This window comes from Dipodomys spectabilis, unplaced genomic scaffold (assembly GCF_019054845.1).
Source record: "Dipodomys spectabilis isolate Male_0828 unplaced genomic scaffold, ASM1905484v1 ptg000225l, whole genome shotgun sequence".
NCBI lineage: Eukaryota > Metazoa > Chordata > Mammalia > Rodentia > Heteromyidae > Dipodomys > Dipodomys spectabilis.
This window is the reverse complement of record NW_024870902.1, coordinates 1,339,468-1,411,556: the sequence shown is the minus strand read 5'-3', so window position 1 is coordinate 1,411,556 and position 72,089 is coordinate 1,339,468. Positions and strand designations below refer to the sequence as shown.

The window sequence follows — 72,089 nt, the reverse complement described above, 5'->3', positions numbered from 1 at the left end:
GCAAAAAAAAAAGCCAAAAGTAGAAGCTGTGGCTCAAGTGGTAGAACACTTGCTTTGAGCAAAAAAGCTCAGAGATAGAGCCTACACCCTGAGTCCAAACCCCACAACCAGGAAAAAAACAGTTTCATACAGGTAGTTTTCCTTGAAGCACTAGGGAGGGGCAATTGTGTCCACATTGTACACTGTTCCTAGTCTCCCTTACACAAGGGGGATAGTCCCTGGTGTTCTTTATAGAGGGTGTATCTCTACTTAGTAGTAGGCAGGTCTTTGGCTTTGTTTGCCATCTTCATAAAAGACAAGCAAATTAATGTCCAAGTTCATTCAGTCCAGGAAATATCCTCAAAATATGCATGCTGAGGCTAGGCATATTGGTACATGACTAGAATCTCAGCATTCAGGAGTCAGAGACAGGGAGATCAAAGTTTTGATGCCTAGCCTGGGCTACATTGCAAGATCTTGTCTCAAAACTAAAAAAACCCCAAAATTTTCATATTCTGCTTAATTCTTTGAATTCTCATCTTCCTAAAGCCCATGGCATGAGTATTCTAGCTCATAGATATTTTTCCCACTTGGCATTTCATGTTTAGAAGTACATCAGGTTAACCTTTTTGAGTTTGTTCAACCTGGTATCGGTCAAGTTGTCTGGGCACCTTGCTTACCAATGATCTTTCTCTACTTTTCATGCCTCAGGCAATAAACCATTGCTGTAGAAAAATGAAAATCTAACAGAGTAAAACTAAGAAGGAATCCTAATTTTGGACCTCTGAAAAGAGTCTAGGCCCTGGGCTGGCTGGTTTTCTCTGCCTTGCCCAGTCTAAGAGTCTGCTGAGCTGGGTTTCACAACAGGAAAATCTATTGTTGACAATGTTCAAACATTTTCTCAGTGACCCACTGTTGGGTGTGCCTTTGGGATAACAGAAGATAAATTAACTAAATGAATTCAATTTTATCCCTCTCCTGAAGGAAATGTTGAAGGCCAACAAGAGGATATATTTGGATCCCAGGAACTGGGATTGTATTCCATAAATACAATCTAGAAAAACTCACATAGAATTTAAAGCTGTTACTACTGGAAGGGAAGAAAATCACCTCACTCAACCCTTTCCTGTTACTGATGAGGAAACCAAATCCACAGAAGTTACGGGCTTACTTAACAACACTAAACAGGACTATTTCAGGATGGGGTCTCCTGCTTCCAAGGAAAGTTCTCTTCAGCTCTGTACAGCTATTAGGCAAAATTTAGGTTCTACTTCATACACAAAAAATTTGAACATGTTTAATAAATTTGATGTTTTTAGTAAATTTAGCATGAGTAATGACAAAAATTTATGAAAAATAAAGACTATTTGAACTCTGTCTGCCTCTGTCTCTGTCTGTCTGTCTGTCTGTCTCTCTCTCTCTCTCTGTCTCTCTCTCTCTCTCTCTCTCTCACACACACACACACACACACACACACACACACACACATACCATACAGTAAAATCACCTTAGCATTACATGGTTTGGAACCCATTTTGGGGGACTAATTTTGGGGATTATTTTTTTTAAGTTTCCAGTATCAGTGTGTGTGTGTGTGTGTGTGTGTTTAAACCAGTTTAGTAATTAGAGCACTAGTATACAGCATCTTAGTATACATATAAATTGTTTAGGGCTGCAATTAGTATGAAGGATAAAACGTTTACTAATTAGATACTTTTCAACATAGACCAAATTTACCAACTAACTTCAGATCCATAAAGCTTCACAGGTGTAAGTTAGAACTCATATCAATTGAAAACCTGTGAGGGAATCAGTCTCAGAAGTCAATAAAGTCCGTGGGGTTTGAACTATAGACAGAAAGAAGTCTTCTTCATTACTTATGACAGCAGCTAATCACATGGCTTGGGAGCCATTTTTGTCCTGGGGAGCTGTCTCGGCTACTAGAATCAAATCACATAAGTGACCCTATCAGAACATCTCTGTCAGATCCTATCTGATGTGCTCACTCATGGCACATAAGTAATTGTATATTCAAAGACACATAGTTCTTCTTTTATCAGATATTATGCAACTGTGAATTTCCCTCCAAGGGAGTAAAATAACCCACACTTGAGGTTGTTATTGGACACAATAGTGTTTTAACCTTCTATTTCAAAAATATAATCCAAGATTCCAATAAATAGCCCAGTCTCTTTGCTGCCAGGACATTCCAGACTCCACAGGTTCACAGACTTTTCCAGTCACCTAGGAATAATCAGATCCAGCAGAGATTTTTCTTTGTTTTCTTCTGTCTTAACTATGGACATGGAAAGTTCATCTATCCAGTACAGGCTTTGCTCTACACCAAGCATATAAAATATCTCCTGCAAGGCAAAGTTGTGAAATCAAAGGAATTGGGGATGCCAGGGTAGTTTAATGTTGGGATGAAGTTTCATGAAAAAGCTGAAGAAAGAGGAAACACACAGTCATTATGAAACATGCGAATCAACAAGATATAAAATGGAATTGTCCCATTGGACAATTTTATTAAATGGCAACTCCTTTGTGCAACTACCTAAAGACAATGAAACTATTAAAAGTAAAATATTATTTATCAACATAAAAAAAGAAAGGCATGAATGAAAATATCATTTAGGTAAAGATAAGCCCCTTGAAGCAAATGTGCTAGGAGAATGGAAGCCACTGATTCAGGGAGCTGCTGTTTTAGAGCATCACAGCAGACATTTCCAGTGAGACATCCTGCCATGGTGCAGGGAATCTAAATGGAATAAGGATGCCTGGGATTGCTTACTCTAATGGAAAGCATGACAAGTAGACGGACTCAAGATGGTAACATGGGTGGAGAGGAAAGGGAAGAATAAGAACCCAGATAACAACAGAAGAAGGAGGGAGAGAGCAGGTGAGAGAAGAGGTCAGATCCAGGGCACGTAGGAGCCATGGATTCCAGCCTAATCTTCAAATGAGCTGAAAATCACTGGAGTTCAAAGCAATTAAAAGACAGTGGCTAGGGCTGGGGATGTGGCTTAGTGGTAGAATGCTTGCCTAGCATGCATGAAGCCCTGGGTTCAATTCCTCAGTACCCGGTAAACAGAAAACACTGGAAGTGGCACGGTAGCTCAAGCCTTGAGCACAGAGAGGCTCAGGGACAGAGCCCAGGCCCTGAGTTCAAGCCCTACAACTGACAAAAATAATGGCTGGCAAGGGCCTCAGAATAGGAGCCAAGGACCGACCACTCAGGAGCTCTGACAGTAGCCAGTCCAGGAGAGATGAAACACGAATCAGGTTCTGTTGGTTTTCCTGATCTTGCTCTGCTTCCTGACCACCATGAGGTGAGCTGCTCTGGTCTGTTATTTCCTGCCTGCCTCCCTGCCTGGATGGGCTGAAACTGTAAGCTGAATAAATAATTAACCCGTTGTTGCTCTTTTTTTTTCTTTTTTTGATGTGAATCCTGGGGCTTGGACTCAAGGTCTGTGCGCTGTCCCTGAGCATTTTTACTTAAGGCAAATGCTCCACCACTTCAGCTCCACTCCCAGCTTTTTGGTAGTTAATTGGAGATAAAAGTCTCATGGACTTTCCTGCCAGCGCTGGCTTTGAATCACTATACTCAGACCTCAACCTCTTGAACAGCTAATATTACAGGTCTGAGCCAACAGTGTTGGGCTTAAGTTGTTTCTTAAAGAAACAATGTATTATAATTTGTTATGGTTTTTTAATGGGTTATACAAAGAGATTTCATTCCGACATGTCAGTTTGAGAGTACAATGCATCTTGATCAGTGCCACTGATTACGGTGGTGCAGACTGCGAGGACAGAGCAAGCGAAGGATGTTTCAAGGCTGTAGCTGAAGGAAGTTAGTCACCATGACAAAAACCATCCTTCATTAGAGCAGTTTGGAGGACACATTCGGAGCACAGAATTGAGCAATAGCCCCAGAGGCAATAGAGGTCCACTATGCTTTATCACGTTTTGTTTCCGTCTGGGCTTTTCTGTTTTTGTTTTTGATGTGAGATATAGGACAGCTTGTCCCATCCAGTGATGGAGAAACTCTGATAGGAAGAGTAGTCCACAGTAATTAGGAAGAAAAGAAGGGGTAAGGGAGGGAAATAAGGTCTGTGTTTGGGGCGAGGAAAAAAGGCTAAGAGCTAGTGCATCCAAGAAGTCCTGAAGCGATGTAAGAACATGGGCAGTTGGCCTCTTGGGATAGACAAGAGGGCGAAGTGTAAGGTTTCCTTTCTACAATGTACTTAGCGAGCAAGTACAAGAGTACAGATGATTAGAAGTGTGTGGCTGTCCTCTGTGTGGCCCATGGAGACAGGTGACTACAACTGCCGATTACACTTATTTCTGTTATCTGTTCTCTGAAGACAATAAACCCAGTGTGTCAGAAGCGCAGATAAAGAGAATATCTCAGGAAGAAATTGCATAACATTTTTAACAGAGGCAAGAAATGTAGTTGGGGAGGAGTTGGAAGTATATTCCAGAAGTGACTGGAAGATGGTTCAACAGCTCTGTGGAATGCTATGTGACAGGGCTGGGGGACCCAGGTCACATTGCTGGACTGAGCATGTATCATGTGGTACAATGGCTGTCACCATGTAGGAAAGGTAGGATGTAATCAGAAGAATGTAGATAGTGTTCGTGAAAACTTAGGCTTATTGACTCAGCAATGCTGTCAGTCCCTACCGGCCTTTCAAGGTCTGGGAAGGGGAAGTAAAAGGTGATACTTATGCAAAGTGGAACGTTTCCTATTAATATCCACTCTACTAGGAGACATCAACAAAGAGGTTTGCTGCTCCAGTCCCATTGGAGCCATCTATGGCTAGTCTTGTGAAGAATAACAAAGTTTTAACAAGTCCATTCTCATGGGGAAAACAGTGACAAGACCACTGCCATATGAGAAATAATATGGTAGACAAAAGTTAGGGGGGAAAAACTCACTAGGATAATTGAAACAATCAAGGCAGCACCTGTGGCTACTTAAGGAAACTGAGATTTGAGAACTGAGGTTTGAAGCCAGACCAAGCACATGAGTCCATGACACTCTTATCTCCAATTAAATAGCAAAAACAAAAAAGGCCAAAGTGGAGCTATGGCTCAAGATGTAGAGTGTCAGTCTTGAGAAAAAAACTAAGGGTAATACTCAGGCTCTGAGTTCAAGCATCAGTGAAGAATAAAAAAAAAAAATCAATACATATATAGGATTTATCTCAATCTCAAGCATTACAAATAAAATACTTAATCTTGTAAGGAATGGATTCTAGAAATTACTCAAACCCAGATGACAGTGATGAGACTTGAGGCTAACAGTGCCTTTCCACAAGTATTACATCATGCCTTGTAGATGCGCCATGGATGTGAACTCTCAAAACACTCCGGCAATAGGTCATTCTGTCTGTATTCCTCAAACCACCAGCTTGACTCAACACTGCCTAAAGTTCCTTTGTTCTTCAGGAACAATGAACTCAGGACAAAGTTTGCCCTGAGAGGAGCAACCAATATGTAATCTTTAGTTTTAAATTTAACATCTCAAAGTAGAACCAAAGTTTCTATGCCAAACGTAGATATAAATCTGAATTCCAGGTGAATTCTGTGCAAAACGGTGATCACACCCATAAATAATCCCACCCACACTCCTGTTTTGAAGGGGAAGCACAGAGATAAATAGAATTCCAAGCACATGGCACATTTATAATTGGGAAGTTCCTTACTGTATTTCTGGCTGGGCAAGTGACTTAAGTTCCAAACACTCAACTTCCTTCTGTCTGTACAATGACCATATGTAGCCCGAGTCACTCCATTTCTTGTAAAAGTAAGTCATTCTTACTGTGTCAGTGATTCATGCTGATCGGAGAAGGTGGAGATCTGAGAATTACGGTTCAAAGCGAGCCTGGGTAGAAAAATCCACAAGATTCTATCTCCATTTAACAACACCAACAAAAAGCCCAACTGGGAGACATGACTGAAGGGGTACAGAGCCAGCCATGAGTAAAAAAGCCTAGTGAGAGCCCCAGGCCTTGAGTTCAAGTCCCAGCACCAGCATAAAAAATTTTAAATTAAGTCATTCCTTATCATTGACACCTTAGTACTAGAGTGCTAGTTCAACTGGAAAAATCAGGGTGCTATTTCAATTGGAAAAAGCTCAGTCAAGATCCAAGCACTGCTATTTCTGCACACAAACCTGTTTTTAATCTATGATCTTTTGTCTTGGGAAAAACAAGAATGCCTTCAAAAAAATTGGCACCAGACACTGGTGGCTTATGCTTGTAATTAGAAGGCTGAAACCTGGGGAGGTCAAAGTTCAAACCCAGCCCAGGTAGCAAAGATTGTGAGATTCCAGCTGTAAAATTATCAGTGAAAAGCTAAGCTGGAGGCCTGGCTCAAGTGGTAAAATGCCAAGTGAACAAGCACAAAGCCTTGAGTTCAACTCCCCATTACCAACAAAACAATAAACACGAAAAGTATGTTACACTATGTGCTTGTGAACTGTATCCTGTATTCTATCTTAATTAGGAAATTCTCACAAAACAGAAGTTAATAGTTTTAGCTCAGGAAGCATAACCTAATTATTAGGATTCTAATTAGTGATTAGAAAGAATGAGGGCTTCTGGCAGGTCTCTTTCAACAACGTAAGATATAGAGGTTTCGGTGTGCTTGCTTATTTTGTTTTAGTACTAAGTAGTTGATACTACAGGTATGTGCCACTGTACCTGGCCAAATATAGTTTTTTTTTTTTTATTTTATTAGTTTTCAAGAACCTGAAAATGGAAAGAGTATAAGGGGTAAGTATGTACATTTAGAATCCAACGGCTGAGCAAGGTGACATAGGACTGTAATCCCAGCAAAAGAGAGGCAGTGGCAGGAGAATCACTGAGCCCAGCCAACCAAGAGCTGCATAGTGAGTTCCTGTCTCATAAACAAAAAAGAAAAAGGAAAAAGAAGAAAAACTAGATCCCAACCAACCTGGCTTCACCTAGGCTGAAGGAAAAGTTTCTTAGTTGTTCTAAGTCTTAGGCTTCACATTTGTAAAACGGAGATGCACACTGCTTTGAAGGTTAAGCAAGAAAAGTGCAAGTATAATAAATTGCACTAAAATATATAGATAATGATTATTGCAATCTGATGCATACTTAATATTTGGGTTTTATTAGTGAGGATAAAATCGACTCCTTCAATAGTAGTTTAGAGTAACTTTATTCATTTATTTTTCACCTGCTGTGTGTGTGTGTGTGTGTGTGTGTGTGTGTGTGTATGTGAGTCCTAGGGCTTGAACTTAGGTCCTGGGCAATGTCCCTGAGCTTCTTTTGCTCAAGACTAGCACTCTACCACTTGAGTCACAGTGCCACTTCCAGCTTTTTCTGTGTATGTGGTACTGAGGAATCAAACCCAGGGCTTCATGCATGTAAGGCAAGCATTCTAACACTAAGTCACATTCCCAGCACATACCTATTTTGAGTATTTTGAGAGTTTAGTAAATTATCTAAAAAGAAGTGAATTCTTGGGCAGGAGCACTGGCTCACACCTGTAATTCTAGCTGCTCAGGAGGCAGAGGTCAGGAGAATTACAGTTTGAGGCAAGTTGAAGAGAAACATATCTCAATAAATAGGGTAGGCATGGTAAGATATGACTACAATCTCAAGTAGGCAAGAAGCACAGAGAAAAGGCCTATCTAAAAAATAAAGCAAAAAGAGCGTTAAGAATTTAACTCAGTAGAGTGCTTGCTTTGCAAACATGAGGCCCTGAGTTCAAACTCCAATGCTTAAAAAAAAAAAGAAAAAGAAAGAGAAGGGAATGAAAACGGGACAAAATGGAAAAGTGGAAATGAAAAGAAAGGAGAGGAGATGAAAGGAAAGGAAAAAAGAAGTGATTTCTCATGGGATGAGGACAGGTAGGGGAGAGACAAGGGAAGAGGTAGATGGATCAAGATGCATTGTACTTACACATTGACATGTTGCACTGCACCCCCTCTGTACAACCAAAGATAATTTTAACAACAAAATAACTAAAAATGTAGCAATTTCTCATATTCTCACATTTCTCATAGTCTCGTATTCTTCACCAGGTTTACAGTAGATATCAAATCAATGCTTGGCTTCTTCCTTTGGGGGGTGGGATGAGGAATAAATGCAAAATTTCACCCAAAATCCTATAGCATGTGCATTATTTCAGAACTAAAAATATTACTGAGTGTTTTCACTTATTCTGAATGTCACATAAGGTTAAGTATGCAGATTTTAGAATCAGACAAACTCAATCAATGGAGAGCAGTGAAAGTGAAATACACTCAGTGAACATTTGTAAACCAGGTATTGCCACAAAGATACCCACTGGACAGTATACTGGAAATGCGCTTTACAACTTCGGGGAGCAGGGAGGATCCAGGGAGACGGGGAAGGGAAGGGGTAGTGGGAAAACAACAAGGGAGGTGGTAACAATGCTCCACAAGAAATGTACTCATTGCCTGACTCATGTCACTGGAATCTCTCCGTACAGCATCTTCACAATAAAATAAAATTTAAAAAATAAAAATTTTAAAAATGTATACCAGTATTCTAGCAGATAATATCTTGAGATCTATGCATTTAATGAACTAGAAATGCTAAAGAAAAAGTAGATGTCAGAACAAATAGAGGGAGCATTTCTTACCTCCTGCCATCTCTATAAATAATGGAATGTTGCAATAGCCTGCCGTGTTCCTCATTATACAGTAAAAGAAAACAAAGGGCTGCGGTAACGAGCCAGTCATCTGTCAACCATTGGCATGCACTGTGCCCTTCACGATCCTTAAACCAGGACTGGAGCAATCAGGTGACTTGGCAAAGAAAACCAATGACACTTACGCACAGAAAGCCATAAACCAGTATGGATGTGTGACTGGAAAACCCAAGCAAAGGTCAATGAGCTTTTATTAGTTTGCTTCTTGTCTCCAGGGTTTTTTATTATTACCTCACCCTATTTTTGTGACAGTCCTGGAGCTTGAACTCTGGGACCTGGGCATTATCCTTGAGTTTTTTTTTTTTTTTCCCCTCTAGGCTAGCATTCTATCACTTGGGCCGCAACTCCACTTCCAGCTTTTTGGTAGTTTTTATTGGAGATAAGAATCTCACAGGTTTTCCTGCCCCAGCTGGCTTTGAACCATGATCGTCAGATCTCAGCCTCCTGAGTAGCTAGGATTACAGATGTGAGCCACCAACACCAGGCATTCTTGCCTCTCTTAATAGCAGGAAGTGCTAGGAACTCAGAAGGATAAAGAGGCTGCTCAGGCTGTCCATCACACAGAGTGGCAAGTAAATGCAGCATGGCAGAAGCTGACTTGTCCCTTCAGAAATCATCACTGTAATCTTGGTCCCTCACTGAATTGAATGGTATCAGTCAGGCTGGTTTGCTCTTTACCACTCCTTGCTTAGTCGTCACAGCAAAGGGGTATTTGTCATTGTCACTGGTGGCTGTATCCAAAAGGCCAAAGTGACCTAAGCACAGATGTTTTTTGTTGTAAGTTTGATATTGTGCAGACTAATTCCACTTCCGGAGCTTACCCAAGTAAATTTCTACCTAAGTTTAATACACTTTTAAAGGACTAGCAGTCACAAAGAGTTTTCATTAAAAATATAATTACTTAGAATTATAGGGTTGAATGACAATTATTTTATTCAATTTTATTTCTCCTATGCAAAAGTCTTGCAGTATGGGTTTATTATTCATATAATACACACTATGTATGCAGAAATGCACACATGTATGATGCAAATCTGCTTTCAAGTTAAATATTTCATAGAGAGTCAGCTCAAAGATTCTATGATACTGAAATTACCAAGATATACCTTAAAATAAATGGGATTGATTAGAAGATTTTTTGTGTTTGTCTGTTAGTACTGGGCTTTAGCTCAGAGAACACAGGCTCTCCATTTTATCCCACTGAAAGCTAGTGCTCTACCACTCAAGCCACACCTCCACGTCTAGCTTTTTGCTGATTAATTGTCTAGAAGAGATTCTTAGATGTGTTTCCCTGGGGTTAGGTTTGAACAGTGATGCTCCAGTCTTAGCCTCTTGAGTAGCTAGGATTATAGATGTGAGCCACTCGAACCATGAGAAAAAGTTTTATTTATTGTTAATATAAAGGAGAAAGGATTTAAAAGAAGTTATAGTACACAAAAAACACAATAGTAGCATACATGTGTATTCTTAAGAATGAGTAACCACTTCCTGTCATTCAGGAAAAATCAGCTCTAATTCCTGTGAATTGGATGAACGAAGGTCAAGCCAAGAGAGCTGGCTGTGTTTCTAAAATTTACTTTTCTGGGAAGCTATGAGAATCCATATTTGGGCAAAAGAGACAAGAAAAACAACATTCAGATTTTCATTTACTTGGCATTCATTACCCCAAATGGGGATAAAGCCAGTGCTAAATAAGTAACTGAATAACTGATTTCATTCTCCAATGTGGGTAATCCTCAGTCTACCTGAGTGTATTTTTTCTTACCACAGTCACCAATCTTGTAATTAGGAAGTATAACTCATAGAAGCCAAGAGAGAACCCTGGACTCTTGCCACAGACTTGACTTGCCTAGTTATTTTTTTTTTTTGGTGCCAGTCCTTGGGCTTGAATGCTGGGCCTGGGAGCTGTCACTCAGCTCTTCAGCTCAAGGCAAGCACTTGACCACTTGAGTCACAGCGCCACTTCCAGTTTTCTGAGTGGTTTATTAGAGATAAGAGTCTTACGGACTTTCGCACCCAGGCTGGCTTTAAAGGTGATCCTTAGATCTCATCCTCCTGAGTAGTTAGGATTACAGGTGTGTGCCCACCCATTCTCAGCTACTTTTTTTTAAATCAGTGTTAATGACCAGAGCAGTTGATTCCAGCTGATTCTGGGAAGCCCAGAGTGAAGGCATGATGGACATAGTTTGTATAATAGATATCAGGGCAAGAGATTTTTGTTTGAATTCTGTTTCTGCCTCTTCCCGTTTATCCTAGTTATGACTCTGCTGATGACAAATGCAGATAGCTAATTAGACCTAGCCTTAAGCAAAGGGAAAGGTGACATGTTTTGGCTCAGGATATCAAACTGGCAGAAGGATATATATGTGATTATCACTAGAGACATTTAGACCAGGCATATAAATGCCACCAGGTCTCTCTTTCATCTCTGTTGGGCCTGAATATCAGCTTCCTCTTCTCAAATCAAAGCTCTTACTACGCCCACTGCAACATTTCTGGTGTCCTCTGTTTTCCCACCTAAAGAAGAGGAAGTTCCTGCTAGGTGGCTTCTCTTACCTTCCTCCATACCGCTCATCCAAGAGAAGAGGAAAACATGATGTGTGTGTGTGTGTGTGTGTGTGTGTGTGTGTGTGTGTGTGTGTAGATCTTAATTGTTCAGTCTCCTCTTACAGTCAAATCCTGCATCAGGAGTATTGTGATGACCATCCAGTTTTGGTTCTGTGGCCACCTCAAGGTGGCATTCATGGTGGATCTGCCCCACCTCAGTTTCAGTTGCTCTCCCAAGTTAGTCCTCTCTGGAAATGCCCTCACAGGCACACCCAGAGGTGTACTTCGCAAATTGCCTAGGCCTCTTTCAATTCAGTCAAGCTGACAATTAAGATTAACCATTGAACTATCTCATTCTTTACTTGCTACATGCAACTCAAATCCTGTGTGTGTGTGTGTGTGTGTGTGTGTGTGTGTGTGTGTGTGTGTGTGTGTGTGCGTGTGCATGTGTGCACATGCCATGCTCTAGGGTTGTGACAGAGACTGGGTTGTGACAACCAAAGATGTCTCTACAATTGCCAACTGTTTGGTGGATGGAGGGAAGTTACACCTGACTGGGAGCCACTGTCATAATTAGAAAGGGAAAATGCAGGGCTTGGAGGAGAACAGCCCTTCAGATTTCTGATTTAGGATTAACCTTGAATGTGTTGTTCAGTTTGGACACCATAATGATGAAACTTTTGTGGTGGTTGTTATTGTTGGTGGTGGTGGTTTGGTTTGGTTACAGTATCTGGCTACGTACCCTGTGATAGCCAGAACTCATGTTCTTTCAGCGTAGGGCTGACATTATAGATATTCACTATCATAAGGATAAACTTGTAAGGCATAAAAATATATCACATGCAGGCACCGGTGGCTCACACCTGTAATCCTCAGGAGGCTGAGATGTGAGGATCAGGGATGCAAGCCTGGGCAGGAAAGTCTGTGAGACTCTAATCTCCAATTAAGCACCAAAAAAAGCCAGAAATGGGGCTGTGATTCAAGTAGTAGAGTGCTATCCTTGAACATAAAAAGCTCAGGGAGAGTGCCCAAGCCCTGAGTTCAAGTCTCAGGACTGGCACCAAAAATAAATAAATAATCTATTAGTAAGTGACACCAATTATGCTCCCAGGGATTACTCTTTAAAAAAGTAATAAAACATATCACTCAACCCTCACAAAAATCTATCATTTTATGATAAGTATTAACTCTATTAAGCAGATGAGAAATTTGAGCTTCTTCTGGGATAAACAATTTGCTCATGGAGATACCCAGTATGTGCTAAGGATCACTCATCAGTAAGTGCTAAAGCTGGCATTGGAAAGCAGGTACTCAGAATTGAGAGTTTATGCAACACTTGTTTATATTGCCATTTGATAATTTATATACTATTCAATATCTTTCCACTATCCCTTCCAACTACATTATTAAATCTAAGGCATACACACACACACACACACACACACACACACACACACACACACACACACATCCATCTCCAAGTAGAAAGACATATATATCCAACTGGAAAATCATAGCTATGGTATATATGTTTTATATCTATAGATGTCTCCCTACTGATATCTATGCATATCCGCCTACATCTATATCTATAGATACCTATCTGTATCTATACAACTTTTCCAGTTGTATAGCCTACATGTCCCTCAAACTCACCCTAATTTCCATGGCCTCTAAGTTATGTTTGCTATTTTTGGTTAAGAACACCCCAACCGCTCCTATGAGGAAAAAGTAGCAATCTGATAGACATCACAAATGCTTTCTGCCCCTCTGACCACGCTCACATGAAACATGCACATGTGCTGTGTCACGTGCACAGAAACACACACACATACACACACACACACACACACACACACACACACACACACACACAGATGGTACCCATTTAATCAAATCACGAACAGATGTGCAGTTCTTGCTAAACTATTACAAGTGTCTGTTTACCAATTTTCCTGTCTACCTCCAAGCTCCCTATTCAGATCATATCCTCTCAATTTAGCTTCTGTACTTCAACCACAATGCATAAACATTTGTTTGTTTTTCCCTGCTTTCTTTTTTCCTCCTCCTCCTCCTCCTCCTCCTCCTCCTCCTCCTCCTCCTTCTCCTTCTCCTCCTCCTCCTCCTCCTTTTCCTCTTCCTCCTCCTCCTCCTCCTCTTCCTTCTCCTCCTCCTCCTCCTCCTCCTCCTCCTCTTCCTTCTCCTCCTCCTCCTCCTCCTCCTCCTCCTCCTCCTTCTCCTCCTCCTCCTCCTCCTCCTCCTCCTCCTCCTCCTCCTCCTCCTCCTCCTCCTCCTCCTCCTCCTCCTCCTCCTCCTCTTCCTTCTCCTCCTCCTCCTCCTCCTCTTCCTCCTCCTCCTCCTCCTTTTCCTCCTCCTCCTCCCCTTTCTTCTCCTTTTTTTTTTTTTTTGCAAGTACCAGGGTTTGAATTTAGGGCTCTTGAACTCACATAGCTATCTTGCTTACAGCTGGCTCTCTACCACTTGAGCCATGTCTCCAATCAGCTGTTTGCTTGTTAATTGGAAATAGAGTTTAATGGACTTATTCCTCTCAGACTGACCTCCATTCTCCAGCTATCAGCTTCCTAAGTAGCTAGGATTTATAGGTGTGAGCTACTGGCATCTGACTTCTTGAATTCATTCCCCACAATGCTGCCACAGTTATAGGGCAAAACATTATTTTATTGCTTAGGAAACAGGAGACAATTCCTTGCTTTTGAGACATCTCACAACTTCATCCGCATCCACAGATCAGAGCTATCCCCTATGACAACCTTTACCCTGTGGTAGGCTCAGTATAACCCCAGTACACCAGTCACACCTCATGAAGGTATGGTGTGAGGTCACTGGATGTCTGTCCTCAGGCTGCTCCATCTGACCAATATACGCTATCCTAGTCTTCCTCCTCAGGAAAATGTCTGATTCATCCTTCAAAAGAAGTTTTCAAAATAAAAGACTAGCTGGGTGCCAGCAGTTCCCACCTGTAATTCTAGCTACTCAGGAGGCTGAGATCTAAGGATTGTGGTTCAAAGCCAGCCTGGGCAGAAAAGTCCATGAGACTTTTATCTTCAGAAGTGGTAGAGGGCTAGCCTTGAGCAAAATGGGCTCAGGGCCAGCACCCAAGCTCTGGGTTCACGCCCCAGGACTAGCACCAAAATAAGTAAATAAACAAATAAAAATAAAAGATTAAAGATCTCTTTGTGAAATCTCTTCAAACCTTTCCTCTATTTTCCAATTTGTTTTTCTCTCTTTTGTGTTTCCAGTGATGCTGTCTCCAAAGCTGAAACAATTGTTTTGTAAAACCATGGCTTCCCTGTCTCACTCAACTCACAGAGGCCGGAGACAGCAGGACTGAGTGGACACAGGAATCTGGTTTGTGCTGTTTTGTTTTTGAGACTGTATCCCAGGCTAAGCAATGCCACAGCAGAGCCAGACTTCATTAAGCTGAGGGCTAATCCTTGTCCTTAAAACACAACTCTGAACCATGCTAGAAACAACCAGAAGTAGAATACACACCTTCAGGTGGTAGTGGAATTCATTAAAGCTTCTGATGGCTTTCAAGAGCCCTAAGATCTAGAGGGACATGAAACCAAGCTTTCTTGCTTTAAGCTGTTCAAAACATCAAGGGAACATGGAGATTGAAAACACAAAGCAAGACAAAGGCACTCTCTATTAAACATAAACATTAAAAAAAGAAGGGAAAGGACATAAGGTCACTTACGCTGACCTCTAAATTGCCTACAATATTGTGCTCATGAAATGAAGTGAGGAGGTGAACAAACACAATGAAACCAGTTAGGAACAAATAGGGTTTGAATCCAAGGAGCCATGAAGGGCTTTCCTATCATCAGAATCATTTTTCTGGCATGGCACTCACTAGCTTCTGGTTCTTAGCCAGTCACTTTGAAGCAAATTCTTGAGATTGTCCTCATTCACCAACTGGTACAGCAACTTTTGAAGATTTCAGTTCAAAGCAACTGTATGTAAAAATCCACTCCTTTTCTCTCTTGGGTATAATAATGTTCTCATTCAATGAATAAGTGGCCAGAGAAGACAAGTGCATTAATAATTAATCTTGAGAATCAAATGATGCAGAGACAGAGGCTGTGTGTGTGTGTGTGTGTGTGTGTGTGTGTGTGTGTGTGTGTGTGTGTGTGTGTGTGTGTATGTACCAGATCTCTGGGGTTTAACCTCTCAGGAATGGAGCGCTATGCCTGAGCTATTTTGTTCAAGGCTAGTGCTCTACAACTTGAGCTACAGCTATATTTTTGACTTTTGGAAGTTCATTGGACATAAGAGTCTCACTGACTTTCCTTCCCTGACAGACTTTGAACCACGATCCTCAGATCTCAGCTCCCCGAGTAGCTACTATTCTAGGCATGTGCCTCTTTGTGCCTGGCTGAGATCATTCTTTTTTTATTTTATTTTATTTTATTTGTGAACATACTGTACAGAGGGGTTACAATTACATGGGCAAGATAATGAGTACATTTCTTACCAAGCATTGCAGCCTCCTCCTTTGTTTACCCTTCACCTCCCTTCCCAGCCTCCCCCTTTCCTCCCCACCAATCCTTCCTCCTCCCCCCCCCCCCCTGCACCGACGTTGTAAAGCTCGTTTTGGACATGACAACTTGTACTTCTCATTGTTGCAACAGCTCCACCTGTATCCTTAAACGACTTGTTTTTCCCCATCTCCTCCACAAGTTATATTGACATCAAATATAGTGAAAGCAGGGGTTATACTGTGGGGGAGGGACATACAAAGCAACAAAGAGATAATCTTATAAATGTGTTAGAAACACATGCATGAAAGAAAAAAAACATTAAAATACACATCTAAGGGTTCATTTTCCTGACATCACATTATCTGACCTTTTCCGCTTGACTCATACATATACTAGATATTGCAAATAAGGGAAACCATGGGACCTATGTTTCTTTGGGCCTGGCTTACTTCACTTAATATAATTTGTTCCAAGTTTTTCCATTTCCTAACAAATGGGGCAATGTCATTCTTTCTGATGGAGGCATAGAATTCCATTGTGTATATATACCACATTTTCTTGATCCATTCATCTACTGAGGGGCATCTGGGTTGGTTCCATATCTTAGCTATGGTAAATAATGCTGCAATAAACATAGTTGTGCTGGTAGCTTTGGTGTGGTCTTGTTTGTAGAGATTTGGGTAAATGCCCAAAAGTGGGATTGCTGGGTCATAGGGGAGCTGTATGTGAAGTCTTTTGAGGAACCTCCATACTGCTTTCCAAAGTGGTTGAACAAGTTTACATTCCCACCAACAATGAAGTAAGGTTCCCTTCTGTCCACATCCCCTCCAGCATCTGTTGTTGTTAGAGTTCTTGATTTTTGCCATTCTAACTGGAGTGAGGTGATATCTCAATGTTGTTTTGATTTGCATTTCTTTTATGGCTAGGGATGTTAAGCATTTCTTCATGTGTCTATTGGCCATCCTTCTTTCTTCTTCAGAGAAGTTTCTCTTCAAGTCTTTCGCCCACTTATTTATTGGGCAGTTGTTTCTTTGAGGATTTGTTGTTGGGTGGTTTAATTTTTTGAGTTCCAAGTATATTTTAGATATGAGACCCTTGTCCGTTGTATGGCTAGTGAAGATCTTCTCCCAATCCGTGGGCTTTCTATTGTGAGATCATTCTTTTTAGTCTGACAGCAAAGTTCATGTGGATGGTGAGGCTGGCCTCTCTAATCCATCTGTCTGCGAACTTGTCTCTTCCACAGTTCGCTGTAGTCACACTAGCCTCCTCTTTTCCTCAAATATATACCAGGCACATTCCCACCCCAGGGCCTTTGAACTTGCTCTTCCCACTTGGGACATTCTTTTCAGTCTTCAGGTTTTGATCCAAGAGTTATCTTCTCAATGGGCCTTTCTCAATTCTCCTGTGGAAAATCATAACGATTATTCCTCCTTGCATTGAATTGACTCTCAACCTTTTTCTGCTCTGCTGTGCTCCTTTGCATTTATATTATTTAACATGCAGTGCATTTTCTCATGTAGTGCCTGTCTTTCTCACTAGAATGTACGCTCCATTTCATTTTTTAAAACTTACTCCCCAGTGCCTAGAATAATACTGACTATATGAGAGTTGCTCAAAGTGTGCTTATTGAATAAACTGACAGAGAAGAAACTGCAAAAGAAAACCAGTAGCATATGGTTCTAGAATCAAGGGAGAATATGTTTTAAGCAAAGGAGTACATTGAACATATAAACATGGAACCAGGTGACTTGAGGGGAGGGATGGGCTGGGAGGGATGGGGGAGGATGGGAGGATGGTAGGGGTAACATTGACCAAGATGCATTGCAATCAGAAACTGATATGCTTAGGGCTGGGAAGGTGGCTCAGTGGTAGAGCGCTTGCTTTGCATGCATGAGGCCCTGGGTTCGATTCCTCAGCACCACATAAGCAGAAAAAGCCAGAAGTGGCGCTGTGGCTCTAGTGGTAGAGTGCTAGTCTTGAGCTGAAGTGCTGAGTGACAGTGCCCGGGCCCAGAGTTCAGCCCCACGACTGATAAGAAAGAAAGAGAGAAAGAAAGAGAGAGAGAAAGAGAGAGAGAAAGAAAGAAAGAAAGGCACAACTGATGACAAAAAATAAGATAACTAGAATATTGAAGATACTAGTGTTTTTTTTTAAAAACCTAAAATGTGTTTGAGTAGAGCATGTACAGCATTTCAGCTTCAAGGTCGCTAAAGGTCAATTACCGTGTCCTGTTCCACCATTACATATAACAGAACTAAATGAGGAATGTGGAGAATGAATCGCCTGCGCTAACAGTGGTAAAAATGAGCTGGGTGCTGGTAGCTCACACTTATAATCCTAGCTGCTCAGGAGGTTCAAAGCCATTCCCAGCAGAAAAGTTTGTGAGACTTTTATCTTCAATTAACCAGCAAAAAGCTAGAATTGGAGCTGTGTCTCAAATGGTAGAGCATAGCTTTAAGGAAAGACTAAGCAACTGAGGTCCTTGCACCTCAGTTCAAGCCCCGGTAATTACACATTTAAAAAGTGCTAAAAGAAATTCCATAGTCTACATTTCTGCCATGTGCCACACAGGGTGCTGTTATTCAACAAACCCTGGCAACAAACTCACCATGACACCCTATCTTACACGCCAGAGTTACAAAATGGGTTGATCCAAGGGATAAAATATCAGAGCACAAGTTCTCCCACAAACCAAACTGTAGAGTTAAACTACCCCAAATCTCAAATTACCAGAACTTTTGTTTGATGCATCAGTGTTTGCTTTTCTTTTATCTCCAAATATGTTCATGTGTTCACTTCCAAAACATACACACATACACACACACAATCACACACATATGTGAGATTTGTTTTCCTTTATAGAAACTGGGCACTCTCTCCTTTTCAGTGCACAAACTACAGATCCTAATGTCTTTCAAGACACATCCTGATAAACCCCTTGAAATGTTGAACATCTCCTCAGTCTGTAGCATTTTATATAATGAACCCACCCTACCATAGCTGGGCAACAAACATGATGAACATGTGTTGGATCATAGAGGTACCTGTGGTTCAGTCTTGTGACCACTGGGATCTGTGCTCAGATTGGCTAAACTGGGAAAAGATTAAGATTCCAAATTTAGCTGGGTGCCAGTTGCTCAAGCCTGTAACCCTAGCTGATCAGGAGGCTGAGGTCTGTAGATCACAATCCTAAACTAGCCAGTCAGGAGAGGTCACGTGACTCTTATCTCCAATTAACCACCAAAAAGCTGGAAATGGAGCCGTGAGCTCAAGTGGTAAGAGTGCCATCCATAAGCAAGAAAGTTAAGCAAGAATGCAAGGCTCTGAGTTCAAGCCTCAGCATGTACACGTGTGCACACACTCCCACAAAACAGGGAAAAATAGCTTCAGTATTTGGGATCTGTGTAGGAAAAATACAGGCTGGCTAAAATGGTGAAAGGAAATGTGAAAACATTGTGGATAAATGTCAGGCTTACACAAGCAAGGGAAAAAAACCATTTTGTGGTTTTGCTTTGGCAACTTATTTCTTAATATTCCTGTACACAAGACTGTTTCTTTCAGGACCTATTACTGCAGCTTCTGTCCTTGGCAGGCTGGTTCACAGCCTCTGCTTACTCTTCCTTCTTGCCCTCAGCATACTTTAACACGTAAACATTTAAAGAAATGCTTCAGTAAAAGAAACGAATTTACAAAGGACACCAGGCCTTTCCTGTCAGTGCATTCTTTGACTGAAACCGAACTTACTGCTTCTCCAAAGCAATGAAGGTGTGAGTTGTGTTTGTGATGGGGATGGGCAGGAGGGAAGAAAGGCGAGGCCTGTTTCTCAAAGAGCTTGGGCTTCCATTTGTTTATGTTCATATTTAATAACTCCAGTATTTACACAGCTGAAGAAAAGGAAAGCACCCTGAGAACAGACACCAGGAAGCCCTCTAAAGTGGTGAACCAGAAACAAACATGAGTTGGAAAGTTCACAAGTGCTATAAATACAAAGTACCCTAGGGCCAGGTGCTAGTAGCTCTCACCTATAATCCTAGCTTCTCAGGAGGCTGAGATCTGAGGATTGAGGCTCAAAGCCAGCATGGGCAGGAAAGTGTCTGAAACTCTTATCTCCAATTATAGGAAAAAGGCAGGAGTAGAGCTGTTACTCACATGGGTACAGCACTAGACTTGAGTACAAAAGCTCAAGAATGACACCCAGGTCCTGAGTGTAAAGCTTCTAGACCAGCACCAAACAAAACAACAAATGAACAAAAAGTACCTCAGCCAAAAGAAACTGTCCTTTAGGTTCCAAAGGAAATCAATAAGGAATAGATTATAATCATTATTCTAACAACGGTCAACTTTGCTTCTTTATTTTTTGTCATGTTAATATGAATACAGATCTTTCAGGGCAGTTTAGGAAAGTAGATTTCTCCACAATATAGTGAGAATTCAAAAGAAAGAAAAAAGTCGTTGGGTTGGACAGAACCAATTGATAAACCTATGCCTGCAATTTACAAGTTTGAAGCTTTGGGGCTTTTAACTTAATCTCACAGATTTTCCTCATCTGAGAGGAGAACCAAACAGGCCTAGCAAGTATTATCTCAGGGGTAATGATAATGCTTCTCATTTATGGTCTTATCGTATAAGAGGGCTGGCTGCTAACTCATCTGCCTTCCCTTTCTTCCCATGCTGGCCTTGGGAATGGTCTCCATAGCACTGGTCATTAGTTTCTTTCCTGGCTATGGCCAGATGAGGAGGTAGTTCTTTCCCTAGGCCAGACCCTTCTCAGTATAAGAAAAAAGAAACCATCAAAGACATAATAGATGTGTGCTGCCAATTAGGAACAGCAGAACTTTAAATTTAATCAAAGTACATGGTATGCATGCTTGGAAATATCCAAAAGAAATTCCTTTGTATAATTCATATATGCTAATGAAATTACCATGAGGAATGAAATGGCTTTTTTTTTTTTTTAAAGCTAACTAAAGCTCACCTTTCCTTGGACAGCCTGGCTGGAGGTAAGGTGTTTCTAGCACATTTGTTCTTTCCAGCAGGTCTTTCCTTCCAGTTAGTATGACAATCATCACTCACCACCAGTGTGGAAGCCGCCCTGTTTAGGTTTTGCATGCATCCATCTGGAACCAACCTTCAGAAATGTGTTGTGTACTTGGCCAGCACACAGTGGGTTTCCACATCCTGCCCCTCCCAGTCCTGCCCTAACCTCCAGCTAACCCACAACCACCCAATATAGACTGTAAATGGGACAGAGAGAAACACCTAAGTGAAAAACAAGTACTCCGTGAGAGGAAGATTAAGGTAGAACTTGTTTACCTGTTGGTTGAAATGTTCCTGTTTACCTGGGATGAATATGGCTGCTTTCCATGGGCCCCATGGTGTGGATTTTTAGGACGTAGTATGGCAGCAACCTTAGTTGACTTTTTTCCTTCTATTGTAGCAAATAGTAAAGGAGTTGCCAAAGGAACTGTAAGAAATTTCTAACATTGCTAAATGTAAAATATCCATGACTCCACATAAAGGAATACATAACTACATTTTACAGGTGAGAAAACTAGGAATTTAAAAGACCTGACTAACTGCATGTTACAGCTAATGCTAAAGCCAGGGGGAAAGGGCAATTGAAGGATCTTGAAAGGGAATTTGAATTCATTGGCTTTGGCCTAATTTCTTATTGGTTCCTAATGAATAATTCCAAAGCAAATGTTTCTTTAGAAGCATTTGCAAAAACTTAACTTAGGCCTATCGTGTTGTACAACCTTAAATGTCCAATTCTATTATTTAGCCCAGAGTCATGTAACCCATTTCAATCTCATTCAGTGCAACTCCTCCCATTAATGGTCACCATTATCTTATTTTCAAGTGACTATTCATTGATTTTAATCCCATCTCCTCACAAGTGTTTAACATAAACAAGAAAAGACTGGAGTTGTGACTCAGTGGGAAAGCAACTGCTCAGTAAACACAAGACTCTGAGTTCAAACCCCAGTAGTAAATATAAGGCTCTGAATTCAAACCTCAGTACTTCAAAAGTCATGCCAAACTGTAAATTCATTCTATAATTAATCCCTAATCTCTTATTCATTTACTCAATAGACATTGAGTGCTGACATATATCAGATACAACAGTAAATACTAAAGATTTAAAAAAAATTAGAAGCCAGGCGTCAGTGGCTCACGCCTGTAATCTAGCTACTCAGGAGGCTGAGCTCTGAGGATCACAGTTCAAAGCCAACTGGGATAAGAAAGACCATGAGACTCTTATCTTCAATAAACCACTCAGAAAACCGGAAGTGGCGCCGTGGCTCAAGTGGTAGCATGCTCATCTTGAGATGAAGAGCTGAGGGATAGCACCCAGGCCCAGAGTTCAAGTCCCATGACCAACCAAATAAAAACCCCTCAGAGTCCAAGCTCATATGAAGTTCCACATGTTAGGAAGATGGATACATCAGATAAATCAATGAGTAGGTAAATGATAGATAAACAATGTTGAAATGTTCCTGCAACAAAAAAATAAATGTTGTCTCCCGGAATCTATCACTTCCTTTTTTAGTAAGTTAATGTCTCAATTTTAATTGTCCACGAAGCCATCCAGGACAAATGACACCATTCCCAATCTCTCTTGAATTGTTATGTGGGGCTACATGACTAAGCTTTGCCCAAGGAGATATAAATAGAAGATGCCTGAACAACACCAAGGCATGTTCCGAAGAGGATCAAGGGTGCCTTGCTCATTACTTCTTTTTCCTACTGCCTAGGAATTAGATGGGTCGAGGAGTCTGTGTTTTAGGGACAATCGAGACAAAAATTAGAAGGTAAATGAGTCCCTGATAATTGGCTCAGTCATATCTTCCCCAGATTCTTTTCCTCTAGATTAGCTTACCTATAAGAGAGAGAAAAACTATCTTTTTAATGATTCCATTTGAAGAGGATTCTGCATTTTTATGGGTCTTACATATCAATTAGTACAAAAATATAAAGAAAAGTGAGTGAGGGAACTAGGGTAATATAGCAGACAGGAAGACTGGGAAACATTGCCTGAGGATTTAATATTTGAGCAGAGTCCAAAGTACATGAGAGAGTAAGCTACATGGTTAGAGATTATTCTAGAAAGTAAAAGAGAGAGCAAAGTTCCAGAGGAGGGAACATGCTTGTGTGTTCAAAGACCAGCACCTGGCTCAACATTCCCACCATTCCTTCATCCGAAAGCCTTGAAGAGAGAGGTCAGATTTGCACAAACTGTTCTCAGTGGGGATCTCTTCAAAAAGTCTGACCCAGTCAGGAGTCTCAGCGCTCCTACAGTTTCAAAGCCCACAACAGTCCATTTCAAATCACTTACCACACTTTATTATCCCACTCCTGCCCCTTTCCTATAAGCCTGGCGTAAGTTCTCACCCTTGCTTGGAGGGCTGGCTCCATCAATCCGTTCAGAACTCTTCTTCTCCTTTCTGAATCTCTATAGATATTATCATCAATATGATTGGATTTTGAAAAAAATCCATGATTGTGTTCTTGTTCATGTGTACATCTCTTGTCACCCTTACTGAGCATAAGAATTTTAAAATGTTTTTAAAATCCCTTTTGGTTAGTATCTCCTCAAATAGAAGGTGTTCAGTAAAACATGCCCAAATGAGCATGGATTTCATTCAACCTTCTCACAGACACAATGGAGGGAGCCTAATCTTTCCTGTTCCTCCCTTTCGCCAGGAAGATATGAGTAGCTGAAGTATGTGGTGCTATATATAGTCAGTTGATGTCAGCTGGATGCCAGTCTCTTCAGAAAGCCTCAGTCCTCTGTTTGAGCCAGAGCTAGGGACCATGCCGTCCCAAGTTCAAGGATAAAACCCATCCGGCCCTGGTGCCATCATATTCCATCTCCAGAGTCTTCCTCCACCATTGGGACTCCTCCCTGCTGAAAAGCAGACTAACAGCAAGGTGAGTATATTGTTTCTTACAATGTTTTATTGGTCAGTCATCCACAGAGGTTCAGAGTTGTGACTCATAAATGAACATTCTTTGCTTTAAGACACAGCTGTTGGTGCCAATAGTAAAATGTCACTACCAAAGAGTTCTGATTGAATGTGATGTGTTCTTTCCCTCATACAGTTTGCTGGAATTGCTGAACTGGGATGCTGGTAAATAGGAGCCAGGAAGGAAACAAAGGACAGATTAAAAATAAGCTGTGAAAAGGAGAAAGGGAAAAGAAAGGTGGCCAGCTTTTTCACTGTTTCTCTCTTGCAGCCTAATGGTCATTGTATTAATGTGCAAGCAACACTGGGTTTGCCACTCCGGTGTCATTCTCTGTTTATTGAGGCATGGCCTATCAATGAATAGCAATCCCTGTCACTAGCCAAGCAAGGCATGTTAAAGTCTTTCAGTGGAAAACAATAGTGATTCTTCATAAAGAATAAAGACATTCTTCTTCAAAAAGGATCATCATCAGACACCAAGTGAATTCTTCCCATAGCCTCAATAACATCCCCTTTATTTTTTACAGGGCACAAAAGCCATGCTATTACATAGCACCCTGGTGAAGCAGAGGAAGCAGCCAGGATCAGCCATCATGAAGGAAAGCCACAGAAATGGTATCCAGAAAAACCTGATAGCATTAACGTAGCCTGCATGGATACAGATCCCTCCCTGACGTCAATATTCTGTAGTTTCCTTCTTTCAGTCATAAGAAAGCTGGAGCTCTAGGGTGGTGCAGAAAAGTCTATGGTCACTAATCCTTTTGTAGTCCTCCTTTCTTATTTGAAAGCTATTTTCAGACAAACAACTGCTGTAAAAGGAATGAAGCAATTTGACAGCTGATGTACATTCTGTCTGGCTGGCCTTCCACATTATCAGTGAATATCACTCTCGTAACACTGAATTGCTTTGGTTATGGGATGAGTCTTGAACAAGCTTATCTTTCTTGTCTACTTCACATGCTTTTCAGCTTGATTTTATTTACTTTACAGTTCATAAAAATTTCCAAACATGTTCTATCACCCTGTTTTTGTTTTGTACAAAATCTGTTGATTAAATTGACTTTTATAGTCAATGCTTATTTGTTTCAGCCTGAAACCAGAATTTATATTTAGTGACTGATTTACTAATTTGTGTTGTGGGCAAAATCTACTTTTGTTTGTAATTTCTAAGGGAAATTGTCTTTAGAGTTTCAAAACATCCAAACTCCAAAAACTGAATGTATTTTAGAGACAAGATTATTATGATATGGTGAATTTTTTAAATTACCAAATAACCCTAGAAAACAATGCTTTCAACAGTCGCATTTTGACTGTTGAAAGGGAAATTCAATTTTGTTTATAAGCAAAGGGTAAAATTATTAGAGAAGTTTGAGTACAAGATCCTTTTCAGGTGGACCTGAACTATTCTAGATATTTCTGTAGAATTTTCTAGATGTCCCATTTCCCCTTTTTGACAAGGAAGTGGAGCTAATGATAACGTTGGGGTCTCTAGGCAGCATGGGTAGACCCTCTGGAAATGGTTGACTGTGGTGTTTGCAATGTTGCACCTTTCACCAAACAAACTGAACAGAATCAATGAGAGACTTCTATGCACTCTCCACAATCTGAAGGATCCTGTTGTTAAAATGTTTACTTTTTTTTTTTTTTTTGGGTCCGGTCGTGGGGCTTGAACTCTGGGCCTGGGCGCTGTCCCTCAGCTCTTCAGCTCAAGGCTAGGGCTCTACCACTTGAGCCACAGCGCCACTTCCAGCTTTTTTCTTTTTGCTTATGTCGTACTGAGGAATCGAACCCAGGACCTCATGCATGCAAGGCAAGCGCTCTACCACTGAGGCACCTTCCCAGCCCCTAAAATGTTTACTTAAAAAAAAATACAAAAATCATAGTCCTGGATTCACCTTATTACAATGTCAAATTAGTTTAGCATAAAATGAGAATAATTCTGAATTAGATGCCAGATCTTTACCAATCCTAAATGCCAAATTCCCAGGGTTTTTTTGTTCATTTGTTTTTGTTTTTAAATCACATGTATCTTTGTGGTTCCAGCTTCAGGTAATTTATTTGGACTTGTCTGTATAGTTTTCCTGGCCAACAAAGAAAAAAAAGAAATAATCACTTGAGATTTAGACTAAAATTATTTACCTTAAAACTAGTCTTAAGATAGTTACATGTGTGTGGGGGGGGGAGTGGATGTGTGTGTGTGTGTGTGTGTGTGTGTGTGTGTGTGTGTGTGTGTGTGTGTGTGCTGGTACTGGGGCTTGAACTCAGGATTTAGGTGCAGTCCTTGAGCTTTTATGCTCAAGGCCAGCACTCTATCATTTGATTTCAAACTTATCCTCAGATCTCAGTTTCCCGAGTAGCTAGGATTACAGGTGTGAACCACTAGGTTTCTGTTAATTTTTTAAATTGAATCAGAATAAAAAAAATCATTCAATCAATTTAACATAATCTGTCTAAGTCATATATCCATTAGAGTATATTGTTAGTTCTGCTGAGACCTACAAGGGTGAAAAAGTCTCTTTAAAAATTTTTATAAACATAACTTCAGAAACATTTAGGCTAAAAGAGAATGAAGTATAACAGTGTCCTCTAAATGTGAGGTGGAAATTTAGTTGTAAGGGGAAAAGGCTACAGAGGCTATAGTCTTTGAGCAGAATTTTAAGAAAACCCAGGAAGTAAAAAGGGAGAGCATTCTATCAGATCTCTCATTCCACCGGAAGGAGACAAAACCACAAAGAATCACTGAGAAATTCTGTCCCTAGAGCCTCACTGTGTGGAATATGTTGCAGAGAGGTAGAAAATTCCAAGCTTTGGTAAACTATACTCCAAAGTATTACTGGTATGGATCCTTTACAATTTGGTGATATATCAGAAGCAAATATATCACACACACAAAATTTAAAAAGAATTAAAAACATTAAAAAAAATCTTTAGCAGGTAGTAAAATTATAGGCTCATGCCTATAATTCTAGTTACTGAGGAGACTGAGATCTGAGGGCTGAAGTTCAAAGCCAGCCAGGACAGGAAAGTCCATGAGACTCTTATCTCCAATGAAGTGCCAAAATGGCCAGAAGTGGATCTACAGCTCAAGTGGTAGAGTGCTAGCCTTGAGCACAAAAGCAGAGGGACATTGGCCAGGCCCTGAGTTCAGCCCAGGACCACCAACACCATAAAAAAATTAAATGTTTTTAAGAATATCACCAAATCTATCTACTTGCAGAATAACCTTCTTATGACGATATTGTAACTCATCGTTATCATCATCTTACTGCAGTGGTAGAGCCAGTGGTGAAGCTGCCTTGAATTACTATGGTAACACAAATCTTGGCTTTGTATAAAAGCATCTCAGCCACAGTTGCTAGTATCTAACAACTGTTGTTTTCCAAGACATCCCAAGAAAGCATACTACCATCACCTGTGCACAAACTAGTTGTGGGGGACAAGAAATACTGGCCCATTAGAGTACCTCATCTATTAGCCCGGCTCAAGTTACCCTAAATCTCTATGTGTTTTCCAAGATTTAATCACATTCCACTCTCACTAAGTAACACACTTGAGACTTGAAGGCTAAGGTAGAGGAGTGGGGAAGGAGAAAAGGAGAACCTGTAATGAATTGACAGAGAAAGAAATAGAGCAAACAAATGCGTAAGGAGAGATACTCTGAAGCAATGGACATCTGGTTAGAAATGCTGATAAGGGAACTGGAATTAAAATAACTGTAAGCCAGCCAGGGAGTATTATGTTCCCTATCTTTACACACAGATATTGTTGGTAGATGAGAATAAGGAAGGAGACGAATACCTCAGAAGGCTGATTTCATACTATAGGATTTTTCACACTATAGGCCTTTGTTTTTGTTTCTAACCTGGGTTCCTTTCGGGCTGTTTTCCTCTTGGTATGTTTTTTGGTTCGCTTTTGTTTTTTTCCTCTGACTGGGAAAAAGCTTTCCCAAGCACACAGAGGAGAGCTAGGCAGATTATTTTTCTGTAATTTCAGGAAGAGAGGTTAGCTTTGTAGTCTAAAAACAGGAAGCCAGGTTCTGAACTGAACAGTGTTGTTGAAATGGTACCAGGAGCCCTGGTTCCAGACTAGGCCTCAGAGACCTTACCAAAAAGTGTAGAAGGCTAGACTTGCTAAGCAAAAGGTGTAGAAGGCTAGATTTGCTAAGCAAAAAGTGTAGAAGGCTCGATTTGCTTGTAGGACTAATTCTAAGATTCCACAATCCTGATTTACTGAGATCAGTACTGAAGGCAAACATTAGTATTTCTTCAGTAATAAAGGAAATGGTAATATTACCATAAATGACAAGGACATTTTGAGAAAGGAGAGAGTAGAAGACTTTAGAATCTGAGATGGAAGATTCTGTGAAGACTTCTGTGACCTTTCTTGCAAGTCAGATCTTCAGCATCAAAATGAGGCATTTCAGGCAGGTCTGATGTAAATCATATTTAAAAAAAAAAATCAGCGGATAGGTTTGTAAGGGTTATTTGGCTTAACTTTTTATACCAGCATTGTCATAATCACAAATGGGGGGAAAATAGAGCCCCAAAAGCTTTCATTTTTATTTTGATGTTATTTATTTTCATTTTTATTTTTGTCAGTCGTAGGGCTTGATCTCTGGGCCTGGGCGCTGTCCCTCAGCATTTCAGCTCAAGACAAGTGCTCTACCACTTGAGCTACAGTGCCACTTCTGGTTTTCTGGTAGTTAATTGGAGATAAGAGTCTCAAGGACTTTCCTGCCTGGACTGGGTTGAACTGTGATCCTCAGATCTCAGCCTCCTGAGTAGCTAGTATTACAGGCATGAGCCATGGGGGGCCCAGCTCATTTTTATTTTGAAAAAGCATATGATTATTTTTTACACATTTCCTACTTTCTTTATTTTGACTTATATCAAGTACTTCACAGATTTTCTGAGCATCTTACATTAACATGACCCTTCAGGAAACTAAAACCAGAAAACTAAACTGAATCATATTTTACACAAAAATTGAAATTGCAGTTTTTCATTCTAGACATACTAGCATCCTAGATGATATGTATGTATTTATTTATTTTGTTGTTGTTATTTTATACTGGTACTGGGGCTTGAACTCAGGGCCTGGGTGCTGTCTCTTAGAATTTCTTTCTTTTTTTTCTTTTCTTTTTTTTTTAATTTCTTTTATCTTATTTTTTGGCTGTAAGGCTTGAACTCTGGGCTTGGGTGCTGTCCCTGAGCTCTTCAGCTCAAGGCGAGTTACTCTACCACTTGAGCCAGAGCACCACTTCCAGTTTTCTGGTGGTTAATTGGAGATAATAGTGTCACAGACTTTCCTGACTGGGCTCGCTTTAAACTGTAATCCTCAGATCTGTCTCCTAAGTAGATAGGATTACAGGCGTGAGCCACTGGCACCTAGTCTCAGCATTTTTGCTCAAGATTGGAGCTCTACTTGAAACACAGCTCTACTTCTGGCTATTCACTAGCGCATTAGAGATAAGAGTCTCATGGACTTTCCTTTGCTTTGACTCTCTATCCTAAAATTTTAGTCTTTTTTTTTTTGTTGGTCCTGGGGCCTGATCTCTGGTTATGGGCACTGTCCCTCAGCTCTTCAGCTCAAGGCTAGCGCTCTACCACTTGAGCCACAGCATCACTTCGGGCTTTTTCTGCTTATGTGGTGCTGAGGAATCAAACTTAGGGCCTCATGCATGCAAGGCAAGCACTCTACCACTGAGCCACCTTCCCAGCCCAAAAATCTTAGTCTTTTGAGTAGATGGTATTATAAGAATGAGCCACTGGTGCTTGGCATCACCCAGTTTTTTTCTTTTTTCTTTTTTTTTTTTTTAATTTAATTTTATTTTATTTGAGAACATACTGTACAGAGGGGTTACAATTACATGGGCAGGATAATGCATACATTTCTTACCAAGCATTGCAGCCTCCTCCTTTGTTTACCCTTCACCTCCCTTCCCAGCCTCCCCCCTCCCTCCCACCCAATCATACCCCCCCTCCCCCCCCCCCCCGACATTGTAAAGCTGGTTTTGACATGACATTTTGTACTTCTCATTGTTGCAACAGGTCCACCTGAATCCTTAAACGACTTGTTTGTCCCCATCTCCTCCACATGTTATACTGACATCAAATATAGTGAAAGCGGGGGTTACACTGTGGGGGAGGGACATACAAAGCAACAAAGAGATAATATTATAAATGCGTTAGAAACACATGCATGAAAGAAACAAAAACATTAAAATACATATTTGAGGTTTCGTTTTCCTAACATCACATTATTTGACTTTTTCCGCTTGACTCATACCTATACTAGATATTGCAAATAAGGGAAACCATGGGACCTATGTTTCTTTGGGCCTGGCTTACTTCACTTAATATAATTTTTTCCAAGCCTTTCCATTTCCTAACAAATGGGGAAATGTCATTCTTTCTGATGGAGGCATAGAATTCCATTGTGTATATATACCACATCTTCTTGATCCATTCATCTACTGAGGGGCATCTGGGTTGGTTCCATGTCTTAGCTATGGTAAATAATGCTGCAATAAACATAGTTGTGCTGGTAGCTTTAGTGTGGCCTTGTTTGTGATCATTTGGGTAAATGCCCAAAAGTGGGATTGCTGGGTCATTGGGGAGCTCTATGTGGAGTCTTTTGAGGAACCTCCATACTGCTTTCCAAAGTGGTTGAACAAGTTTACATTCCCACCAACAATGAAGTAAGGTTCCTTTCTGTCCACATCCCCTCCAGCATCTGTTGTTGTTAGAGTTCTTGATTTTTGCTGTTCTAACTGGAGTGAGGTGATATCTCAATGTTGTTTTGATTTGCATTTCTTTTATGGCTAGGGATGTAGAACATTTCTTCATGTGTCTATTGGCCATCCTTCTTTCTTCTTCAGAGAAGCTTCTCTTTAAGTCTTTCGCCCACTTACTTATTGGGCAGTTGTTTCTTTGAGGATTTGTTGTTGGGTGGTTTAATTTTTTGAGTTCCAAGTATATTTTAGATATGAGACCCTTGTCCGTTGTATGGCTAGTAAAGATCTTCTCCCAGTCCGTGGGCTTTCTATTGATCTTGCTAGCTATGTCATTTGCCCTGCAGAAGCTCTGCAACCTTATACAATCCCATTTGTCCAGCCTTTCTTTGATTTGTTGTGTTTCCGGGTCTTTATTCAGAAAATTTCGGCCTGTGCCAAGGAGACCCAGGGTTTCTCCTATTCCATCCTGTAGTGTTTTCAGAGTGTCTGCTTTGAGTTCAAGGTCTTTGATCCATTTGGAGTTGATAGTTTTTTTCTTTAAAATAAAATGATGTTCTTTATATACTTTCTATAAGCAGCACTAGATATTCTATTTATATACTTTAATTTGTACAATTCAGTACATTGGCAATCTCATGTCTTGTATGTTCATAGATTTACAAAGTCTCATATTATTTTTATTCACGGCACATTTTAGAATACTTTATATTATAATTCAAACTGAGACAAAGATATTTGAAATAGGAAAGCAAAGAATCCCAGGTGGATTTTAAATCTTCTATTTAGAAAAAAGATCAATAGCCGTCTATTTTTGTCCATTATTAGAGACACAGTCTGAACAATGCTGGTTATGTTATATATGTAAAAATCACTAAAATATGTGTAATAACATATTACACATAATTTAAATATAATTTATATAAATATCAACACATAGGTTATATAATTGTATATTATATAATATATAAGCATATCATATAATACATGTATATTATATGTAATATATAAATTATGCACATTACATTTTAAAGGCATATGATTATTATTCTGACCACATGAGCCAACTGTTTGTTGACTTCTATGCAAGGGCACATAGAATCTCTTTGCTTCTGTAAGTTTCTAAATAAATCAATAAGCCCACCCTAAGGCCAAGAAACTGTAGCTAACTCCTCTTTGATGGCTTTATCCATTCTATCAGAGCTGCAGTTGGTACTCAGACATGGGGAAACAGTTTTAAAAATCTTCAGTCTTACTTCAATTATTTGTGAGTGAGTTAGGTTCACTCTGAATGACAGCAGTAGGAAAGTATGCTTAGCAATATTATTTTCAATAGATGATCTAATGTCACAAAGGCCTCTTTCTAAGCCACGAGGGCAAGGATGTGTACCCTGAATAAGACACATCATTTATCAAGTATCAAGATTAAACATACTATGTTTAAAGACCCTGTGCACGGGGCTTGTAGTGAAGGGCAGGGAACAGCTGAACTTGGAATCTATCTTCTCCATGGACATCATTCTTCACTGAAGTTTAAACAGTTAGAATGATCATATATTAGATTTCCAATTCACAAATGGTCTCGGAATTCCTGTTTTAGGGATATGATCTAATTTAACTTTTTAAAGGGAAGAGAAAGAAAACTTGGATAATTTATGTATTTTGTTGTTTGCTTATGCAAAGGATGTTGACTTACACAGTACTGACATTGATGGATGTGTCTAGTACAAGAGTAAATATTTAATAACTGATTCTCTGGAGAGAAAAATGCCTTGGCCTGTAGAGTCTCCCTATTTCTGTACATAAATACTCCAATGATAGCCAAATAATTTCAAGTAACCACCATAGAAGCACTGAATGTAGAGTTGGGAAGACATGTGCAATAATACAACATTATATGAACAAAACAGTGTTTTCACCATACACCGAAAACAGATTGAAATAACTTCCAGAGCCTAATAGAAAGGAAGTAGCAAGACTCTAAGTAATTATTGCTTTGGTTTCTATGTGATTTATTTAATTATTAAAATTATGTAACTTTTTGTTACTGTTGTTATGGGGCTTGAACTCATGCCTGGGTGCTATCCCTGAGCTTTTTTGCTCCAGGCTAATACTCTAAACCATTTTGAGTCACAGCCCCACTTCCAGTTTTCTGGGTTAATTGGAGATAAAAAATCTCATGGGCTTTCCTGCCTGGGCTGACTTTGAATTGTGATCCTCGGATCACAGCCTCCTGAATAGCTAGGATTACAGGCATGAGCTCACTGACCTGGCTTGTAACAATCTTAATACTACTGAGTTTCATAATTACTGAAAATGTATCAGTCAACTCCTGTGAACCATTACATAGTAACATAACCACAGCATAATAATGAAGGAACTCTATGCTATTGGCAGATAATTCACCCTACCTTCCTGATATCATGCTAATTTATACAAAATATTTTATTTAATTCTTTTGTATGTATGTGTGTCTGTCTCTGTGTGTGTATGTGTGTGTGTGTGTGTGTGTGTGTGTGAGAGAGAGAGAGAGAGAGAGAGAGAGAGAGAGAGAGAGAGAGAGAGAGAGAGAACATGGTACACCATTCTTAGGGCTTGAATTCAGGCCCTGTACTCTGTCCCTGAGCTTTTTCAATCTAGGCTGATGCTCTACCACTTCAGCAACACCCCCACTTCTGGCTTTTTGGTGGTTAATTGGAGATAAGAGTCTCTTGGACTTTCTTGCTTGGGCTGGCTTTGAATCATGATCCTTAGATGTCAGCCTCTTGAATAGTTATGATTATAGGCATGAGGCCCAGAGCCCAGTTTATATAATTCTTATATCAACTCTTCATATGAATATTAATACTATTGTTATTAGCTGCAGTTGAGAGATAAGGAAATTGAAGTTGAGTGAAATAAGTAACATATATATACATATATACACATATATTATGTACATATATACACATTTATACATATATAATATGTATACAATATATGTATATACATATGTGTTATTTATTTTATCTATCTATGTATATGTGTATATATATATATATATATGTATGATCATGGAAATATAGCAATGATTGTGCAGTTAGCAAGTGATGGAGGCAGGATTTAACCCAACACCATCTGATTTAAGAGCTCACAATAGCATTTTACTAGGTAACAAATTATGGAACTTAGAAAACCGTTTTAGCCTAGTGCCAGTGGTTCATGCTTGTAATCCTAGCTACTCAGGAGGCTGAGATCTGAGGATCACAGTTCGAAACTAGCCCAGGCAGAAAGTCCCCATGAGACTTTATCTCCAGTTAACCACTCAAAAGCCAAAAATGGTGCTGTGGTTCCAAGTCGTAGAGCACTAGCCTTGGGCAAAAGAGCTCAAGGACAGTATGTAGGTCCTGAGTTCAAGCCTTACTACCGACAAAGAAAGAGAGAGAGGGAGAGGGTGGGGGGGAGAGAGAAAGAGGGACACAGAGAGAGAGAGAGAGAAAGAAGGAAGGAAGAAGGAAGAAGACAGAAGGAAGGAAGGAGGAAGGAAGGAAGGAAGGAAGAAGAAAGGAAGGAAGGAAGAAAGGAAGGAAGGAAGGAAGGAAGGAAGGAAGGAAGGAAGGGAGGAAGGAAGGAAGGAAGGAAGAAGAAAGGAAGGAAGGAAGGAGAAAGGAAGGAAGGAAGGAAGGAAGGAAGGAAGGAAGGAAGGAAGGAGAAAGGAAGGAAGGAAGGAAGGAAGGAAGGAAGGAAGGAAGGAAGGAAGGAAGGAAGGAAGGAAGGAAGGAAAGGAAAGGAAAGGAAAGGAAGGGAAGAAAGAAAGAAGAAAACCATTTACAAATGTTCACTTTGTGGTTTGTCATGTATTGAAATGTTGTTTTGCAGATGCAGAGGGCATGGATCTGGGCAAAAAAGTCAGCATCCCCAGAGACATCATGTTGGAAGAACTGTCTCATCTGAGTAATCGTGGTGCCAGACTGTTTAAGATGCGTCAAAGAAGATCTGACAAATATACATTTGAGAATTTCCAATATGAGTCTAGAGCGCAAATAAACGTAGGTATAACTTGACCATGTGGCATCTAAATGCATGGGGCGCAGGCTCTACATTTATATGTATGACTAGATTCCCAAACTAGTTATTCTACATACATTCTTTCAGTTGATTCTGGTAGACATTCTATTCTTGATAAGGAATAGTTTGGGTGGATAAACAAAAGAACCATTATATATGATATGAGCATGCTTTCAGTTCAATAGAGACATTGTAAGCATGTAGATTTGGCACTGAAGAACTGGACTGTTCTGCTCAGAGAAGGGAGAGGGAGTGGAGAGAACTGGTACTAAATGTTTCCATGGTCTTATCGCGACCAGTGAAATGTTTGAGATGGAAACATTTCCAAAGCACACGGTGCTCCACAAAGTAAGGCTAAGCATTTTTTAGTTAAATACAATCCCAGTCCTGAAAATGCCTGGGGACCACAGACTCAGCCTGTCTCCTATCAGAGCATGTTTTTCCATCTTGTTTAGGGAAGTCTGGGTCCTATTGATGACAAAGTCAGGGTGCCTAATTCTTTGGACAATGACTTACTGAAAGCTAATGAACAGCAGTATAAGAATTCTAATAGATTTCATATATTTTATTAATATTATATTCACTTAAAGTGTCATTCAGAGCTATCATAGAAAAAGTTGTTCATAATAGGAAGGCAACCCGCATTGGAAAATTGTTTTAAAAATTAAATACCTGCCAGGGGGGCAGTGGCTCACACTTTGTAATCCTAGCTACTCAGGAGGCTGAGATCTGAGCATCATAGTTTGAAACCAGTCAGGCAGAAAAATCTGTGAGACTCTTAAGTCCAATTGACAACCAAAAACAAAACAAAACAAAAGCGGGAAGTGGTAAGTAGTAGTAGTAGTAAAGCACTAGCCTTTAGCACAAAAGGCTCAGCAACAATACCCAGACACTGAGTTCAAGCCCCAGGACCTGCATAAGGAAGAAAAAAGTTAAATCCTAAACTAAAATTTGAAGACATGGTAGAGATGCCAACAAATGTGTTTTATTTACTGTTTTTCCCTATGCCTAAGAAAGGTTTCTAAGACCTTAGACAAATGTAAAAAAAAAAAGTCCTTTACAAATGTAAACATTAAAATTTACCAGCTACCATCAATAGTGAAGTGTGTGTGTGTGTGTGTGTGTGTGAGAGAGAGAGAGAGAGAGAGAGAGAGAGAGAGAGAGTTCTGGGGCTTAAACTCAGGGCCTGAATGCTGTCCCTGAGCTTTTTTGCTCTAGGCTAGCAGTTAGCTACAGCTCCACTTCAAGTTTTTGTTTGTTTTGGTTTTTTTTGTATGTGGCTAATTGGAGATAAGAGCCTTAAGAACCTTCCTGCCTAGGCTGGCTTTGAATCCTGATCCTTAGATCTCAGCCTTCTTGATTGAGTAGCTAGTATTATAGCCAGGAGCCACAGATGCCTGGCAATAATGAAATATTTTGAATGTTTCATTTCTTTACAGAATATTGAGTTTACTAATTCTTTTACCAGACTTACTGCAAGAAACTATAGAAAATGAGATCCACAACAGCAAAAACAATAGTATTAATTTAAAATATATCCATTTATCTTGACCTGCTTAGTAGTAAGTGTTGAAAGTATATTTTAAATGAAAAATGTTTGGAGCCAGGAATGTAGCTCAGTAGAAACTTACCTGTGCAGCATACGAGAGCGCCTGGCTTCTAGTTCTAGCACTGCAAACAAAAAATGTGTTCATATTAATGAGAATTCTTCAACATCTATAGATTCAATCTAGTTACAGTTGTGAATCTGGTGAAATATTAAGTCATATTCACAGTATTTACATATGTGAAGCTGATTTTTTGCTTGAAGTGGCAGATAAACATAATGTTCTGTGACCCTTAAATTATGCACGGTATCCTCTTTTTTTTTTTTTTGCTGATCCTGGGACTTGAACTCAGGGCCTGGGCACTGTCCCTGAGCTTCTTTTGCTCAAAGCTAGCACTCTACCATTTGAGCCACAGCACCACTTCCAGGCTTTTCTATTTAAGTGGTACTGAGAAATCAAACCCAGGGCTTCATGCATGCTTAGGCAAGCACTCTACCACTAAGCCACATTCCTAGCCCTACAGTATCCTCTTATCAGAAAGTATCTGTGACAAATACAGTATGAGCTGAAAATAATCCTATTCCGGATGACAGTTTGTTATGTAATCATATCCTTTCAATAATGACAACAAAGAAGATGCTTCATAAAATAATACTGGGCAAGGTCATGTCAGGATAGGCTTGCAAAATGATCTATGAGTCTAGACATCTAAGTGAATGAATAGTGCCACTTACAATACTATGAATGAATAGTGACACAACTCTGAGAATACTACACTACAATTCTAAGTAACATACAAGATTTAAAATACCCTGTAGGCTAAACATATTCTTTCCTCACTGTTTTCTGAACTTACTGACAATCATTTTCTGTGCCAGTAGTCAAAAGTTACAGTTACTCAAAGTGTAAAAAACAAACAAAAACAAAAACCCATGAGAATTCTTCACTTTTCCTGGGAAATAGAGCACTCCATAAATCAAATAGTCTCCCAATTTATCTTACAATAAATCAATTTTGACAAGTGAGACAACAATAAATAATAATAAAATCTTCAATGAAACCACACTGCATTGAATTTCCTAATGTAGTCTAAAGTCTGATGAAATCTACTCCCTTCTTCTGAGACGAGGAAAGTAGGATTCAAGGAAATATGTTGATCTGACTTAGGCAACAAAATAATAAAAGAGACTGGATCCAGCTGTTAGAATTCTACCATCTTTGGAACCAATGCCTCTCTTGGTGTAAATAAAGGAAACTTTGTCTTGGAAACCAGATAATTACAGTTTGGTCCTGGCACTCCCAACCCACTATGTGATTTGAGGCTACTTTAAACTTTTTTGCCTTTCTGGATTTCTTCTTTGCAAAGCATGAGCTCGGATGTTCTCAAAAGATGCCTTCTGACTTAAACAACCTGCGTTCTCTTAATTCTAATAATTATCTGTACAAAAATCATTGAAGAGTGCAAACTACATAATATAATGACACAATCACTTTGTCCATGTTTAGGTTACAACCTGGATCACTGTAAAAATGACAGGATTTTTTTTCCTTTTTAATGTTTTTTATTGTAAAAATACTGTACAGAGGGGTTACAGTTACATGAGTAAGGTAATGAGTACATTTCTTATCAAGCATTGTTACCTTCTCCTTTGTTTTTTCCCTACCATCCCTTCCCTCCCCCCTCCCTAACACCTGCCCCCCCCCTCCCAGCCAAGTTGTAAAGTTTGTTTTTAACATAGTGTCTTATACATCTCATTGTTACAATGGGTCAACCTGTATCCTTATTTCAGCATTTTGTTATTTCCCTTCCTCTCCCCAAATTAGAAAAATGTATATACAAGATGCAGGGCACCGACATCAAATACAGCGAAAACAGGGATTATACTGTGGGAGAAGAACATACAAGAGAAACAAAATTACATAGTACATTTTAAATACGTTAAAAACAATAGCAAGAAAGAAAAAAAAAACACTTGTGTCCCTATCTTGGGGTTAATTTCGCTTAACATCATCTTATATGGTCGTATGTACATAGCTTTTGACCTTTTCTACTTGCCCTAGACTTATGCTAGTTACTGCAAATAAGGGAAACCATGGGATTTATGTTTCTTTAGACCTAGCTTACTTCACTTAATATAATTATTTCCAAGTCTTTCCATTTGCTAACAAATGGGGCAATGTCATTCTGATGGAAGCATAGAATTCCATTGTATAAATAGACCACATTTTCTTGATCCATTCATCTACTGAGGGGCATCTGGGTTGGTTCTATATCTTAGCTATGGTAAATAATTCTTCAGTAAACATAGTTGTGCTGGTAGCTTTAGTATGGCCTTGTTTGTGATCGTTTGGGTAAATGCCTAAAGGTGGGATTGCTAGGTCACAGGGGAGCTCTGTGTAGTCTTTTGAGGAACCTCCATACTGCTTTCCAAAGTGGTTGAACAAGTTTACACTCCCACCAACAATGCAGTAGGGTTCCCTTCTGGCCACATCCCCTCCAGCATTTGTTGTTATTAGATTTCTTGATTATAGCCATTCTAACTGGGTGAGGTGGAATCTCAATGTTGTTTTGATTTGCATTTCTTTTATGGCTAGAGAAGTTGAACATTTCTTCATTTGTCTATTGGCCATTCTTATTTCCTCTTCAGAGAAGTCTCTCTTTAAGTATTTAACCCACTTATTTATCGGGCAGTTGTTTCTTTGACGATTTGTTTTTGGGGGATTTAGTTTTTTGAGTTCCAAGTATATTTTAGATATGAGACACTTGTCCATTGAATGGCTAGTGAAGATCTTCTCCTAATCTGTAGGCTTTCTGTTGATTTTGCTAGCTATGTCCTTTGCCACGGAGAAGCTCTGCATTTTCATGCAATCCCTTTTGTGCAACATTTCTTTGATTTGTTGTGTTTTTGGGTCTCTATTAAGAAAATTTCAGCCTGTGCCAAGGAGACCTAGGGTTTCTCCTATCCCTTCCTATAATGTTTTCAGGGTGTCTGCTTTGACTTCAAGGTCTTTGATCCATTTGGAGTTGATTCTGGCACAGGGTGATGATATACAAGGATCTAGCTTTAGTTTTCTACAGATGTTTAACCAATTTTGCCAGCACCATTTACTGAAGAAGCAAATGACAGGATTTTTTTAAAGGTAACATTTTATCAAGTTTATATACATCAATTCATTTGTACATTTTGCAAGTATGCATCATTATATTCTGGGTAGTATGTTGTAAGTTCAAAGATGAGTAAATACAGCATTTGTCTAGCATAGAAAAGACTAACATTGAAAGATAACATACAAGCTGGGCACTGGTGGCTCGTGCCTGTAATCCTAGCTACTCAAGAGACTGAGATCTGAGGATTGCGGTTCAAAGCCAGCCCGGGCAGGAAAGTCCATGAGACTCATCTCCAATAAACCACTAGAAAACGGAAGTGGCGCTGTGGCTCAAGTGGTAGAGCACTCGCCTTTAGCTGAAGAGTGCAGGGACAGTGCCCAAGCCCAGAGTTCAAGCCCCATGACCAACCAAAAAAAAAAAAAAAAAAGAAAGAAAGAAAGATAAAATGCAGATGTTAACTTACAGACTAGTTCTTGAATCCTCTTTATATGATTTATGTTATATATACCTAATTCATTGATTACATTCTGGATCATGGTTTAAACTGCTTCTTTTGAGTTGTAACTATTGTCAAAATAATGATTTAACTTATTTTTATATATTTCTTTTTTATTATAATGGTTAGGAGCAAAACAAATGAAAACCTAAATCTCTAGCAATCAATGCCATTTGTTCACCTGACAAGTGTCCTTCTAAAAACAGCAACTACATAACTTTGAGCTTACTTTACTACTTGAGGAGACTGGCAAATACAAGCCACATATTACAATGAGAGGAAATGTTTATTCTTTAAAAAAACAAAAAGCATCGCTTGCTACATGAGCCAATTCTGAAGTCCTACAAGATGAAATGACTTATTTCTTAGATAAAAGGTCAAAAAAAGCTGAAGAAAATAAACAATCATAAGAAAAAAAGAGGAATTAATAATAACTCAAAACTCTCTCTGTCGACCACTGCAAAAAGACATTGAACTTCTTGAAAACACTATAAATTATATAATATTGGATAAAAGGACAAGTTTCCATAAAAAAATAATTCTGGCCAGAAGTGTAGGTGTGGCTTAAGTGGTAGAGCCCCAGACTTGAGGGAGAAAGCTTAAAGGAAAATACCAAGGGCCTGAGTTCAAACACCAGTACTGGCACAGGTGTATGCATGTGTACACACACATGTGCACACACACACACACATACACATACACATATACACAGAGTCTGAAATAAGTTCAAACCTTGGGAGTCTGAACATATAGTTTATTCAAAACATAACTTCCATGTATATGGCATAAAGTATACCAAAACAAAACAATTCTATTTCTATGGATATTTCAATGGAAATCATATAAAATATTATGGTTTTAATTTACATGATTACAACCTGTAAGATGTCATTCTATTTTTATTTTCTTTAGAGATAACAAAAATAAAAGAAAATACATTTCCATTTGCCCTTTCCAAATTTTCTGAAGTTGATCACAGACAGGTGAAATACTGTAATTCCAGGCTTTGTTTCATAGTTAACAAGGATAATAGAGCTAGTGGGTGTCTCTGGATAATAGCTAATGAAAAGAGTTGATTTTCCTGTTTGTCATTAATCTCTAGGAAAAGGTTTCAGATGACTGGTAGTACCATTCTTAAAAATTAATGTAGGTGGAATAAATTTCAAGGATACATTCTACCAATGTAGAAAAGATAAATATTTATCCATTACATACCTAAACTTCCTATGTTTATCTCAACCCATGTTTTATTTACAGTTAAAGTTTACAGGAACTTTCTATCTTTTAAAGAAGACACGTAGGCTCAGAAGTAAAAAAAAAAAAAAGTCAGAACAACACTGATCTTGTCAATGAAGTTGAATACTCAAGATAAAAACTAAATGCAAAATGTAAAAGCACTAAGTGAAATATGTGCACTTATAAAATGTTTTATCTTTAGAAATCATTATTAAAAGTTGTTTTTAAGTGTCCTATCTAAGGAAAAATGGTATGATATGATAATACCCAACTACATTTAAACCAGCTTAAAATCTAGTTGGGGACCCCAAATGACATTAATTAAGTAAAATTCTAGCTAAGAAGAACAAACATTCACATGTTGTGTTTATATGAAATATGGAGACAATTCTGGCAGAGGAAGTTGAAAAGAAGGAGATTTTAAGATAGGTACAAACCCTAGGAAATCTAAGATTTGGTTTGAGAAAGAACAGAGGGGAGTCATTCAAAGCTGTGAAGCAGGAGTGAGTAGAACCTGCCCCAGAAACAGGAAACTGTTTGGTAGAAATGTACTGATAAGCACTGGCTCATGCCTGTCATCCTAGCTATTCAGGAGGCTGAGATCTGAGGATCACAGTTCAAAGCCAGCCCAGGGCAGAAAGTCTGTGAAGCTCTTTTCTCCAATTAATGACCAAAAATACAGAACTAGAGATATGACTCAACTGTTAAGAGTGCTAGCCTTGAGCACAAAAGCTCTGGGGCAGTGCCTAGGCTCTGAGTTCAAGTCCCAGGACCGATGTGCACAAATCAGTGATTACTGCACATTAGTTTGCATGTTATTCAATAGGCAACAAGAAAGTATTTCTAAAGATTAAAGTCATGTTCTACTCAGAGGCACTAGATGGACTTAAAGTGGTAAGAAATGAATAGAAGGTTGATGATCCTTTGATAATGAGTGAAAGGAGGAGTTTTGCTGGGGAACTTCTTTGCTTAAAGTATGAAAGGCAGGAAGCATATGTGATTTTTCAAAAAAAGAAAGTCCTACATACACGATTTAGTTTGAAACTTAGGTTACATCTTCAGAAATGGATGGCAGACGAGGCTAGACATGTAGATCTGAGAGTAAGGCTAAAACATTTAGGTTTTATTCACAGTAATTTAGGTTCAAGTTCCCATAAGTTTGACCCTCAGGCAGAGGTTGCTTTGAGGAAAGGCCTTCCCAAAATAAATCTGTCTGAATTCTCCTAACAGAGTAAGTCTTTTTGTTTAATAAAGCTATTTCTTGAAAATAGTCAGATGGACTATTGCACAAATGTAATTTATATGTGATAACTGCATTTTATCATTGTCATTATCTGCAGAATAAATGAGGGCTCTGATACAGCTGGGAAAAGAATAAAGAATTAAATTATAGTAGTGATTTAAAAGTAGACTTTTATTTGTATGCCTCAGAGACTAACATAAGTGAAAATGACAGGGCGAGTATGAAAATAAGTGTCAATTTTACTTTCTTCTTATGATATCAGATAAGGATCTTAATTATATCCTTTATTTCTGGTATTTGAATTATGTACAAAACAGACTTTTATTATCAAAGTTCTATAAAATTGGAATATTTTAATTCTGAAAAATAAATGTAAAAATATATTTTGCCACAAAGCCTAATAAGTGTATATGTGAAAAACATGGTATTAAATATTACCTAAATATTCTTAAATATATACTAATTTCCTAATATGTCATGCAGCAGAATAAGCCAATATTGGTATCTCTTTGCTTAGCTTTCCACTGAGTTTTTTTCTGAATTTGATCTTAGGCACTTCTCTTTAAAATACATATATTTTGCCGGGCGCTGGTGGCTCACGCCTGTAATCCTAGCTACTTAGGAGGCTGAGATCTGAGGATCACGGTTCAAAGCCAGCCCGGGCAGGAGAGACCTTGAGACTCTTATCTCCAATAAACCACCAGAAAACTGGAAGTGGCGCTGTAGCTCAAGTGGTAGAGTGCTTGCCTTGAGCTGAAGAGCTGAGGGACAGCGCCCAGGCCCAGAGTTCAAGCCCCACGACCGACAAAAAAAAAAAAAAAAAAAAAATACATATATTTTGGGGGCTGGAAAGGTGGCTCAGTGGTAGATGCTTGCCTTGCATGCTTGAGGCCCTAGGTTCGATTCCTCAGCGCCACATAAGCAGAAAAAAAAAAAAGCCGGAAGTGGCACTGTGGCTCAAGTGGTAGAATGCTAGCCTTGAGCTGAAGAGCTGAGGGACAGCGCCCCGGCCCAGAGTTCAGGCCCCACAACCGGACCCCCCCCCCCCAATACATATATTTTATGTAAGTAGGGTAATATTACCACATAAGGCCTACACAACTTCTGAGGACATAATCTATGGCAATGTTTACTTTTTCCTCTTAAAATTTAAAATTAATGTTTTCAAGAAAGTATATAGGATTACTATAGAACAAATTCTAAGTTATAATAGTAAAACAAATGTGATCAGGACTTAAAAGACAATTGGAGCACCAGTGGCTCAAGCCTATAATTCTAGCTTCTCAGGAAGCTGAGACCTGTGGAACATGGTTCAAAGCCAGACCAGCCAGAAAAGTCAGAGAGACTACTTCTCTAATTAATTAGCAAAAAAGCAGAGTTGCAGATATGACTTAAGAGGTAGAGCACCAGCCAAGCAAGCATGAGGCCTGAGTTAAAACCCTAGGGCCAAATAAACAAATTAACAAAATTCACAAAGAATAAAATTAAAATGTAAAAGATAAATGTCTCCTTTTAGTTTTTCCTAAAAAAATCAGTTTTCCTTCTGTAAGTCTATGCAACTTAAAATGCAAATGGTTTTTCTATTTGTTTGGGGGAATTGATACATAGAATACAATCCATTTGAAACACACATATATGTTTCAGATTCATATATATATATATATATATATATATATATATATACACAGATATGTTTGTATATATATGAACTATAAAACACAAGGCTAATTGAAGAATCCTTAAGCCAAATATTTATCCAACATGCTTCACATTACGAGATTAAAAAGGTTTAAAGGTTAAACGTATTCTTCTCATAAGGATGTTGTATATAGAAAATTAATTAACTGCATGAAGCCCTAGCTGCAGGCCCTGGCAAATTCATGCTCAATTATTTGGTGTCAACTATGATTCAGTAGGTTGTGCCAAGATAGACTGACATCAGAAAAGTGTTTATCAAAGTATTCTACCTTGTAAACTATAGTTTACCACGTAAACTATAGTGGCCTTGTGAAACATTATAATGGCATTGCATTTCTAATTTAGATAGAATATTAAATATATGGCTCCTGTTAGTTTGCCTAGCATAATGGGGTTTTCAGCAAAGTTTTTCCTTTTTTTTTTTTAAAAAAACCAAATACAGCACAATATTGGTATGCAGAATGGGAAACTGGATGGCAGTCCCATGGAAGCTGCTTTACAGCAAGCACCCCTGACTCCCCCCAACACCCCAGATCCACGAAGCCCTCCAAATCCAGAGAGCATTGCACCAGGTAAGCAATCCCCTTACAAATACAACAGTAAGACAGGTGTACACTCACCTCTGTGACTCATCTGAAACTCTCATTAAGTGATATGTGTGTGTGTGTGTGTGTGTGTGTATGTGTGTGTGTTGTCCTAGGGCTTGAACTCAAGGTCCTGGCACTATCCCTAAACTTTCTTGCTCAAGGCTAGTACTCTACCACTTGAGCCACAGCTCCACTTTTCTTTCTTTTCTTCTGAGGATCATGGTTTGAAGCCAGTCCAGGCAGAAAAGTCCCCATTAGACTCTTATCTCCAAATAACTACTTAAAAACCAGAAGTAGTGCTGTAGCTCAAGTGGTAGAGCACTAGCTTTGAGGACAAAGAGGTTCAGGGATAGTGCCCAGGCCCTGAGTTCAAGCCCCACAACTAACAAAAAAGAAAGAAAGAAAGAAAAGAATATGTATTAAAGGCATAGTGGCTTATACCTTTAATCCTAGCACTTGTTAACATAGGTAGGGCCTAAGGATTGAGTGAGTTTGAAGCCAGCTTGAGTTACATAGTGAGTCTGAGATGGATGTGGGTTATCTAACAAGGCATTTTCTCAAACAAAGAGGAGTAGAGGAAGGAGAGAAGGAGGAGGAGGAGAAGAAAAAGAGGAGGAGAAAAAGATGAGGATTTTTTCATTGTCATAAGAAGAAATCAAATCTTTAGGAATATTTCTAAGTAATAATAATATCATACTGACATATGAAATCACTCTGCCAGCTATTTAGACAGAAATGTGTTGTGTTTGTGTCAGTACCAAGGCTTGATCTCAAGAATGTGTGCTCTTGCCCAGTTTTTTCCCTCAAGGCTGTTACTTGAGCCACACCTCCACTTCTGGCTTTTTGCTGGTTAACTGAGGACAAGAGTCTCTCAGATTTGTCTGCCTGAGTTGGTTTCAAACCTCACTCCTCAGATCTCAGCCTCTTGAAAATGATTTAAAAGTCATTCCAGAAATTTGTGTGGTTTTTATATGATGCTCCCCAAAGTTTTTAGTTATTTTTAAGAATAACAAATCAGAGTGGTGAGACCAGAAACAGCAAGTCTAGGTTAAAAAATGTATATACAGGGCTGGGAAGGTGGCTCAGTGGTAGAGCGCTTGCCTTGCATGCCTGAGGCCCTGGGTTCGATTCCTCAGCACCACATAAGCAAAAAGAAAAAAGCCGGAAGTGGCGCTGTGGCTCAAGTGGTAGAGCGCTAGCCTTGAGCTGAAGAGCTCAGGGACAGTGCCCAGGCCCAGAGTTCAGGCCCCACGACTGGACCCCCCCCCCCAAAAAAAATATATATATACACAGAGGTACAAAGTAAATATAGGGTGGAGGCATGGAGAAGGCTAGGATCTCAATAAGACAGTTTGCCTTTTTGAAGCAGAGATATTTTATAGGCCATTCAAATAGTTAAGCTAGCTTTGACCCAAATATTACTTCTGAAGAATAAGCTTTAAGAGGAGGAAGATCCTATTTTTGTAGTTATTTTTGTGTAGCCTCACATATAATCAGCATTCTGTTTTTAATTAAATTAGTTACAAAGTTTCAAGTCTAACATAAGTGAATATAAGGGACACCTTTTTTTCCCAAAAAATTAAATGAATAGTTTTACACGAACAGGTAGAAAGATAATAGATTCTAAATAGATGATGACAGATGATAGAAGGATAAATGATAGATGACAGATAGAGATTCAAGGGGAAAATAATGTATTATTCAGAAAAATTAAACATCGCCAGGTGCTGATGGCTCAAGCTTGTAATTCTAGCTAGTCAGGATATGGAGATCTGAGGATGGCAGTTCGAAGCCAGCCAGGGCAGGAAAGGCCTTTAGAATTTTAGCTCCAATTAACCACCAGAAAACCAGAAGTCGTGCTGTGGCTCAAGTGACAGAGCACTAGCCTTGAGCAGGAAAGCTCAGTCTGAGCCCCATAACTGCCTCCTCCCCCCCAAAAAAAAGAAAGAAAAGAAGAGAAAAATTAAACATCAAGAAAAGTGACTTCTTTTTAGAATTCCAGCAACTTACAGGAGTTTAAATATCCAACACTTTCAGACTACTGTTGTGCGAAGGGTCATAAAAAAGGTTAATTACTCATCAATTTATCCCAGCATGGAAAATTGGACACATGGGACTGGTAGGTGGCATTTAGGAACTCTAGGACATTGTGTTTGTTGACAACAAACTGTTTGTGCTGTTTCTCCAAAGGATATTCTGGGCCCCTGAAGGAAATTCCCCCTGAAAGATTCAACACCACCGCTGTCCCTAAGTACTACCAGTCCCCCTGGGAACAGGCCATCAGTGATGACCCAGAGCTCTTGGAGGCTTTATACCCTAAACTTTTCAAGCCTGAGGGAAAGGCAGAACTACCCGATTACAGGAGCTTCAACAGGTAATTCAGTCATCTGAGGTGACACTGTTGGCATGTGATGCTAAGATGTTTCCTGCACATAGAGGACTGAATCTCCTGGTAGGAAAAAATGAACATTTGTCTTTTATTTTCAGAAAGTAGATTTTCAGAAAATTAAGAGCAGGGACTCAGTGGATCACACATGATTAAATACAAATGGTAACAATTGCTGAAAATGTATGTGCAAGAGCACACAATGCCTAAGGCTTTGTTTATTAAGGGCATGTTGTTACTGAACAATTATACAGGGTGATTCTATCTTCTGGATTCAATGTTTGCAAATGAGAGTATAAAATGTTATATATGTAATTTTTTAAATTCTAGTGTGGAACTAATTTCCTAAGAACTAGAAAAGCTTGCGTAAGTAAACTTTGTGTGTGTGAGTTCTAGATCTTGAACTCTGGCCATGGGCACTGCCCCTTGCTCAAGTCTACCCCTCTATCACTTGAATGGCAGCTCTACTTCCAGCTTTGGTACTTAATTGGAGATAAGTCTCACAGACTTTCCTGCCTCAGCTGGCTTCAGATGGGTGATCCTGAGATCTGATTCCTGAGTAACTGGGATTAAAGATGTGAGCCACTAGTGCCCAGATACAAACAATTTTTTTAAATGATTGAAAAGCTATCAAGAAAGTGTATTCTTGAAGGCCAAGATCTTGGAAAAAAGAGAACTCTAGAGATGGAAACCCAACATTTGGTACTTCTCCCCTCTAAGTACTGCTGGTCACTGGTAAAATCTAAGAGGGTGAGAAGCTGAGCAAAATTTTCAGCAGTTTCTAGCTTAGGAACTCAAAATAGGATTATAAGAACCTCTAAAATGGAGGTGCCTAGTGGCCATTCCATGACTTCAGCTGGAAACGTCTAGTGAAAATATTGCTTAAAAGTAAAAGTTAAATAAAAACATGGTAAGATTCATTTGTATTCCCATGTTATGATACATAATTATTACCTATTAATATAGCATAGGGAGCAGGATGCAGTCTGACTACATCCAGTGGTGATAAAATGGATGAATATTGGATCCTAAGTATATTCACAATCTCAAAATAGCTGAATACAACTTTGTATTCTTGTACTCTCTTGACTATAGTCAAATTTTATGCAACATTCAAACTTGTGGAACATGTAAGAAAAAGTAAACTTGGAGCAAAGAGATTTCCAGCTCTGCTTTACATTTTTCTCATTGGTATAATTAATTTTATGATTAGATATCTTTAAATATATACACAGTAGCTATTTTGTAGAATTTCTATGCGACCCTCCTACCCAACAGAATAGTTAGCTATTATTATGATTGTATTATGTGTTCAGTGCTAATAATAATTTTTAGGAACCTAAACATGCTTATTATTCACAACACAGATGACAAAGTGTAAAAGATGTTTAATCATACCTATTTCTACAGAATTACTCGTGGAATTATAGAGATGCAAGTATCTTTGAATAGGGTATTTGGATAGGTTATTTCATGGCAGAATTTTACTTTAGTACCTTTGAGTAGGACTTGAAACTATTTTCATAGATCTTAAAAATCTTACAAGAAGACTCTCACTTTGAATGCTAAAGGATTCCCTTTCATTTGTATGTAGGAGGCAATAAATTTCAAATAAACAGGATGTAGTCTCAGTGTTCCCAAAGAAAAGAAAAGAAAATCCTGCTTTCCAAACAGCAACTTTTCACTGGCTCTGTGCTAAAAGGTAGGAGACCAATGATGGGACAGAAGGAGAATTCTGATGTTTACGAGGGTAGAAAATGACCCACTAATTCATCCAGAGTGGAGAGAAAAAACCCACAGAACTGGCTAAGAAGAAGGAAAGCAGCTCACTAAATATAAAACCCCAACAGTGGATCTGAGTACAGAGGAACTTTCTTCTTTGAGTTAGATCAGAAAATAAATACATGAATAAAATTTATTTCTGGAATCAGATTCAGCTTGAATCTGGAAATGTTCTTCTTTGGCATCTTGGATCTAATGGGTGACTCTATTCCTTTGTTAAAAAAAAACCAATAATAGGTGTGCCACCTGTGAAGTTGCCTAGATCCCCTTGAAAAGAGACACACAGGTGGTTTAGTGTTATACTGTCCTTATCTTCACATTTCAAATTATTTTCAAATTTAAGTGACTATAATATTATTTTCCATTTTGAGGCCTGAACCCAGTGCCTTGGGTGTTTTTGGCAGTCTCTCTGCCATTGAGCACAATCCTAACCTCCAATTCTTACTAATTTTCTAATGAGGCGTGTTATTTTTCTGTTTTGTACTGATCCCTAAGACTTATAATGCTGGTCTTGGTCTAGAACTCTAAATTTAAGGAAGTGGGTTTTTGTTTTTGTTTTTTGTTGTTTCTGTTTTGCATAAGGCTTCTCTCCCCTCAGGCTATTCTTCTGTTACAGTAACTAATTTATGTCATATACCTCTCCCTGTCCCCTGCTCACTCTTTGCTAGTCAGCTCATTGGAGATTAAAATACAGTGCAGTCTTTTCCTTGGTATTCACATAGCAGAATATCTAGACAGACTGAATAATGAATGAATCAGCAAATGAACAATCTATTGTCATACAATAGCAAATATCTTAATGTGATAAAACATTCCCTTGCCTATCTTAAACATCTAAGAATAAGACATTTCCTTATGTACTGCGTCTAATTTGAGTCAGATGTTTATCATCATTAAATCAGAAAACAAAATGTGGAACACTGAATTAGATGGTCTTGTTATGAGTCTGACAGCAACCATATGAGATTGAGTGGTTGGATATGATATAAACACATAGTCCGTGTGGGCTGAGATTCTAAAATACACTTCTGAACCTAGGAAGTGGTTTGAGAGGTCTGGTGATCTAGTTCAGTAGTAGAGCATTTGCCTAGTAGGGTTAAGTTTGAAAAATTGTAAGAATTCTTTTGTGGGGTGTGCAAGCGACTAGCAAAGTAGAATTCCAGCAAGTCTGGATACCAAGGTTCAAATCATGGTTCCCTAAATTAATGGGTACATGACTTCGGGCAAGTCATTTAGCTTATCTCTGTCAAATGGGGTATGAATAAAATCAACTCAGAAAGGTTTCTGTGCAGATTTAATAAGATACTCATGTGAAGCCTTTGGTAGATCAAAGTATGGCTGCAAATCAACAGCATCTGTACCACCTGGAAACTCGCCAGAAATGCAGAATGCTAGGGGCTACCCAGGCTGACTAAATTAGCAACCACACTTTAAGAAGCTCCCGAAGTGGTATTGATACCAATAGCATGACAAGTACTTGAAGCAGTGTCTGGTGTATAGCATCCACATGATAACTATTAGCCCTCCCCCAGTACAATGCTTTCTGAAGGTTAATAATCCTAAAATACCTGAATGCTGTCTAATTTGGTAAAGGCTTTTTTTTTTTCCAATTGATCTCTTATTTCTAGAAAAGTGGGTTTCCTTCCTGGACAGAAGTCTGTGCTAACATGATTGCTGAAATAGTGATCAGGACAAGGTTGTTGGAACTACCTTACGATCTGTTCTCCAAATTCTCCCCAGCAAGTTAGGACACAAAGGATAAAGTCAACCATCTTGAGAAGAGGTACAATAGGACATGATGTATTATCTAGCTCTTCAGAGAGGGGAAAATATCATAGTCAAGAAAAATTGGCTTTAATAATATGGCATAGCATGTCTGTCACCACCATGGTTGAGGCCACTGTGCACAATTCCTCACTCACCAAAGATTTCTCTTTTCTTTCTTTCTTTTTTTGGTCAGGGACCAGATTTGACCTTGTACCTGACACTTTCACTCATTGGTTAGCACTCTATAACTGAGCCAGACCTCTACCAAACATTTTAATATCTTCTTTACTGCCTCCCTCTCTTGTAATTTTCCTGTTTTTGCTTTTTGGTGGCCTCACTACCCATGCAAATTATCCAACAAACTTTGCTCTTTCAAGTTACAACCTCTTTAAAGGATTATTTTCTCAACTACATCTCAGTCTTGGCTAATCTTAAAACTTATCCTTAATATTACCAAATCCTCAAGTCAAGCATTCTACTCTCTCACACACTTTATGTCTTTACAGTTCTTTTTTTTTTTTTTTTTTAACATTTTGAGTAATGCTTCATTCCTCTCAACAAAGCCACCTCTTTTTAAAAAGGTCATCATCCCCTTCAGAGGGATTTTCCTTACTTAGATTCTATTGCCCACCAATATTTCATTACATATACTCATGTCTTTCCTGCTTCTGTTATGCTCAGCTGCTAATGCTTCAGCTCTGGTCAATATTGTCTGTTTCTTCACAGGCTTAATGTGGGCCAAATGGAAAAGAAAGCTTCTTGACTGTCTCACCTTCAGTTGATAATCACAGATCCAACACTATCAGATAACCTTAGAACATGCTACAGCCATTTCTCTCCATCAGTCTCCTAAAGATAGGCTATACCTCCTCTTTCCCCGCATGGGCAAAATCCCACCCCACTCCACCACCAGCTGATGGCTGCAGGTGTTATTTCTGTGAGAGTGGAAGCAAATTGAAAGAGATCGAACTTGTTTTCCTGTTAACAAGGTTACCAACTGAGTGCTGATTCCATAAGCTCTTCACTTTCTTGTCAGAAATCTGATGAGTTACTCAACAGTTCCTAAAATCAGCCTTCACAAATGCGATTATTCCCAGCCCCTCTTGTCCACTCTCAGACTTAGCCTACAATTGCACCTACTCTTGTTCATCACTTTTTTTTTCTCTTTCTCCCTACTGGGTTCTTACTCTTAGTATAGAGACAAATTTAAATGTCTCTTAAATAAAAATCTTCCTTTTTCCTAAACTTCCTTACTGACTATCTAGTATTTCTATCCAATTTCTTGAAAACAAAAATATTTTCAAAGGAGTTAGGCTCCAATGGCTCATACCTGTAATCCTAGCTTACTCAGGAGGCTGAGATCTGAGGATTGAGGGTCAAAGCCAGCCTGGGCAGGAACATCGTTGAGACTCTTATCTCCAATAAACCACCAGAAAACCAGAAGTGATGCTGTGGCTTAGGTGGTAGAGTGCTCCCCTTGAGCTGAAGAGCTCAGGGACAGTGCCCAGGCCCAGAGTTCAAAACCCATGACCAACAGAAAAAAAAAAAAAAAAAAAAATATATATATATATATATATATATATATATATATATATATATATATTTCTTCCCTCCTCCAAAGGGGTATTTATCACTGTATATACTTCCTCATGTTTCATTATCTCTTGAACTCAGCTCAAACCATTCTAATATAAACAGATATTCCCATGTGTTCATGTTCCATAGTGAATTCAGTTATAAATTCATTCAGCTTCACAACAGAATATGTTATTATTTTCTTTCCTAAACACAGATTGTGTTCATTGCTTTTTAGAGCGCTAACTCTCCAGAGTCTCCATCTCCTCCTTCTTAGCTTCCACCGCTAGATCCTCCCTTTCCAAACGCTGAATGGTAGGACACTATTTTTTCTCTTTACTGTACACTCACTTATGCTGGGCTGTGACTTCCTGACATTCCATCCATTTGATGAGCATCTACTTGCTGGTAAAGCCAATGAGATATTCTGTGCTGAACCTTTCCTTAAGCCTCAGCCTTCCGCAGGACATAACCTAACATGTATGACTAACAACCATATGAAAATTAATGTCAGAAAGGAACCCAAACCAACTGCTATTACAGTCTATTTTTTGTCCGATTTCTTTTTTTTAATTTTTATTTTTTATTGTGAAAATACCGTACAGAGGAGTTACAATTACATGGGCAAGATAACGAGTTCATTTCCTATCAAGGATTGTAGCCTCCTCTTTGTTTCCCCTTCCCATCCCTTCCCATACTCCCCCACCTTCCCCCACCTGATCTCCCCTCCCCCCCAGTTGTAAAGTTCGTTTTTTGTCATAAGGACACATCTTAGTACACTCCATGTTGCTCAAGTAAGCAACAAAGAACTTTATTCCATTCTTCCCCTAGTATTGGATACCTTTAACCAAGTCCTGTGGGCCCCACCTTCAAAAAGCAATCAGTTACTTCTTAAATAACATCTCTAGCGTTAGAAACCACCTGATGGATCTCTTCCTTTGCTTAGTGTAAGTGTTTTAGACTGGGCTTTCTGCTTGTACTGTTTTCTTCCTCGAGGCTGTTTTCCACACAACAGCTGGAGAGAGATGATTTAAAAGGAGAATCAGATCACATCTACTTCCTGCTAAACATGCTATTACCACTTAACTGCAAACTTGCTATCAGGGCCTGAAGACTTAGAATTCTTGCCCCTGTGTCTCCAACCCCTGTGTCTCCAGCTTCCTCTTCTGCTCTCCTAAGGGTCACCTAGGGCCTGCCATACTGGCCTTCTTAATAAAACTCCATTTATAAAACTCCATTGTACCTTGGTGCCTTTTTCCTTTTTGTTCTGCTCGTCCACAATGCCTTCCTCGACTATCAGATAGTTCAGTGGTTCCATCTCATGCTTTGCTGAAATGATATTTTACAGACATTATATTTCAATAGTGCTCATTTCCCTGAACTAAAACTGCAGCAATGGTATGAGCATATGAACTTCCCAACTCCTCGCTCTCCTCTACATTTCCTCATTGCACTACTCAGTAAGTTATGCTATTGATTCATCTTCATGAGTTGCAGATACAAGTAGACAGCAGCAACGCTGTGCATCTTATTTAACACTATGATCTTGGCATCCACCACACGACCAGGCACCTGTAAGCCCTTATTGAACACCTGTTGTGAAAAATTAATATAGTTTACAGGATTGTGTTTGGCAGGTCGAGTCATTTCTCAGGTGAAAATGAGATGTCAAGCTAGCCAGACTTACTCAAGAATCTGACCTTTTATATAGTTGTGGTTTCTTTTTCTATTGCTCTATAATTTCTATCATTTTCTTTTAATACATATAGCATGTAGAAGGCAGAAATCCTACTTTTATTTATACACTGCACCATTTTTTTTGCTAGTCCTGAGGCTTGAACTCAGGGCCTGGGCACTGTCCCTGAGCTTCTATTGCTCAAGGCTAGCATTCTACCACTTGAGTCACAGCACTACTTCTAGCTTTTACTATTTATGTGGCACTGAGGAATCGAACCAAGGGCTTCATGCATGCTAGGCAAACACTCTACCCTAAGCCACTTCCCAGCCCTCCATTTTATTTTGTTTTTGTGGCAGTACTAGGGCTTGAACTCAGGGCCTAGGCATTATCCCTAAGCATTTTTGCTCAAGGCTAGTGATCTACCACTTGAACCACAACTGCACCTCTGCCTTTTTTTTTTTAAGTGCTTAATTACAGGGAAGAGTCTCACTGACTTTCTTGCTTGCACTGAGTTTGAACTGTAATCCTCAGACCTCAGCTTCCTGAGGCATGAACCTCTGATATTTGGCTACTCTACATCATTTTTTGTTTAGTTAAATGCACACATTAACAATCTGTCTAAATTATTATATACAAGAACAAAATCATGACTTCTGACTATGACCTTTTATACACGAGAGAATAAAATCTCTAACTACTTATTCCACTCATGTACTCTGCCACCAGGTAATACTGGCTAATTTGTACTTTTCTGAGGTATAAATAGTTAAACCAGATAGGCCTTCTTTCTTGGCAGTATCTAGCTTTGTTTATATAGTGCCAGTATTGTGGCTGGAACTCAAGGCTTCAGGCTCCTGCTTGGCCCTAGTGGGCTTTGAATCTTTATCCTCAGATCTCAGGTTCCTCCATAGCTAGAATGATAGATATGAACCACTGACTCCCAACCCGTGATCACATTTTAAAGTGTTTTTATTGTCACTGCCAGTACTTTTTCACAGTATGACTTGAGTTAATTAGTTATCCATCAGTTAGCTGGAGCACATTCAAGTCATTCTCTTAGGAAGAGAATACCAATCTAAACCATACCTACTTTCTTTTAACCTTGGTACATGAAGAATTACACAAAGCCTTTTTCCTCTTTAACAGTTGACATTTTCCTACTCCCTTTAAGAATTCAATGTTTTGAAAAAGATTATAACAACTCAATTTTTCCATCCCTCCTCTCACTCCCAATATGGGTAATTAAAATTCTATCAAAAATGCGCAGGTAGTATTTTTTTCCCTAATTACTATTGACAAGAATTTGTTGACTCATTTTGCTCTATAATCTCTACTTCAACTCAAGAAAGTTGTCTTCGATCATGTCTTTGGCTCCTCATTATGATCCTCATGTTTTGTTTTTTCCCCCTCTGGAAGCTTGAATATCCTCCATATGGATTCATTTATAATATTTATTGTGTTGTTTGCTTCCTTCCTTAGAGAACCCTTTCACATAATTTAGCATGTTTTTTCTATGGAAAAGACAAAAATTATACTGTCTCTCAAAAGATAGCAAGTTCTTTTTTATTCTTTTTATCTGAGAATGCCAAAAACAGAGGGGTTACAGTTACATAAGTCGGGCAAAGAGTACCTTTCATTTTGGATGTCATCCCTTCCCTCCCAGTTTTTCTCTCTCATTCCACTCACAAGTATGTAGTTCATTTTCAACATGGTATGAGCAAGTACCATTGCTGCATGTTTACTCTTTGTCCCTCCATTCCTGTGCCTCCTCTTACACTCCCAAGAACATACAGATGAACAAACAAGACAATAAGAAAACAAAAGCAGCAAAAAGCAATAACGTCTTGTTTCCATTTCCTACAGTTTATTTCGATAAATATTATTTTGTATGATCAGATACACTTAGGCATTGCAAGCTCTTTGAGAATAAAGGCCATTTTTTTGCGGGGGGGGTCCGGTCATGGAGCCTGAACTCTGGGCGCTGTCCCTCAGCTCTTCAGCTCAAGGCTAGCGCTCTACCACTTGAGCCACAGCGCCATTTCCGGCTTTCTTCTTTTTGCTTATGTGGTGCTGAGGAATTGAACACAGGGCTTCAGGCATGCAAGGCAAGCACGCTACCACTGAGCCACCTTCCCAGCACCTAAAGGCCATTTTTTTATTTCTACTTATTTGATCTAGGAAAATAATATTCATAATTAGTATTTGTTTTCATTAGATGGACTAAGATTATCTGGTAATGTAAGAACATGAACTTACTAGAAAAAATGATGACAAAAATGAAAAAAAATGAAACAAGAAACCTAGAGTTCAGTACATAAAGACAATAATCAAAGTTCACATGTTTATATATGTGAAAGGAAAAAAGGATCATAAATCTAACACATTTATAAACTAATTTAATTGCTACAGGAATTAAGCTACAAAGTATAGTCTGGTGGGGAGATAGAACCAAAAGATCACACACTTGTAGGAAAGGCAGGAGGAAATATCTTAAATAGGAAAAACATGGTTAGCAAAGGCATAGAAGTAAGAAATTTTTGTGATGAGCTTAGTGTACAGGAGAGAGATATTTTAACCCAAAAGTAAGATTATAAAACAACTTTTAAATAGTGTGCTATAAAATACCTGGTTTAGCTTAAAGGCATTGTCTTTCAATGGAAAGGCTTGGATTCAGAGCTCAAATACTGAAAAACATATATTTAGAATGCCAAATAGCTTGCCTACAGAACTGTGAACTAAGTTTTTTCCCCTGTTTTCTGGAAAATGATTTTGAATATTGTTATTACTTTTTTCTCTTCATTTCCCACAGAGTTGCTACCCCATTTGGAGGTTTTGAAAAAGCATCCAAAATGGTCAAATTCAAAGTTCCAGATTTTGAGCTACTACTGCTAACAGATCCCAGGTTCATGGCCTTTGCAAATCCTCTTTCTGGAAGACGGTCCTTTAATAGGACTCCGAAAGGGTGGGTATCTGAGAATATTCCCATTGTGATAACCTCGGAGCCTGCAGAGGAAGCCGCCATGCCAGAATCAGAAGACCTCTGAGAAGGAAGCTGTACACTACACAGAAACCTTTCAATAGAAAAGTTCCTTTTTCACTATCCTGCTTATTGACAGCCACTTACATTCTTCATTAGTAGTGATTATTCAATAGCAATAAAAGAAGTTTCCTTTTTCTGGCATTTGACTTCGATCTCAGTTGAAATACTAAGGAAAATTAAAGTATTAGTTTTAAAACTTATGACTTATTTGTATTCATCTGTAATTTTATTTTCACCTGGTTTAAACAGTCTAGCCTATTTGATGTGCAAATTCAGAGGGATGGAATTTTCATCTTTGGTTCATTTTAATGTTATTCCAGACTAAGTTCTAAAAAAAAAATAGAATGTAGAATCAAAGCACAACATAAACTATATAGACTTTTGAGTTTTATTTAATGGAAAAAGCTATAGAGGATGATGAATAATGTATTGATGGAGATAAGAGTTGGCTGCTTCCTCTCTGGTGGCCAGGACAAAACAGTATGTCTGAATGACATCTTTTCTTTCCTCACAGGCAATTCTGGACAACATTCTAATTCCAGTGCACTATTATATTCAATTAGTATTAAGTCAAGAAAATTATGAGAGAATGACGTAAGGGACCATACACTACTGTAGTTTTAATGATCAGTGTGTCTCAGAATTCAAGTTCTAAAAATCTAATGCAATGCATTTTAGAAAAGAAAAAGTACAAAACAGATGGAATATATATATATATATATATATAAAACAAGGAGCATGAATTTGAATTGGGAGCTTTCATTTGCTGAATATTTCTGCCAAAATCCTTAAATACTAGGAAGTCATATGTGATAGAACATAACCCAAAAACAAAGAACAAAAGGACCTGAAACAAAAGCAATATAGACTATTATGACTTCTCTCCCGCCCCCACCCTGAAGTTATATAATTCATTTCCAACACAGTGTCTAGTTGGTGTCACTGTTAAATTGCTTCACACTTTGTTCCACTGTTTCTGTGCTTCTCTTTTCCCTCCACAAATCAGATAAACATTACAAAATAAAACATACAGAAGTAAAAAACAGGTACAGAAGGGAATAAACTAAAGAAAAAAGGAAAGAAGAAATGAAAAGAAAAAAAGAACCACAAATAGTATAATAAAAAACCTCTTACTTCCAATTTTTGGGGTTCATTTCAATAAGCATTATTTCATATGATTTTATGCATATAGCTATTGAGCCCTTGTGATCCTCTCCTAAGAATATCCTCTTTGTTTTTCACTGTTTAGACTTCTGTTTATCATGTGCAGGTGTAATTATTTGTCTTTTACTACCCAGGGTTTACCTGGAGGTTTATAGGCATATTTTGATGTTTAATTGGAGATAAAAATCTCACAGACCTTCTTGCCCAGGCTGGCTTTGAACATCATTCAGATCTCAGCCTCCTAAGTAGGTAGGATTATAGTCATTAGGTACCAGCACCCAACAAGCATCACTATTTCTGTTGTTTTGGTAGCATGGGAACTAGTGATTATTTTAATCATCTTCAGGATTTGTTAGAGAAAAATCTTAACGTTACAAAAATGTGCCTTCTAGGAAGTAACAAATATATACATATATATATATACATATATATATACATATATATATATACATACATATATATATATATACATATATATATACACACACACACACACACACATATACATACACAACATATTGTATATATTTATACACACACATATATATATACATATATTGTTACCATCCTTGAACTGTACTTATGAGGATCCTATCATATCATATTTTGTTCAGTTTAATCTTTAAAATTTAACTATAAGCCCCTTGCTGGTAGCTCACACCCGTAACCCTCGCTACTCAGGAGGATGAGATCTGAGGATCAGGGTTCAACGTCTGGGTAGGAAAATCTATGAAGCTCTTATCTCCAATAAACTACCCCCCAAAAGCTGGAAGTGGAGCTGTGGCTCAAGTAGTAGAGTGCTAGCTTTGAGCAAAAGAACACCAGGCCCTGAGCTCAAGCCTCAGGACTAGTAAGAAATATAAAACAAATGATTATTTTCTAGTTCATAAGCATGATGATAGGGTCCTCATGTGCTTGCATGACATGTGCCTCCCTAAAAACCTTGTTATGATGTGGGCACATTACTTGTCTGATGTGCAAAGGGAAAGAATGTACAGTAATTATATTCTGTTATCTATTTTGCTGATTTAGCCTGTGTTAGCATTAGAGATGAGTTAATGCTTTTAATAAAATTGACATTTTAATTACAACTCATTTCAAGCTTCAAATCATAGTTAAATCATCTGATCAGTGTTACCACTGAAAGGACAACAATTAAATGTGGTAGCTGTAGGTCAGTATGTTCCAATAAAAGAGCATATAGAATGAGAAAATCTAAAGTGTTTTTTTTAAAGGATTAAGCATAAAATAATGAAACAACACTCTGTTTACTATCTTATTTCTTCCTTTCCTGGAAATGTCCTAATTCAGGCTCAGCTGACTTTTAGAAATGCCAGACTTTCACTCTGGTTGCTACAGAATTGAAAAGGAATTTTGAAAGGGTTTTCCACTGACCTGAAAACCAGCAGAAGTTTACAAAATAGAAGAAATATGATTATTTCTTTTGAAGAACAGAAAGATTGCGGTAGTTTATCCATGTTCACTTTTATTCATGACATGGGAAAATAGGAAGACTTTTTTTAAAAAGCAAATGAATGAAAATAATATTTGTTGATATATTTTTAAATGTCAAGCTTTACACTCATTGTTTCATAAAAGCCTATTTATATATAGGAAATATATTTATATACACATATATATACAGTATTTTCACAATAAAAAACAAATATATACGAACAAGTATATATAGTATTTATACTACATATCTTGTATATAGTATGTAATATATAAATATACAATACATAATACATGTTTATATTATAATTATAATAATGTATGTCTTCCATAATTATCTTGCTAGGGAGGTATTAAAATAATCTAAACTTCATATTACAAAACTGAGGCTCATAGAACTAATGTGACTTGAAATAAGCCTTGCTTCAAAACATACTCTAAATTATAACTCACAGTGATAACTTCTCTTTCAGAAGTAACAGCCTTAAGCTATTACATTTGGACACATAATTGCATTTCATTACATTCAGTTAAATACTATCATTTTATCACATTTAGACAAATAATAAATTTAGATGATAATTTTACTTTGATCAAATACATTATTTTTAAAATAGCCATTATTTTATTTATTTATTTATTTTGGGTCCGGTCATGGGGCCTGAATTCTGGGCCTGGGCACAGTCCCTCAGCTCTTCAGCTCAAGGCTAGCACTCTACCACTTGAGCCACAGGGTCACTTCCGGCTTTTTTCTTTTTGCTTATGTGGTGCTGAGGAATTGAACCCAGGGCCTCATGCATGCAAGGCAAGCGCTCTACCACTGAGCCACCTTCCCAGCCCTAGTCATTATTTTAATACCAGTCAAGTATAGCTGTAAATGAATAATTTCAGTATTGAAAGACATATAGACATAATTATAGAGTTGTTCAGCCTGTGTTAAAGTTGAACTAAGTAAAATAAACAACATGCATATATTTAATTTTGATGGAGAAATAAAAAAATTATATCCCATCTAAAGCCATTAATTTCTGCTTGCTATGGTGTACAATCTGCTTATCTATGTAATATTCCTTTTCATTCTTCTGCAAAAGGGAAAAAAGAAAAAAGGCAAGGAACATTTGAGGGATAAAATTATGCATAATACAAACCTAAAGGAATAATCTAGTATAATATCATGCTAAAATCATTCCTTCAAAACTATTCCTTCAAATGAAAATGCTTATATGCTTTCTCAATTTCTAGTATACTGTTCAAAAGGTATCTGAGTTATGAAATGATACTTAGTTTTATTTTAGACAAGTTGATCTTCTCTCACGGTAGGATGGATAATCAGCCAGCCAACTGTCCTTTAGATAACAATAACTATAGCTGAATTGAGAAATGGTCAATCCAAAGACTATCACTGGCTCTTTTTTTTGGCCATCTTTAACTCAGGGCCTGGGTGCTGTTCCTGAGAGCACTTCTACTCAAGACTAGTTATACTGCTTTGAGCCACAGAGCTACTTCCAGTTTTCTGGAGGTTAATTAGAGATAAGAATCTCACAGGCTTTCCTGTCTAGGCTGGTTTTGAACCATAATCCTCAGATCTCAGCCTCCTGAGTAGCTAGGACTTCAGGCATGAACCACCAGTGTCTGGCTATACTTGGCTTTTAATTCTCTTCTTCCTTAGCTCATTTCTTTTTCTCTCTTTTAAATATTTTTTATTTTAAAGATACTGTACAGAGGGGTCACAGTTACATGAGCAAGGTAATGAGTCCATTTCCAATTTTTGTTTTTCCCCTACCATCTCTTTCCTCCCCACCTCCCCAGCTCCTTAACTCATTTCTTAAAAGTATTTTCCATGTTGCAAATCATTTGAAAGGACCTGTCAATTCAAAGAATCAATTACTGCTTATTACAAAATCAATCCAAATAATACACAATAACTTTTAGTCAAAATGACCAATACACTACATCAATTTAAAATTTTACATCTTCTAAATAGAGTCATTTATAAATGTTTTAGTAACTTGGAAATGGAAGGGGCAAATTATTTTTGCAGATTCCAATATGGAGCATAATGTCCAGTTGTGAGTGTGAAAAGAACATCTTGAACTTTTCAACTCTGGGCACAGCTGTGCCAGCATACTTGTTAATTCTGGAATTTCCTCACTCTGCTGCCTATGCAAGATAAAACTTAGATGACATCATAAGTTTTTCAGCCACAACTGCTTTTTATTAAGCTTAGGAAAGCAATTCTTTGAATACTCCTTTTCTTATATAAAAAAAAAGTACTTCCATTCACTCTGATCTGTAGAAAGAAGAGCATTTATTCACTTATTATGAAAAGGGGAGAAGCACCAGGCTTGCCAAAAGAACAAGCAAGGGAATCTATTCAAAACTAACTGATCAAAGCGCTTTGTAAAAGTTTAAAAGATTTTTTTAATTACCAAGCTTTAAAATATTAAATGAACAGAACAACAATAACAACAAAAAGAAGTAAAGCCATGCAAGACTTTCAAACCCTTAAAAGAAAATGTTAGTTTTGAAGTCTTATTTCAGAGGAAGATACAATCTTACCTTGGGCTTCTAATGTGATTCTAACAGAAAGATTTGGTACCTATGGAAAGAGATTTTTCTTTTTTTTTGTGGGGGGGGGGGGGGTCCGGTCGTGGGGCCTGAACTCTGGGCCTGGGCGCTATCCCTCAGCTCTTCAGCTCAAGGCTAGCACTCTACCACTTGAGCCACCGCACCACTTCCGGCTTTATTCTTTTTGCTTATGTGGTGCTGAGGAATCAAACCAGGGCCTCATGCATGCAAGGCAAGTGCTCTACCACTGAGCCACCTTCCCAGCCCTAGAAAGAGAAATTTTTTTAAAGGCTCTTTTAAGATTTTGTATGTCAGATCCAAATAAGAACGTGTTTATTAATCTGAACAGTGCAGTATTTTGAAACACATTCAATACTAACTTAGGGAATGGAGATGTTTCAGGAAATAGGATCATGAAAAGTTAGAAGGAAATAAAAAAGATAAATTCAATGTCATTCACTTCTTTAAAACTGCTGACTGAAGAATTTGCATAGAAACTGCAATTCACTAGAGAAATAAATATAAAAGAAGAACTGGGAGAAATTAAAGCTGGAATGAAGCTGGATGAGAGGAAATACAACCTCAGCTATCCAAAGGCTAATTGTCTCATTTTACGGTTTATGAAGCCTTTTTCCTCCCTGGGGACCAATTTTTTCCACATATTTGCAATGATTTGTGTAATGTGGATTGTAATACAAATATATATTCCCATTACATTTGCTTTATCTCTATCTCAAATAATATGTAAAAGCAGTTGTAAGTAAAAGTGTCAGCTCTGGAGTGAGAAATTTACAAGTCAAGCCAATCCATTATATTTTCTTAAAGCAATTTAATTTTGCTTTGTAAATCAGACAGCAACATGGCTCAAATGGCATTTCCTCATTTCCTGACCATTCTTATTTAAGAGAACACAGCACATTTCTAATCTAGTATTGTGATTGTGCTTTTACTTTTGCTTTACACCATGTATTACTCCACTACTTATGTCAGGCCGGGTGCTCTGAGAAGAAGCAGATGCAAAGATAGAACTAAATGAGCAAGAGAAATAGAAAGTCCAGAAAACCTGGGAGAGGAGTCCTCAAGTGGAAGTGCATAGATGTATTCTAGATACTCCTGCTAGCTCAGGGAGACTTAGCAAGTCTGTTGACTTGCTAAAACAAACAAAGCCACCTGTGTTGGAGGGAGTTTGGATTGGTCAGCAAAAATCTGATTCAGTATCACTGTGTAGGTCAGCCATTGGCTGGAAGCCCATTCTAGTTTTGGTACCTATTTAGAACATAAAGCAATGTGTATATAAATCATATTTGTTTCAGAAATATATTCCTTACTTCTAGTATATAGAAAGAGATGCAAACATGGTATCCATCAGTTTTATCTCAATGTCAGAAAATCTGTTTAAAACTTTGAAGTATCAAAATCTTTGGCACTATATTAAAATACATATTAAAATTATTGTGACAAAGAAATATGATCTTGTTTTATGATACACATATGTATGTTTGTGTAAGTTCTGGTTAATGATTGTATTAGTATATTTGCCTGTGCTATACTCTGATACTAAAGTGTTCTCTTGTTAGCCTGCAACAGGATGTAACTATTTCAGGTGGAGTATAATAAACAAATAAGCTATTATCTTGCTTGAGACAATACCACAGTACTAAGATAATAAGCATAATGAAACTTTTTTTGGTTTAAGTAAATAATTACTTGCTCACAATCACAGAACTTAGGAATTAGATATATCTGAAAATATTCTAGATCAATCTCCTCATGTTCAGAAAGGAAATGAGATCAAAGAAGCTAAGCTGAAACAGATATTACATATTTATTTTATTTTATTTTTGCCAGTCCTGGAGCTTGAACTCAGGGCCTGAGCATTTTGCTCTACCACTTGAGCCACAGCACCACTTCTAGCTTTTTCTGCTTATGTGGTTCTGAGTAATTGAACCCAGGGCTTCATGCATGCTAGGCAAGCACTCTACCACTAGGCCACATTCTCAGCCCCTGAAACAGATGTTATAAATCTAAAATTAGGACACAAGCATCAACCTGTTTAATTACTCCTTCTATTATCTTCCTATCTCAGTAGTGAACACATCCTCCACAGGATACAATCCACACAGCTACTGCTGGCATGTTATAAACGACTTAGTGTTGTTATTTATTTTGGTCCCACAAAATGATGAGACAAAGGACAAAGGATGTGAACCAATGCAACAGTGATACTCACAAGACACTATGTTGGAAATGAACTTTGCAACTTGGGAGAAGTTAGTGGAGGGAAATAGGAGAAAATGAGAGAGGGAGTAATGCTGTTCAAAAAGAAATGTAGTCATTACCTTATTTATGTAACTGTAACCCTTCTGTACACTACCTTTAGAATAAAATTAAAAAATATATACATGATGGGGCTGGGAAGTTGGCTCAGTGGTAGCGCGCTTGCCTTGCATGCCTGAGGCCCTGGGTTCGATTCCTCAGCACCATATAAGCAAAAAGAAAAAAGCCGGAAGTGGCGCTATGGCTCAAGTGGTAGAGCGCTAGCCTTGAGCTGAAGAGCTGAGGGACAGCGCCCAGGCCCAGAGTTCAGGTCCCACAACCGGACCCAAAAAAAAAATATATATATATACATGACTTAGTGTTCATGTAGACTGACAGAGATACCGTTATATAACTGGAATGTCATAACAAGAGCCGTAACTAAGAAAGATGCAACTGTGGACAAGAGAGTAATGTTAGTAAAATGGAGAGCCAGAGAGTAAAGTCCTTTTCTTTACAGTGTAGTAAATTTCAATTTAATCATTTTTTTAAAAGACCATAATGTCACAAGCACAATCTATATTGATTCTTTGGCTCCATTTGATAACTGATTATATTGAGTATTGTTTGACAAATAATCAGTTTTTGTTATTTGTTGTATAGTCAATATTTCATGTAATGAGATTCTTTTTTGCCTTTAAATCATTGTGGTCTGAAGTTAATGAATCTGGGATATGTGGTTCTTAGCACATTATAATCACACGAAGATATAAGACTACTGTGGTTGGAGACAGGTTGAGTATGTACATCTGGCGGTTATTGTGCTGGAGTTATGATCCTCAATTTATTTTTTAGATAAGTTTTTTGTTGTGAAAATACTGTACAGAGAGTTTACAATTACATGAGCAAGGTAATGATCCTCAATTTAGTAGTGTTCGAGTGATGTGACTCAAGAGGTAGAGCCAAAGGGGAGGTGATCAGGCCCTTGGGAGAGGCTCATTGAAAAGGGATGAATACCTTTCTCCTTGGATGCCAGTTAGCTTCTGAGAGCGCAGATGATTACCAAAAAAAAGCAACTTCACTCTTGAGTCCCACCTGCTTCCTGTCTCAGCATGTGATATTTCACAAAACTGGTCTCACCCTTGTGATGTCATCTCCCATGATGTCCTTTGCCAGAGACTGAATAGATGGGACCACATGACTTCTGACTTTCAAAACTTAGCAAAACTGTGAACTAAGATCATTTCTTCCTTTATGGAGTTCTCAGCATCAAGCATTCTGTTATAGAAATAGAAAATGGATTAATACACAAGCCATAACGAGTACTATTTTCTGACTAGATGGCAGTAAATTTCCATTATGTATTAAAGAGAAAACATTGTTTTTAATCAATAAAAACCTGTACTATGTCTTTAAATTATACTTGTTCTTTGAAAGAGTCTAAGACTCTTTCCAAATAACCAGCAAAATGTTCGAAGTGTGGCTCAAGTAGTAGCACATGAGCTGTGGATCCAAAAGTGAAGACAGATCATGAGATCCTGAATTCAAGCCCTGCTACGCGCGCACACACACACACACACACACACACACACACACACACACGTATTACTTCATGAAAATTTGAATTGTTTTAAATATGATTATGTGCATTGGATTGCAGTATAAAGTATTTTTATTCTAGCTCGCAGTTTACAGGTTTAAAAGCTACTGTTCTATTGGGTGCTGCTAGCTGCTTGAAATTTAAATGTCAGCGCTGTTTTATGTACTGAAATGGCTTCCACCACATTAAAACTACTCTAATTTCAGAGTTATTCACAATCAAAAGACTCTAACCTAGCACATAAAAATAATTAAAACATTGGTAAAACAAAAGTTGTTAGGGCTGGGAAGGTGGCTCAGAGGTAGAGTGCTCACCTTGAGCTGAAGGGCTGAGGAACAGGGCCCAGGCCCTGAGTTCAGGCCCCACAACTAACCCTCCCCCAAAAAAGTTGTTGAAAGCAATTTAATCAGAAACTCAGATTTTAAATATATACAAGACTTTATAAACAACCAATAGTATATTACTTGCCAAGAGTTAGTACATGCTTTCCAAGTTTAGTTTTACAGATAAAGGAGATGAGAGGTTCAAGAACACAAACCTTTAGGGATTAGGAATAATTCAGTAAACTTCAGCCTTCATAGATATTTAAATTCTTTAAATTATTTCTATTACTAAATATTTTCCAACAATTTTACTCCTTTACTAAAACTCGAGTATTTACTTTTTTTTCCTGACTATGAAGTAAATTTCAAGAAGGAAGTTAAACTTTAAAACATTAATGTTCCAAATATTTTTGTCATCTTGACAAGGAAATTTGCTCTCTAGGGCAACTTCCTTTGGATTTCACTATTGTATTTCTTAAAGAACTACTTTAATAACAAGTCAGTCCAAGATAGAGTGTGTACATGTGTGTGTGTGCGAGAAAGAGAGTGAGAGAGAGAGAGAGAGAGAGACAGACAGACAGACAGACAGACAGACAGACAAACAAGACAGACAGACAGGCAGACAGAAACAGCAAAAAGACAAATAAAAAGACAGTGAAAGAGGCTTTATTTGGTATGTTGCAAAAGGGATAAGAAGTAAGTTGGTAAATTTCCAAACACCATGGCATTTTTTAAAAAAATAAAAGACTACCATTTAGTAAAAGAAACTATTTACTTGTGAAATAGTCGACCTCTGCCTTATATTATTCTTGTCTTTTTTTTAAAAGGGTACAAAAGTACCAAGTGTGTGTTTACCACCAGTATTTGAAAACAGAAGTTTTGCTATACTTTAAGAAACAAGCAAATCATATTTTATAAAACTTCAGAATATTTCAGGGAAATTGTTCAGTCAGGCAAAGTCTAAATGTTTAGGAGTTGGATTTCAGTTCTGATTCTACCAGATAATTTTATTTCCCTGAGATTATGTTTTCTTATCTCTATAAGTGAAGGATTAAAAAAAACCCCTAATCTCTGAACTTCTTTTTGTTTCTAAGATTCTAAGTAATCTTATATGTAAAATATTATTATAACCTTGTTTTATAAAAGATAAATGGTTCTTTCTAGTGAATAGCCTTAACAATGAAATGCTTCTCAGATTTTTGACCTTTACTTCTAGACTTATTAATATAATACATACTTTCTCTACTTGTTTCTGCTAATTCTACTTTATTGCCATCGTTGTAACCAAATAGCAAACTTATGTGCTATAGTCTTTTAGTTAGATTTCATTTTAGGAATATTGAATGTCTTCTATTTGATGGACAATGTGGTAGGTATATTAAGAATACTTAAATGTCTCTTGCACTTCTTCTTGGATTCCATGATATTAAACACTTGTATCATATTTTAAAAACATCTAAATCAGCTGGGCTCCAGTGGCTCATGCCTGTAATCGTAACTATTCAGGAGGCTGAGATCTGAGGATCTTGGTTCAAAGCCAGTCCGGGCAGGAAAGTCCCTTGAGACTCTTACCTCCAATAAACCACTAGAAAACCAGAAATAACACTGTGGCTCAGGGGTAGAGTGCTGGCCTTGATCTGAAGAGTGCAGGGACAGTGCCAAGGTCCAGAGTTCAAGCCCCATGACTGACAAAAACAAACAAAACAAACACTAACATCTAAATGTTAAATCTTTTAGGATCATTGAGAAAGTTAAATAATCTGCATTTTATCTCCTGACACATAATTAGGCATCAAATAACTAGGAAAAAAAGATCCATCTACTCATCTATGGCTAAAGAAAAAAACTTACAGGAGTAAACTAATATGTCCACAGTTACATGGTTGCTTTTGTTTTTAGTCTATCTTGGAGCTTGAACTCAACGCCTGGATGCTGTCCCTGAGCTTCTGTGCTCAAGGCTGGTACTCTACCAATGAGCCACAGCTCCACTTATGTTTTTTTTTAAGGTGGTTACTTGGAGATAAGAGTCTCACAGACTTTCCTGCCCAGGCTGGCTTCCAACTGCAATCCTCCGATCTCAGCCTCTTGAGTAGGTAGGATTACAGACATGAGCAACCAGCATTTGACACACAGCTACTTTTTGAGAGCAATCAACACTGAACAATTTTTTAATCATACCACACTGCTTTGCGGTAAGGGCAATTCTACTATCTGTTTATTCTTTCTCTCAGATTGACAAAAACCATGTAAAAATATGTGCACAGAGGCAAGTAGCCTACTAACCGTGTGAATAGCAATCCAGTTAAGGGTTAACTAGGACATTTAAAAAAAAACTGAGGAAACTGAGGCTCAGAGAAGTTAATAACTGATCCAGATCATAGAAATAATAAATGGTAACCTTAACATTTGAACCCAGGCTAGTGAGGTTAACACAGGCAACAGCTGGCACTGACTATCAGGAATCCAGTCTTCCTTAATTGTTTCCTCCATGACACAGTTGAAGACAAAGAACCTATCAGGAATTTTGGCAATACAAAAATCTAGGAAGAATAGTGAATCTCATGAGATATGGAATGAAACTTCAAAACCTAATGGAATATTTAAAAGGAATGAAGGGGTTGCTTATATTTGGAGGCAACATAACTATGTGGGGTCCAATACAACCCACACAAAGATAATGGTATTAAGCTCTGGGAAACTTGCTGCCTTATCAATTTGTAAATTTAAAAATAAAACATAAGTATACTGAATATAACTTATACTGGTTACTAAAAATGACACAGTCCCCAAATATTTTTAAATAGTATTATTTGAACTATACTGATTTAAAACAAACCACCATTTGTCTGAAGCAGGAGAGGAAATGCGTTCTCCAAACAATAATCAGGCCAATTGCAAGACTGTGGTTTTATTTTTGGGTATCAAATTGTTTTCAAAGTTGACAACCGAAGTACATCATGAATTCAGTCACGGGGTGGCATATGAAACTTGTTACAGTGTCAGTGTTTGCCAGGGACATGATGATAAGGACACTGTCAATAATACAGATAAGACATCCCCTACTCCCCTACAGGAAGGAGCCTCCTTCCATGAAGGCCACTTGAGGGAAATCATTTCCAATGCTAACAGAAAAATGTTCTCCTGGTACTGATCATTTAAATTCCTTATTTACTTTGGGTTTTAGATGTGAGTCAAACTAAAGTTTAAGCCACAGATTCATGCATAATTTCTGAGTCCTTCTTCTCATTCACATCCTCTTCCCTCTTCTGTTCATTTTACTTATTTTAATTTCCTATCACTGTTTCTTTTTTTTTCTTATTTACATTTAGCCACTATTTCATATTATATACTAGAATTTACTTTATGCATTTTGTAGAGATAAAATATTGTAAATGAGTGAATTAATCAGTTTAATATTTACTAGGTCTTTGAAAATTATTGAGAAATCAGGTGATTTTTAGCTTGAAAATACAAATGGTATTTTAGTGGTAACTTATAGAAAAGTGAAGTTAGATTTCTCTTGCTACAAATGACAGAATTAAGAACAGTGGGTGAAATATACTGAATGGTGGATTTCAACTTTTTGTTGTTGTTGTTGATTATGGGTTTGAACTCAGGGCCTGGGCCCTGAGCTATTTTGCTCCAGGTTATCACTTTACCACTATAAGCCATTTTCAGTTCTCTGGTGATTAACTGGAGATAGAAATCTCACAAATTTTCCTACCAGGGCTGGCTTTGAACCCCAGTTCTCAGATCTTAGCTTCCTGAGTAGATTATAGGAATGAGCTACCAGCACCCAGTGGATTTCAACTAATTTTGATGAACATTTCTTAACAAATAAGTCTTAAAAAAGGAAACAATTGCCCCAGCAGGTCATATTTGAACTGAGAGCAGAAGAGGATGGTGGGATGATCCAGGTAGGAGTGTATGAGAGGCAAACCCAAATGACATCTAAACACTTCTGCATCTGTGAGATTAAAAAGCACATTGCAGTTAGATAAACAATATACAGGTCCTTATAGCATCACATATCACATTACCATTGATGACATAGTATTGGTAATCATAACAGCACTAATAGCCACAATAACATAATGTAGGGCTGTACAGTTGCTTTTATCTGAAGCATTATAAAAAGATATCACATGTAAGTATTATTTTTCATTCCCATTTTACAGATAAGAAAACTAGAATGTTTCAAAAATGAAATAACATATAAAAGGTATGAAGCCTTCTAAACCAACATTATGTCAGCTAAATTAAGGCCACAAGTTAAACCACTAGCTGGTTTACTGGAAATATTCATCCTGATAGAATAGAGGTTTAGCTAGATTAGAATACAAAGCCAGGGGCTGGGAAGGTGTCTCAGTGGTAGAGCGCTTGCCTTGCATGCATGAGGCCCTGGGTTCGATTCCTCAGCAACACATAAGCAGAAAAAAAAAAAGGCCGGAAGTGGCACACAAATGTAGAATACAGAGCCAATGAAGTTTCAGCCAAGAAAGAGCTGGATAAGATGTCCTGGGTGTTGAATTTGACCTTCTTATGTTTAACAAGATGTCATGATGCAGAGCTTTGAGGAGTCCAGTGAACACTGAACTTCTGAATTCTGTATGAGAAGATGGAAGACTATCAAGGCCTCTTGCCTTCTCACTTGCATTTCTGCTTTAGTTCTTTTCAACCGGCTATCCATCACAGGTGGGAAGGCATACTGCTACAGCAGCTTTGGCCTCACATCTATAATGCTTTGTAATCAGATGGGGGGAAACCACCCAGCTCTTTCTTGCAAGTTCTTGTACCAAAACAGCTGGAAAGGATGTTGACTCATCTGCACATCAATCACCACTCCCAGAAAAAAGGTGATATACCCCACTCATGACCATGCCTGCTCTGTGGTTAAATGATATGGATTTGCTACTAGAAGCAGGAAAAGACAAAGCAATGTATGTCTACAACAATTTTTTCTCAGTTGAAAGAACTGAAATACATATTCATTAGACAATTCTATGTATATCTTTGAAATAATTGGGGCTTTAACTCAGGGCTTGGATGCTGTCCTTTAGCTTTTTTTTTTTGTCAGTAGTAGGGCTTGAACCCTGGGCCTGGGCACTGTCCCAGAGCTCTTAGCTCAAGGCAAGCACTCTACCACTTGAGCCACAGGGCCACTTCCGGTTTTCTGGTGTTCAACTGGAGATAAGAGTCTCATGGATTTTTCTGCCAGGGATGGCTTCGAACTGTGTTCTTCAAATCTCAGCCTCCTGAGTAGGTAGGATTACAAGCGTGAGCCACCAGTTCTGGCCTCTTTTATCTGTTTTGATCAAGGATGATACTGCACTTACACTACAATTCTACTTCCTTTTTTTTTTTTGATGGTTATTGGAGATGAGTTTCATGGACTTCCCCATTACATCTCAGCCTCCAGAGTTTAGGATTACAGGCTTGAGCCACAGGCACCTCCCTAGCCTGTGGTTGGGTGACTTGATCAAAAGATGTTATAATTTAATCACATTTTAGGCATTACTTTTCATTCTTTCTCTTTTAAAATTTTTATTTTTTTATTTTTTATTTTTATTTTTTGGGTCCGGTCATGGGGTCTGAACTCTGGGCCTGGGCACTGTCCCTCAGCTCTTCAGCTCAAGGCTAGCGCTCTACCACTTGAGCCACAGCACCACTTCCGGCTTTTTTCTTTTTGCTTATGTGGTGCTGAGGAATCGAACCCAGGGCCTCAGGCATGCAAGGCAAGCGCTCTACCACTGAGCCACCTTCCCAGCCCCCAAATTTTTATTTGTTTATTTATTGTACCTGTCTTGCTTGAACACAGTGTCTGGGAGCTGTTCCTGAGCATTTTTGCTCAAGTTAATTGGAGATAATAGTCTCATGGCCTTTTCTGCCTAAGTTGGCTTCAAACTACAATTCTCAGATCTCAGCCTCCTTAGTAGCTAGGGTTACAGGCATGAACCACCAGTGTCCAGTCTCCTTCTTTCTTTCCTGCTCAATTTTTATCACCTCATAACTCTCCTGGTTTATACTGTGAGGAACTGGAAGCCCAGCATGGAAGAGTATTCTCAGAGAATATTTGGGGCCTTATGGTGCAC

At 38.4% G+C, this 72,089-nt stretch overlaps 1 protein-coding gene and 1 non-coding gene across 2 annotated transcripts; both read left to right on the top strand.

Annotated features, from left to right (window-relative positions):
* Positions 1-23,310: 23,310 nt before the first annotated feature.
* Myoz2 (myozenin 2) lies at positions 23,311-56,736 on the top strand. Its single transcript, XM_042697591.1, has 6 exons — positions 23,311-23,672; positions 24,235-24,322; positions 34,299-34,468; positions 44,259-44,388; positions 46,594-46,777; positions 56,401-56,736. The coding sequence occupies exons 2-6, from the start codon at positions 24,247-24,249 to the stop codon at positions 56,633-56,635; spliced, it is 795 nt and encodes a 264-aa protein (XP_042553525.1). The 5' UTR covers positions 23,311-23,672; positions 24,235-24,246; the 3' UTR covers positions 56,636-56,736.
* Positions 56,737-58,666: 1,930 nt separating this feature from the next.
* On the top strand, positions 58,667-58,771 carry LOC122123204. The gene has a single exon (XR_006150342.1). It is a non-coding gene; the product is annotated as a small nucleolar RNA U13 (small nucleolar RNA).
* The last annotated feature ends 13,318 nt before the right edge of the window (positions 58,772-72,089 follow it).

What these genes read in the sequence shown, in the direction of transcription:
- Myoz2 (XM_042697591.1), top strand. Translation starts at nt 24,247, where the DNA reads ATGCTATTACATAGCACCCTGGTGAAGCAGAGGAAGCAGCCAGGATCA. An exon ending in AGTCTAGAGCGCAAATAAAC is followed by an intron (nt 34,469 to 44,258) that starts GTAGGTATAACT and finishes AACCAAATACAG; the next exon opens with CACAATATTGGTATGCAGAA. An exon ending in GATTACAGGAGCTTCAACAG is followed by an intron (nt 46,778 to 56,400) that starts GTAATTCAGTCA and finishes CATTTCCCACAG; the next exon opens with AGTTGCTACCCCATTTGGAG.